Here is a 72,089-nt window from a genome sequence, read left to right as displayed (position 1 = left end):
AGCGAGGGATGCAGTAAAGAAGGAATAGTGCATTGGAAAGGAGATACTCGTATCCAAAAAGAAAATCCTGTCGTTTCCATAGAAACGTTACTCGATTTAGAAGGAGAAGTCATAGAACAAATAGTATTCCATAGCGACGTAATATAAGTGTTAATTCGTCAATGTGAGGGTGCGTGGGATGCAGTGAAGACGGAATAGTGCATCAGAAAGGAGATACTCATATTCCAAAAGAAAATCCTGTCGCTTCCATAGAAACGTTACTCGATTAAGAAGGAGAAGTCATAGAGCCCATAGTATCTCATAAGGATGCAATTTCTGTGTTAATTCGTCAATGTGAGGGAGCGAGGGATGCAGTAAAGAAGGAATAGTGCAACGGAAAGGAGATACTCGTATCCCAAAAGAAAGTCCTGTCGTTTCCATAGAAACGTTACTCGATTAAGAATGAGAAGTCATAGAACCCATATTATTTCACGGCGACGCAATTTGTGAGTTACTTCGTTAATGTGAGGGAGCGAGAAATGCGGTACAGAGGGAATAGTGCATGGGAATGGAGATGTTCGTATCCCAAAAGAAAATCCTGTCGTTACCATAGAAACGTTACTCGATTGATAAGGAGAAGTCATAGAACCTATAGTATTTCATAGCGACGCAATTTCTGTGTTAATTCGTCAATGTGAGGGAGCGTGGGGTGCAGTGAAGAAGGAATAGTGCATTGGAAAGGAGACACTCATATCCCAAAAGAAAATCCTGTCGTTTCCATAGAAACGTTACTCGATTTAGAAGGATAGGTTTTAAAACACATAGTACTTCATAGCTACGTACTTTCTGTGTTAATTCGTCACTGTGAGGAAGCGAGGGATGCAGTAAAGAAGGTATAGTGCATGGGAAAGGAGATACTCGTATCCCAAAAGAAAATCCTGTCGTTTCCATAGAAACGTTACTCGATTTAGAAGGAGAAGTCATAGAACCCATAGTATATCAAAGCGACGCAATTTCTGTGTTAATTCGTCAATGTGAGGAAGCGAGGGATGCAGTAAAGAAGGAATAGTGCATCGGAAAGGAGATACTCGTATCTTAAAAGAGAATCCTGTCGTTTCCATAGAAACGTTACTCGAGTTGGAAGGAGATGTCATAGAACACATAGTATTTCATAGCGACGCAAAATCTGTCTTAATTCGTCAATGTGATGGAGCGAGAGATGCAGTACAGAAGGAATAGTGCTTCGGAAAGGGGCTACTCGTATCCCAAAAGAAAATCCTGTCGTTTCCATAGAAACGTTACTCGATTTAGAATGAGTAGACATAGAACAAATAGTATTTCATAGCGACGCAACTTCTGTGTTAATTCGTCAAAGTGAGGGAACGAGGGGTGCAGTAAAGAAGGAATAGTGCATTGGAAAAGCGATACTCATATCCCAGAAGAAAATCCTGCCGTTTCTATAGATACATTACTCGATTTAGAAGGAACAGTCATAAAACACATAGTAATTAATAGCGGCATAGTTTCTGTGTTAATTCGTCAATGTGAGGGAGCAAGGGAGGCAGTAGAGAAGGTGTAGTGCATCGGAAAGGAGATACTCGTTACCCAAAAAAAAATCCTGTCGTTTCCATAGAAACGTTACTCGATTTAGAATGAGAAGACAGAGACCCATAGTGTTTCATAGTGACGCAATTTCTGTGTTAATTCGTCACTGTGAGGAAGCGAGGGATGCAGTAAAGAAGGTAAAGTGCAAAGGAAAGGAGATACTCGTATCCCAAAAGAAAATCCTGTCATTTCCATAGAAACGTTACTCGATTTAGAAGGAGAAGTCATAGAACATATAGTATATCATAGCGATGCAATTTCGGTGTTAATTCGTCAATGTGAGGGAGCGAGGGATGCAGTAAAGAAGGAATAGTGCATCGGAAAGGAGATACTCGTATCCCAAAAGAGAATCCTGTCGTTTCCATAGAATCGTTACACGATTTAGAAGGTGAAGCCATTGAACCCGTAGTATTCCATAGCGACGGAATTTCTGTGTTAATTCGTCAATGTGATGGAGCCAGGTATGCAGTAAAGAACGAATAGTGCATCGGAAAGGGGGATACTCGTATCCAAAAAGAAAATCCTGTCTTTTCCATAGAAACGTTACTCGATTTAGACGGAGAAGTCATAGAACACATAGAATTTCATTGCGACACAAAATCTGTCTTAGTTCGTCAATGTGAGGGAGCGAGGGATGCAGTAAAGAAGGAATAGTGCATCGGAAAGTAGATACTCGTATCCCAAAAGAAAATCCTATCGTTTCCATAGAAACGTCACTCGATTTAGATGGAGAAGTCATAGACCCATAGTATTCCATAGCGACGCAATTTCTGTGTTATTTCGTCAATGTGAGGGAGCCAGGAATGCAGTAAAGTGGGAATAGTGCATAGGGAAAGTAGATACTCGTATCCCAAAGAAAAGCCTGTCGTTTCCATAGAAACGTTACTCGATTTAGAAGGATTTGTCATAGAACACATAGTATTTAATAGCGACGCAATTTCTGTGTTCATTCGCCAATGTGAGAGAGCGAGGGATGCAGTAAAGAAGGAATAATGCATCGGAAAGGAGATACTCGTATCCCAAAATAAAATCCTGTCGTTTCCATAGAAACGTTACTCGATTTAGAATGAGAAGACATAGAACCCATAGTATTTCATAGCGACGCAACTTCTTTGTTAATTCGTCAAAGTGTGGGAGCGGGGGGTGCAGTAAAGAAGGAATAGTGCATTGGAAAAGAGATACTCATATCCCAGAAGGAAATCCTGTCGCTTCCATAGAAACATTACTCGATTTAGAAGGAACGGTCATAAAACACATAGTAATTCATAGCGACGTAGTTTCTGTGTTAATTCGTCAATGTGAGGGAGCAAGGGAGGCAGTAAAGAAGGTGTAGTGCATCGGAAAGGAGATACTCGTATCCCAAAAGAAAATCCTGTCGTATCCATAGAACCGTTACCCGATGTAGACGGAGAAGTCATAGAACCCATTGAATTTCATAGCGACGCAGTTTCTGTGTTAATTCGTCAATGTGAGGGAGCGAGGGGTGCGGTAAAGAAGGTATAGGGCATCTTAATGGAGATGTTCGTATCCCAAAAGAAAATCCTGTCGTTAGTATAGAATCGTTACTCGTTTGAGATGGAGAAGTCATAGAACCCATAGTATATCATAGCGACGCAACTTCTGTGTTAATTCGTCAATGTGAGGATGCGAGGTTTGCAGCAAACAAGGAATAGTGCATCGGAAGGAGATGTATCCCAAAAGAAAATCCTGTCGCATCCATAGAAACGTTATTCGATTTAGAAGGAGAAGTCACAGAAACCATAGAATGACATAGCGACGCAATTTCTGTGTTAATTCGTCAGTGTGAGGGAGCCAGGGATACAGTAAAAAAGGAATAGTGCATCAAAAATTAGATAGTCGTATCCAAATAGAAAATGCCGTTGGCTAGATAGAAACGTTACTCGATTTGGAAGCAAATGTCGTAGAACACAAAGTATTTCATAGCGATGCAATTTCTGTGTTAATTCGTCAATGTGAGGGAGCGAGGGATGCAGTAAAGAATGTATAGGGCATCGGATTGGAGATACTCGTATCCCAAAAGAAAATTCTGTCGTTTCCATAGAGACGTTATTCGATTTAGAAGGGGAAGTCAAAGAACCCATAGCATTTCATAGCGACGCAATTTCTGTGTTAATTCGTCAATGTGAGGAAGCGAGGGATGCAGTAAAGGATGAATAGTGCATCGGAACGGAGATACTCGTATTCCAAAAGAAAATTCTGTCGTTTCCGTAGAAACGTTACTCAATTAATTAGGATAAGTCATAGAACTCATAGTTTTTCATAGCGACGCAAAATCTGTCTAAATTCGTCAATGTGAGGGAGCGAGGGATGCAGTTAAGAAGGAATAGTGCATCGGAAAATAGATACTCGTATCCCAAAAGAAAATTCTGTCGTTTACATAGAAACGTTACTCGATTTAGAAGGAGAAGTCAGAGAACAAATAGTATTCCACAGCGACGCATTATCTGTGTTAATTTGGCAATGTGAGGGAGCCAGAGATGCAGTAAAGTATTAATAGCGCATCGGAAAGGAGATACTCGTATCCAAAAGAAAATCCTGGCGTTTCTATTGAAGCGTTACTCGATTTAGTAGGAGATGTCATAGAACACATAGTATTTCACAGCGACGCAATCTCAGTGGTAATTCGTCAAAGTGAGGGAGCGAGGGATGCAGTAAGGAAGGAATAGTGCGTAGGAATGGAGATACTCGTACCTCAAAAGAAATTCTTTCGTTTCCATATAAACGTTACTCGATTTAGAAGGAGAAGTCATAGAACACATAGAATATCATAGCGACGCAAAATCTGTCTTAATTCGTCAATGTGAGGGAGCGAGGGATGCAGTAAAGAAGGAACAGTGCATCGGAAAGTAGATACTCGTATCCCAAAAGAAAATCCTATCGTTTCCATAGAAACGTTACTCGATTTAGATGGAGAAGTCATAGACCCATAGTATTCCATAGCGACGCAATTTCTGTGTTATTTCGTCAATGTGAGGGAGCCAGGGATGCAGTAAAGTGGGATTAGTGCATAGGGAAAGTAGATACTCGTATCCCAGAGAAAATCCTGTCGTTTCCATAGAAACGTTACTCGATTTAGAAGGATTTGTCATAGAACACATAGTATTTAATAGCGACGCAATTTCTGTGTTCATTCGCCAATGTGAGAGAGAGAGGGATGCAGTAAAGAAGGAACAATGCATCGGAAAGGAGATACTCGTATCCCAAAATAAAATCCTGTCGTTTCCATAGAAACGTTACTCGATTTAGAATGAGAAGACATAGAACCCATAGTATTACCTAGCGACGCAACTTCTGTGTTAATTCGTCAAAGTGTGGGAGCGGGGGGTGCAGTAAAGAAGGAATAGTGCATTGGAAAAGAGATACTCATATCCCAGAAGAAAATCCTGTCGTTTCCATAGAAACATTACTCGATTTAGAAGGAACGGTCATAAAACACATAGTAATTCATAGCGACGTAGTTTCTGTGTTAATTCGTCAATGTGAGGGAGCAAGGGAGGCAGTAAAGAAGGTGTAGTGCATCGGAAAGGAGATACTCGTATCCCAAAAGAAAATCCTGTCGTATCCATAGAACCGTTACCCGATGTAGACGGAGAAGTCATAGAACCCATAGAATTTCATAGCGACGCAGTTTCTGTGTTAATTCGTCAATGTGAGGGAGCGAGGGGTGCGGTAAAGAAGGTATAGGGCATCTTAATGGAGATGTTCGTATCCCAAAAGAAAATCCTGTCGTTAGTATAAAATCGTTACTCGTTTGAGATGGAGAAGTCATAGAACCCATAGTATATCATAGCGACGCAACTTCTGTGTTAATTCGTCAATGTGAGGGGGCGAGGTTTGCAGCAAACAAGGAATAGTGCATCGGAAGGAGATGTATCCCAAAAGAAAATCCTGTCACATCCATAGAAACGTTATTCGATTTAGAAGGAGAAGTCACAGAAACCATAGTATGACATAGCGACGCAATTTCTGTGTTAATTCGTCAGTGTGAGGGAGCCAGGGATACAGTAAAAAAGGAATAGTGCATCAAAAATTAGATAGTCGTATCCAAATAGAAAATGCCGTTGGCTAGATAGAAACGTTACTCGATTTGGAAGCAAATGTCGTAGAACACAAAGTATTTCATAGCGATGCAATTTCTGTGTTAATTCGTCAATGTGAGGGAGCGAGGGATGCAGTAAAGAATGTATAGGGCATCGGATTGGAGATACTCGTATCCCAAAAGAAAATTCTGTCGTTTCCATAGAGACGTTATTCGATTTAGAAGGGGAAGTCATAGAACCCATAGCATTTCATAGCGACGCAATTTCTGTGTTAATTCGTCAATGTGAGGAAGCGAGGGATGCAGTAAAGGATGAATAGTGCATCGGAACGGAGATACTCGTATTCCAAAAGAAAATTCTGTCGTTTCCGTAGAAACGTTACTCGATTAAGGAGGATAAGTCATAGAACTCATAGTTTTTCATAGCGACGCAAAATCTGTCTAAATTCGTCAATGTGAGGGAGCGAGGGATGCAGTTAAGAAGGAATAGTGCATCGGAAAATAGATACTCGTATCACAAAAGAAAATTCTGTCGTTTACATAGAAACGTTACTCGATTTAGAAGGAGAAGTCAGAGAACAAATAGTATTCCACAGCGACGCATTATCTGTGTTAATTTGGCAATGTGAGGGAGCCAGAGATGCAGTAAAGAATTAATAGCGCATCGGAAAGGAGATACTCGTATCCAAAAGAAAATCCTGTCGTTTCTATTGAAGCGTTACTCGATTTAGAAGGAGATGTCATGGAACACATAGTATTTCACAGCGACGCAATCTCAGTGGTAATTCGTCAAAGTGAGGGAGCGAGGGATGTAGTAAGGAAGGAATAGTGCGTAGGAATGGAGATTCTCGTACCTCAAAAGAAATTCCTTTCGTTTCCATATAAACGTTACTCGATTTAGAAGGAGAAGTAATAGAACACATAGAATATCATAGCGACGCAAAATCTGTCTTAATTCGTCAATGTGAGGGAGCGAGGGATGCAGTAAAGAAGGAATAGTGCATCGGAAAGTAGAGACTCGTATCCCAAAAGAAAAACCTATCGTTTCCATAGAAACGTTACTCGATTTAGAAGGAGAAGTCATAGACCCATAGAATTCCATAGCGACGCGATTTCTGTGTTAATTCGTCAGTGTGAGGGAGCCAGGGATGCAGTAAAGAAGGAATAGTGCATAGGGAAAGTAGATACACGTATCCCAAAGAGAATCCTGTCGTTTCCATAGAAACGTTACTCGATTTAGAAGGAGTTGTCATAGAACCCATAGTATTTCATTGCGACGCAATTTCTGGGTTCATTCGTCAATGTGAGAGAGTGAGGGATGCAGTAAAGAATCAATAATTCATCGTAAAGGAGATATTTGTATCCCAAAATGAAATCCTGTCGTTTCCATAGAAACGTTACTCAATTTAGAATAAGAAGACGTAGAACCCACAGCATTTCATAGCGACGCAATTTCTGTGTTCATTCGTCAATGTGAAGGAGCGAGGGATGCAGTAGAGAAGTAGTGGTGCATCGGAAAGGAGTTAGTCGTATCCCAAAAGAAAATTTTGTCGTTTCCGTAGAAACGTTACTCGATTAAGCCGGATAAGTCATAGAACCCATAGTATTTCATAGCGACGCAATTTCTGTGTTAATTCGTCACTGTGAGGAAGCGAGGGATGCAGTAAGAAAGGTATAGTGCATGGGAAAGGAGATACTCGTATCCCAAACGAAAATCCTGTTATTTCCATAGAAACGTTACTCGATTTAGAAGGAGAAGTCATAGAACCTATAGTATACCATTGCGACGCAACTTCTGTGTTAATTCGTCAAAGTGTGGGAGCGGGGGGTGCAGTAAAGAAGGTATAGGGCATCTTAATGGAGATGTTCGTATCCCAAAAGAAAATCCTGCCGTTAGTATAGAATCGTTACTCGTTTGAGATGGAGAAGTCATAGAACCCATAGTATATCATAGCGACGCAACTTCTTTGTTAATTCGTCAATGTGAGGGGGCGAGGTTTGCAGCAAACAAGGAATAGTGCATCGGAAGGAGATGTATCCCAAAAGAAAATCCTGTCGCATTCATAGAAACGTTATTCGATTTAGAAGGAGAAGTCACAGAAACCATAGTATGACATAGCGACGCAATTTCTGTGTTAATTCGTCAGTGTGAGGGAGCCAGGGATACAGTAAAAAAGGAATAGTGCATCAAAAATTAGATAGTCGTATCCAAATAGAAAATGCCGTCGGCTAGATAGAAACGTTACTCGATTTGGAAGCAAATGTCGTAGAACACAAAGTATTTCATAGCGATACAATTTTTTTGTTAATTCGTCAATGTGAGGGAGCGAGGGATGCAGTAAAGAATGTATAGGGCATCGGATTGGAGATACTCGTATCCCAAAAGAAAATTCTGTCGTTTCCGTAGAGACGTTATTCGATTTAGAAGGGGAAGTCATAGAACCCATAGCATTTCATAGTGACGCAATTTCTGTGTCAATTCGTCAATGTGAGGAAGCGAGGGATGCAGTAAAGGATGAATAGTGCATCGGAACGGAGATACTCGTATTCCAAAAGAAAATTCTGTCGTTTCCGTAGAAACGTTACTCGATTAAGGAGGATAAGTCATAGAACTCATAGTTTTTCATAGCGACGCAAAATCTGTCTAAATTCGTCAATGTGAGGGAACGAGGGATGCAGTTAAGAAGGAATAGTGCATCGGAAAATAGATACTCGTATCCCAAAAGAAAATTCTGTCGTTTACATAGAAACGTTACTCGATTTAGAAGGAGAAGTCATAGACCCATAGAATTCCATAGCGACGCAATTTCTGTGTTAATTCGTCAGTGTGAGAGAGCCAGGGATGCAGTAAAGAAGGAATAGTGCATAGGGAAAGTAGATACACGTATCCCAAAGAGAATCCTGTCGTTTCCATAGAAACGTTACTCGATTTAGAAGGAGTTCTCATAGAACCCATAGTATTTCATTGCGACGCAATATCTGTGTTCATTCGTCAATGTGAGGGAGTGAGGGATGCAGTAAAGAATCAATAATTCATCGTAAAGGAGATATTCGTATCCCAAAATGAAATCCTGTCGTTTCCATAGAAACGTTACTCGACTTAGAAGGAACGGTCATAAACCACATAGTAATTAATAGCGACGTAATTTCTGTGTTAATTCGTCAATGTGAGGGAGCAAGGGATGCAGTAAAGAATGTATAGGGCATCGGAAAGAAGATACTCGGATCCCAAAAGAAAATCCTGTCGATTCCTTAGAGACGTTATTCGTTAGAAGGAGAAGTCATAGAACCCATAGCATCTCATAGCGACGCAATTTCTGTGTTAATTCGTGAATGTGAGGGAGCGAGGGATGCAGCAAAGGATGAATAGTGCATCGGAAAGGAGGTACTCGTATCCCAAAAGAAAATCCTGTCGTTTCCATAGAAACGTTGCTCGATTTAGAAGGAGATGACATAGAACACATAGTATTCCATAGCGACGCAATTTCTGTGTTCATTCGTAAATGTGAGGGAGCGAGGAATGCAGTACAGAAGTAATAGTGCATCGGAAAGGAGATAGTCGTATCCCAAAAGAAAATCCTGTCGTTTCCAGAGAAACGTTACTCGATTAAGAAGGATAAGTCATAGAAGCCATAGTATTTCATAGCGACGCAATTGCTGTGTTAATTCGTCACTGTGAGGTAGCGAGGGATGCAGTAAGGAAGGTATAGTGCATGGGATAGTAGATACTCGTATCCCAAAAGAAATTCCTGTCGTTTCCATAGAAACGTTACTCGATTTAGAAGGAGATGTCATAGAACACATAGTATTTCATAGCGACGCAATCTCAGTGGTAATTCGTCAATGTGAGGGAGCAAGGGATGCAGTAAAGAAGGTATAGTCCATCGGAAAGGAGATACTCGTATCCCAAAGGAAAACCCTGTCGTATCCATAGAAAAGTTTTTCGATTTAGAAAGAGAAGTCATAGAACCCATAGTATTTCATAGCGACGGAATTTCTGTGGTAATTCATCAATGTGAGGGAGCGAGGAATGCAGTAAAGAGTGAATAGTGCATCAGAAAGGAGATACTCTTATCCCAAAAGAAAATCCAGCCGTTTCCATATTAACGTTACTCGATTAAGAAGGAGAAGACATAGAACCCATAGTACATCATAGCGGCGCAATTTGTGTTTTAATTCGTCAATGTGAGGTAGCGAGGAATGCAGTAAAAAATGAATAGTGCATCGGAAAGGAGATACTCGTATCCCATAAGAGAATCCTGTCGTTTCGAAAGAAAGGTTACACGATTTAGAATGTGAAGCCACAGAACCCGTAGTATTCCAAAGCGACGTAATTTCTGTGTTAATTCGTCAATGCGAGGGAGCCAGGTATGCAGTAAAGAAGGAATAGTGCATCGGAATGGGGATAGTCGGATCCCAAAAGAAAATTCTGTCGTCTCCATAGAAATGTTTCTCGATTTAGAAGGAAAAGTCATAGAACTCATATTATTCCATAGCGACGCAATTTCTGTGTTAATTCGTCAATGTGAGGGAGCCAGGGATGCAGTAAAGGAGGAATAGTGCATCGGAAAGGAAATACTCTTATCCCAAAAGAAAATCCTGTCGTTTCCATAGAAACGTTACTTGATTTAGAAGGAGAAGTGAAATAACCCATAGTGTATCATACTGACGCCATTTCAGTGTTAATTCGTCAATGTGAGGAAGCAAGGGATGCTGTAAAGAAGGAATAGTGCATCCGAAAGGAGATACTCGTATCCCAACAGAAAATCCTGTCGTTTGCAGAGAAACGTTTGTCGATTTAGAAGGGGAAGTCATGGAACCCACAGTATTTCATAGCGACGTAATTTCTGTGCTTATTCCTCAATGTGAGGGAACGAGGATTGCAGTAAAGAAGGAATAGTGCATCGGAAAGGAGATACTCGAATCCCAAAAGAAAATCCTGTCGTTTCCATAGAAACGTTACTCGATTTAGAAGGAGAAGTCATAGAACCTTTAGTACTTCATAGCGACGCAATTTCTGGGTAATTTCGTCAATGCGGGGGAGCGAGGGATGCAGTAAAGAAGGAATAGTGCATCGGAACGGAGATACACGTTTCCCAAAAGAAAAACCTGTCGTTTCCATAGAATCGTTACCCGATTTAGAAGGGGAAGTCGCAGAACACATAATAATCCACAGCGGCGCAATTTCTGTGTTAATTCGGTCGTGTGAGGGGGCAAGGGATACAGTAAAAAAGGAATAGTACATCTGTAGTGAGATACTCGTATCCCAAAGGAAAATCCTGTCGTTTTCGTAGAAGCGTTACAAGATTTAGAACGAGATGTCATAGAACCCATAGTATTTCATAGCTACCCAATTTCTGTGTTAATTCGTCAATGTGAGGGAGCGAGGGATGCAGTAAAGAAGGAATAGTGCATGGGAAAGGGGATAGTCGTATCCCTTAAAGTAATTCTTGTAGTTTGCATAGAGACGTTACTCGATTTAGAAGGAGAAGTCATAGAACCCATAATATTTCATTGCGACGCAATTACTGTGTTCATTCGTCAAAGTGAGGGTGCGAGGGATGCATAAAGAAGGAATAGTGCATCGGAACTTAGATAGTCGAATCCCAAACGAAAACCCTGTCGTTTCCATTTAAACGTTACTCGATATAGAATGAGAAGTCATAGAAGCCCTAGTATTTCAATTCGACGCAATTTCTGTGTTAATTCGTCAATGTGATGAAGCCAGGGATACAGTAAAAAAGAACTGTGCATCGGAAAGGAGATATTCGTATCCAAAATGAAAATCCTGTCGTTTCCATAGAAACGTTACTCGATTTAGAAGGAGAATTCACAGAAACCATGGTATTTCATAGAGACGGAATTTCTGTGTTAATTCGTCATTGTGAGGGACCGAGGGGTGCTCCAAAGGATGAATAGTGCATCGGAAAGGAGATACTCATATCGTAAAAGAAAATTCTGTTGTTTCAATAGAAACGTTACTCGATTAAGAAGGAGAAGACATAGAACCCGTAGTATTCCATAGCGACGCAATTTCTGTGTTCATTCGTCAATGCGAGGGAGCCAGGTATGCAGTAAAGAAGGAATAGTGCATCGGAAAGGGGATAGTCGGATCCCAAAAGAAAATCCTGTCGTTTCAATAGAAACGTTACACGATTTAGAAGGTGAAGTCATAGAACCAATAGTATTTCATAGCGACGCGATTTGGGGGTTCCATCGGCAATGTGAGCGAGCGAGGGATGCAGTACACAAGGAATAGTGCATCGGAAAGGAAATACTCTTATCCCAAAAGAAAATCCTGTCGTTTCCATAGTAACGTTACTTGATTTCGAAGGAGAAGTGAAATAACCCATAGTGTATCATACTGACGCCATTTCAGTGTTAATTCGTCAATGTGGGGAAGCAAGGGATGCTGAAAAGAAGGAATAGTGCATCCGAAAGGAGATACTCGTATCCTAACAGAAAATCCGGTCGTTTGCAGAGAAACGTTACACGATTTAGAATGTGAAGCCATAGAACCCGTAGTATTCCATAGCGATGTAATTTCTGTGTTAATTCGTCAATGTGAGGGAGCCAGGTATGCAGTAAAGAAGGAATAGTGCATCGGAAAGGTGATACTCGTATCCCAAAAGAAATTCTATTAGTTTCCATAGAAACGTTACTCGATTTAGAAGGAGAAGTCATAGAACCCATAATATTTCATTGCGACGCAATTTCTGTGTTCATTCGTCAATGTGAGGGAGCGAGGGATGCAGTAAAGAAGGGTTAGTGCATCGGAAAGGAAATACTCGTATCCCAAAAGAAAATCCTGTTGTTTCAATAGAAACGTTACTCGATTAAGAAGGAGAAGACATAGAACCCGTAGTATTCCATAGCGACGCAATTTCTGTGGTAATTCGTCAATGTGAGGGAGCCAGGGATGCAGTAAAGGAGGAATAGTGCATCGGAAAGGAGATACTCGTAACCCGAAGGAAAATCCTGTCGTTTCAATAGAAATGTTACACGATATAGAAGGAGAAGTCATAGAACCCATAGTATTTCATAGCGACGCAATTTGTGAGTTACTTCGTCAATGTGAGGGAGCGAGGGATGCAGTACACTATGAATAGTGCATCGGAAAGGAGATACTCGTATCCCAAAGGAAAATACTGTCGTTTCAATAGAAACGTTACTCGATTTAGAAGGAGAAGTCATGGAAACCATAGTATTTCATAGAGACGCAATTTCTGTGTTTAATCGTTAATGTGAGGGAGCGAAGGATGCACTAAAGAAGGAATAGTGCATCGGAAAGCAGACAGTCGTAACCCGAAAGAAAATCCTGTCGTTTCCATAGAAACGTTACTCGATTTAGAAGGAGAAATCGCAGAACCCATAATAATCCATAGCGGCGCAATTTCTGTGTTTAATCGTCAATGTGAGGGAGCGAGGGATGCAGTAAAGAAGGAATAGTGCATCGGAACGGAGATACACATTTCCCAAAAGAAAAACCTGTCGTTTCCATAGAATCGTTACCCGATTTAGAAGGAGAAGTCGCAGAACCGATAATAATCCATAGCGTCGCAATTTCTGTGTTAATTCGAACGAGTGAGGGGGCGAGGGATACAGTAAAAAAGGAATAGAACATCGGTAGGGAGATACCCGTATCCCAAAGGAAAATCTTGTCGTTTTCGTAGAAGCGTTACAAGATTTAGAACGAGATGTCATAGAACCCATAATATTTCATAGCTACCCAATTTCTGTGCTAATTCTTCAATGTGAGGGAGCGAGGGAAGCAGTAAACAAGGAATAGTGCATCGGAAAGGAGATACTCGTATCCCAAAGGAAAATACTGTCGTTTCCATAGAAACGTTACTCGATTTAGAAGGAGAAGTCATGGAAACCATAGTATTTCATAGCGACGCAATTTCTGTGTTTAATCGTTAATGTGAGAGGGCGAAGGATGCACTAAAGAAGGAATAGTGCATCGGAAAGCAGACAGTCGTAACCAGAAAGAAAATCCTGTCGTTTCCATAGAAACGTTACTCGATTTAGAAGGAGAGGCCACAGAACCCATAGTATATCATAGCGACGCAATTTCTGTGTTAATTCGACAATGTGAGGGAGCGAGGGATGCAGTAAAGATGGAATAGTGCATCGGAAAAGAGATACTCGTATCCCAAAAGATAATCGGGTCGTTACCATAGAACGTTACTCGATTTAGACGGAGATGTCATAGAACACATAGTATGTCAATGCGACGCAATACCTGTTTATTCGTCAATGTGAGGGAGCCAGGGATGCAGTAAAGAAGGACAAGTGCATCGGAAAGGAGATATTCGTATCCCAAAAGAAAATCATGTCGTTTTCATAGAAACGTTAATCGATTTAGAAGGAGATGTTACAGAACACAAGGAATTTCATAGCGACGGAATTTGTGAGTTAATTCGTCAATGTGAGGGAGCCAGGGATGCAGTAAAGAAGGAATAGTCCAACTGAAGGTAGATACTCGTATCTCAAAAGAAAATCCAGTCGTTTCCATAGAAACGTTACTCGATTTGGAAGGAGAAGTCATAGAACCCATAGTATTCCATAGCGACGCAATTTCTGTTTTAATTCGTCAATGTGAGGGAGTCAGGGATGCAGTAAAGAAGGAATACTGCATCGGAAAGGAGATAGTCGTATCCCAATAGAAAATCCTGTCGTTTGCAGAGAAACGTTAGTCAATTTAGAAGGAGAAGTCATGGAACCCACAGTATTTCATAGCGACGCAATTTCTGTGCTAATTCGTCAATGTGAGTAGGCGAGGGATGCAGTAAGGAAGGAATAGTGCATCGGAATGGAGATACACGTTTCCCAAAAGAAAATCCCTTGGTCTCCATAGAAACGTTACTCGATTTAGAAGGAGAAGTCGCAGAACCCATAATAATCCATAGCGACGCAATTTCTGTGTTAATTCGGTCGTGTGAGAAGGCGAGGGATGAAGTAAAAAGGGAATAGTACATCGGTAGGGAGATACTCGTATCCCAAAAGAAATTTCTGTCGTTTTCGTAGAAACGTTACAAGATTTAGAACGAGATGTCATAGAACCCATAGTATGTCATAGCTACCCAATTTCTTTGTTAATTCGTCAATGTGAGGGAATGACGGAAGCAGTAAACAGGGAATAGGGCATCGGAAAGGAGATACTCGTATCCCAAAAGAAAATCCTGTCGTTTCCATAGAAACGCTACTCGATTTAGAAGGAGAAGTCATAGAACCCATAGTATTTCATAGCGACGCAATTTGTGAGTTACTTGGTCAATGTGAGGGGGCGAGGGGACCAGTAAACAAGGAATAGTGCATCGGAAGGAGATGTATCCCATAAGAAAAACCTGTCGTTTCCATAGCAACGTAACTCGATTTAGTAGTAGAAGTCACAGAATCCATAGTATATCATAGCGACTCAATTTCCGTGTTAATTCGTCATTGTAAGGGAGCGAGGTGTGCAGTAAAGAAGGGATTGTGCATTGGAAAGGAGATACTCGTATCTCAAAAGAAAATCCTGTCGTTTCCATAGAAACGTTACTCGATTTAGAAGGAGAAGTCATAGAACCCATAGTGTTTCATTGCGACGAAATTTCTGTGCTAATTCGTCAATGTGGGGGAGCCAGGGATGCAGAAAAAAGGACAAGTGCATCGGAAAGGAGATACTCGTATCCCAAAAGAAAATCTTGTCGTTTTCATAGAAACGTTAATCGATTTAGAAGGAGATGTCGTAGAACCATGGTATTTCACAGCGACGCAATTTCAGTGTTAATTCGTCAGTGTGAGGGAGCGAGGGGTGCGGGAAAGGAGGAATAGTGCATCGGAAAGGAGATACTCGTATCCCAAAATCGAATCCTGTCATTTCCATAGAAACGTTACTTGTTTTAGAAGGAGAAGTCATAGAACCCATAGTATTTCATAGCGAAGCAATTTCTGTGTTAATTCGTCAATGTGGGGGACCGAGGGATACAGTAAAGACGGAATAGTGCATCGGAAAGGAGATACCCGCATCCCAAAAGAAAATCCTGTCGTTTCAATAGAAAGGTTAGTCGATTTAGAAGGAGAAGTCATAGAACCCATTGTATATCATAACGACGTAATTTGTGAGTTACTTCGTCAATGTGAGGGGGCGAGGGATGCTGTATACAAGGAATAGTGCATCGGAAGGAGATGTATCCCATAAGAAAATCCTGTTGTTTCCATAGCAACGTAACTCGATTTAGAAGTAGAATTCACAGAAACCATAGTATATCATAGCGACTCAATTTCTGTGTTAATTCGGCAATGTGAGGGAGCGAGGGGTGCAGTAAAGAAGGAATTGTGCATTGGAAAGGAGATACTCGTATCTCAAAAGAAAATCCTGCGTTTCCATAGAAACGTTACTGGATTTAGAGGGAGAGGTGATAGAACACATAGTATTTCATAGCGACGCAATTTCTGTGCTTATTCGTCAATGTGAGGGAGTGAGGGATATAGTAAAGAAGGAATAGTGCATCGGAAAGGAGATACTCGTATCCCAAAAGAAAATCCTGTCGTTTCGATACAAAACGTTACTCGATTTTGAAGGAAAAGTCATAGAACCCATAGTATTTCATAGCGACGCAATTTCTGTGCTAATTCGTCAATGTGGGGGAGCCAGGGATGCAGTAAAGAAGGACAAGTGCATCGGAAAGGAGATACTCGTATCCTAAAAGAAAATCTTGACGTTTTCATAGAAACGTTAATCGATTTAGAAGGAGATGTCGTAGAACTCAAGGTATTTCATAGCGACGCTATTTCTGTGTTAATTCGACAGTGTGAGGGAGCGAGGGGTGCGGTAAAGAAGGATTAGTGCATCGGAAAGGAGATACTCGTATCCCAAAGTCGAATCCTTTCATTTCAATTGAAAAGTTACTCGATTTAGAAGAAGAAGTCATAAAACCCATTGTATTTTATAGCGACACAATATGTGAGTTACTTCGCCAATGTGAGGGGGCGAGGGATGCAGTAAACAAGGAATAGTGCATCGGAAGGAGATGTATCCCATAAGAAAATCATGTCGTTTCCATAGCAACGTAACTCGATTTAGTAGTAGAGGTCACAGAATCCATAGTATATCATAGCGACTCAATCTCTGTGTTAATTCGTCAATGTGAGGGAGCGAGGTGTGCAGTAAAGAAAGAATTGTGCATTGGAAATGAGATACTCGTATCTCAAAAGAAAATCCTGTCGTTTCCATAGAAACGTAACTGGATTTAGAGGGATAGGTGATAGAACACATAGTATTTTATAGCGACGCAATTTCTGTGCATATTCGTCAATGTGAGGGAGTGAGGGATGCAGTAAAGAAGGAATAGTGCATCGGAAAGGAGATACTCGTATGCCAAAAGAAAATCTGTCGTTTCCATAGAAACGTTACTCGATTTAGAAGGAGAGGCCACAGAACCCATAGTATATCATAGCGGCACAATTTCTGTGTTAATTCGACAATGTGAGGGAGCGAGGGATGCAGTAAAGATGGAATAGTGCATCGGAAAAGAGATACTCGTATCCCAAAAGATAATCGGGTCGTTTCCATAGAACGTTACTCGATTTAGACGGAGATGTCATAGAACACATAGTATGTCAATGCGACGCAATACCTGTTTATTCGTCAATGTGAGGGAGCCAGGAATGCAGTAAAGAAGGACAAGTGCATCGGAAAGGAGATATTCGTATCCCAAATGAAAATCATGTCGTTTTCATAGAAACGTTAATCGATTTAGAAGGAGATGTTAGAGAACACAAGGAATTTCATAGCGACGGAATTTGTGAGTTAATTCGTCAATGTGAGGGAGCCAGGGATGCAGTAAAGAAGGAATAGTCCAACTGAAGGCAGATACTCGTATCTCAAAAGAAAATTCAGTCGTTTCCATAGAAACGTTACTCGATTTGGAAGGAGAAGTCATAGAACCCATTGTATTCCACAGCGACGCAATTTCTGTTTTAATTCGTCAATGTGAGGGAGTCAGGGATGCAGTAAAGAAGGAATACTGCATCGGAAAGGAGATAGTCGTATCCCAATAGAGAATCCTGTCGTTTGCAGAGAAACGTTAGTCAATTTAGAAGGAGAAGTCATGGAACCCACAGTATTTCATAGCGACGCAATTTCTGTGCTTATTCGTCAAAGTGAGGGAACGAGGGATTCTTTAAAGAAGGAATAGTGCATCGGAGAGGAGATTCTCGTATCCCAAAAGAAAATCCTGTCGTTTCCATAGAAACGTTACTCGATTTAGAAGGAGAAGTCATAGAACCCATAGTAATTCATAGCGACGCAATTTCTGTGCTAATTGGTCAATGAGAGTAGGCGAGGGATGCAGTAAGGAAGGAATAGTGCATCGGAATGGAGATACACGTTTCCCAAAAGAAAATCCCTTGGTCTCCATAGAAACGTTACTCGATTTAGAAGGAGAAGTCGCAGAACCCATAATAATCCATAGCGACGCAATTTCTGTGTTAATTCGGTCGTGTGAGAAGGCGAGGGATGCAGTAAAAAGGGAATAGTACATCGGTAGGGAGATACTCGTATCCCAAAAGAAATTTCTGTCGTTTTCGTAGAAACGTTACAAGATTTAGAACGAGATGTCATAGAACCCATAGTATGTCATAGCTACCCAATTTCTTTGTTAATTCGTCAATGTGAGGGAATGAGGGAAGCAGTAAACAGGGAATAGTGCATCGGAAAGGAGATACTCGTACCCCAAAAGAAAATCCTGTCGTTTCCATAGAAACGTTACTCGATTTAGAAGGAGAAGTCATAGAACTAATAGTATTTCATAGCGACGCAATTTGTGAGTTACTTCGTCAATGTGAGGGGGCGAGGGGACCAGTAAACAAGGAATAGTGCATCGGAAGGAGATGTATCCCATAAGAAAAACCTGTCGTTTCCATAGCAACGTAACTCGATTTAGTAGTAGAAGTCACAGAATCCATAGTATATCATAGCGACTCAATTTCCGTGTTAATTCGTCATTGTAAGGGAGCGAGGTGTGCAGTAAAGAAGGGATTGTGCATTGGACAGGAGATACTCGTATCTCAAAAGAAAATCCTGTCGCTTCCATAGAAACGTTACTCGATTTAGAAGGAGAAGTCATTGAACCCATAGTATTTCATTGCGACGAAATTTCTGTGCCAATTCGTCAATGTGGGGGAGCCAGGGATGCAGAAAAAATGACAAGTGCATCGGAAAGGAGATACTCGTATCCCAAAAGAAAATCTTGTCGTTTTCATAGCAACGTTAATCGATTTAGAAGGAGATGTCGTAGAACCATGGTATTTCACAGCGACGCAATTTCTGTGTTAATTAGTCAGTGTGAGGGAGCGAGGGGTGCGGGAAAGGAGGAATAGTGCATCGGAAAGGCGATACTCGTATCCCAAAATCGAATCCTGTCATTTCCATTGAAACGTTACTTGTTTTAGAAGGAGAAGTCATAGAACCCATAGTATTTCATAGCGACGCAATTTCTGTGTTAATTCGTCAATGTGGGGAACGGAGGGATACAGTAAAGACGGAATAGTGCATCGGAAAGGAGATACCCGCATCCCAAAAGAAAATCCTGTCGTTTCAATAGAAAGGTTAGTCGATTTAGAAGGAGAAGTCATAGAACCCATTGTATATCATAACGACGTAATTTGTGAGTTACTTCGTCAATGTGAGGGGGCGAGGGACGCTGTATACAAGGAATAGTGCATCGGAAGGAGATGTATCCCATCAGAAAATCCTGTTGTTTCCATAGCAACGTAACTCGATTTAGAAGTAGAAGTCACAGAAACCATAGTATATCATAGCGACTCAATTTCTGTGTTAATTCGGCAATGTGAGGGAGCGAGGGGTGCAGTAAAGAAGGTATTGTGCATTGGAAAGGAGATACTCGTATCTCAAAAGAAAATCCTGCGTTTCCATAGAAACGTTACTGGATTTAGAGGGAGAGGTGATAGAACACATAGTATTTCATAGCGACGCAATTTCTGTGCTTATTCGTCAATGTGAGGGAGTGAGGGATATAGTAAAGAAGGAATAGTGCATCGGAAAGGAGATACTCGTATCCCAAAAGATAATCCTGTCGTTTCGATACAAAACGTTACTCGATTTTGAAGGAAAAGTCATAGAACCCATAGTATTTCATAGCGACGCAATTTCTGTGCTAATTCGTCAATGTGGGGGAGCCAGGGGTGCAGTAAAGAAGGACAAGTGCATCGGAAAGGAGATACTCGTATCCTAAAAGAAAATCTTGACGTTTTCATAGAAACGTTAATCGATTTAGAAGGAGATGTCGTAGAACTCAAAGTATTTCATAGCGACGCTATTTCTGTGTTAATTCGTCAGTGTGAGGGAGCGAGGGGTGCGGTAAAGAAGGATTAGTGCATCGGAAAGGAGATACTCGCATCCCAAAGTCGAATCCTTTCATTTCAATAGAAACGTCACTCGATTTAGAAGATGAAGTCATAGAACCCATTGTATTTTATAGCGACGCAATATGTGAGTTACTTCGTCAATGTGAGGGGGCGAGGGATGCAGTAAACAAGGAATAGTGCATCGGAAGGAGATGTATCCCATAAGAAAATCATGTCGTTTCCATAACAACGTAACTCGATTTAGTTGTAGAAGTCACAGAATCCATAGTATATCATAGCGACTCAATCTCTTTGTTAATTCGTCAATGTGAGGGAGCGAGGTGTGCAGTAAAGAAGGAATTGTGCATTGGAAATGAGATACTCGTATCTCAAAAGGAAATCCTGTCGTTTCCATAGAAACGTTACTGGATTTAGAGGGATAGGTGATAGAACACATAGTATTTTATAGCGACGCAATTTCTGTGCATATTCGTCAATGTGAGGGAGTGAGGGATCCAGTAAAGAAGGAATAGTGCATCGGAAAGGAGATACTCGTATGCCAAAAGAAAATCCTGTCGTTTCCATAGAAACGTTACTCGATTTAGAAGGAGAAGTCATAGAACCCATAGTGTTTCATAGCGACGAAATTTCTGTGCTAATTCGTCAATGTGGTGGAGCCAGGGCTGCAGTAAAGAAGGACAAGTGCATCGGAAAGGAGATACTCGTATCCCTGAAGAAAATCTTGTCGTTTTCATAGAAGCGTTAATCGATGTAGAAGGAGATGTCGTAAAACCCACGGTATTTCATAGCGACGCAATTTCTGTGTTAATTCGTCAGTGTGAGGGAGCGAGTGGTGCGGGAAAGAAGGAATAGTGCATCTTAAAGGAGATACTCGTATCCCAAAATCGAATCCTGTCGTTTCCATAGAAACGTTACTCGATTTTGAAGGAGAAGTGAAATAACCCATAATATATCATTTTGACGCCATTTCAGTGTTAATTCGTCAATGTGAGGAAGCAAGGGATGCTGTATAGATGGAATAGTGCATCCGAAGGGAGATACTCGTATCCCCACAGAGAATCCTGTCGTTTGCAGAGAAACGTTAGTCGATTTAAAAGGAGAAGTTATGGAACCCACAGAATTTCATAGCGACGCAATTTCTGTGCTTATTCGTCAATGTGAGGTCGCCAGGGATGCAGTAAAGAAGGGCAAGTGCTTCGGAAAGGAGATATTCGTATCCCAAAAGAAAATCCTGTCGTTCTCATAGAAACGTTAATCGATTTAGAAGGAGATGGCACAGAACACAAAGAATTTCATAGCGACGGAATTTGTGAGTTAATTCGTCAATGTGAGGGAGCCAGGGATGCAGTAAAGGCGGAATAGAGCATCCCAAAGGAGATACTCGTAACCCTAAAGAAAATCCTGTCGTTTCAATAGAAACGTTACACGATTTAGAAGGAGAGGTCATAGAACAAATAGTATTTCTTAGCGACGCAATTTGAGAGTTACTTCGTCAATGTGAAGGAGCGAGGGATACAGAACACAAGCAATAGTGCATCGGAAAGGACATTCTCGTATCCCAAAAGAAAATCCTGTCGTTTCCATAGAATCGTTACTCGATTTTGAAGGAGAAGTGAAATAACCCATAGTATATCATAGCGACGCCATTTCTGTGTTAATTCGTAAATGTGAGGAAGCAAGGGATGCTGTAAAGAAGGAATAGTGCATCGGAAACGAGATATTCGTATCCCAAAGGAAAATACTTTCGTTTCCATAGATACGTTACTCGATTTAGAAGGAGAAGTCATAGAACATATAGTACTTCATAGCGAAGCAATTTCTGTGCTAATTCGTCAATGTGAGGGAGCGAGGGATGCAGTAAAAAAGGAATAGTGCATCGGTAAGGAGATACACGTATCCCAAAAGAAAAAACCTGTCGTTTCCATAGAATCGTTTCTCGATTTAGAAGGAGAAGTCACAGAACCCATAGTATTTCTTAGCGACGCAATATCTGTGCTTATTCGGCAATGTGAGGGAACGAGGGATGCAGTAAAGAAGGAATAGTGCATCGGAAAGGAGATACTCGGATCCCAAAAGAAAATCCCGTGGTTTCCTTAGAAACGTTACTCGATTTAGAACGAGAAGTCGCAGATCCCATAATAATCCATAGCGACGCAACTTCTGTGTTAATTCGGTCTTGCGAGGGGGCGAGGGATGCAGTAAAAATAGAATAGTACATCGGTAGGGAGATACTCGTATCCCAAAAGAAAATCCTGTCGTTTTCGTAGAAACGTTACAAGATTTAGAACGACATATCATAGAACCGATAGTGTTACATAGCTACCCAATTAGTGTGTTAATCCGTCAATGTGAGGGAGCGAGGGATGCAGTAAACAAGGAATAGTGCATCGGAAAGCAGACAGTCGTAACCGGAAAGAAAATCCTGTCGTTTCCATAGAAACGTTACTCGATTTAGAAAGAGAAGTCATAGAACCCATAGTATATCATAGCGACGCAAATTCTGTCTTAATCCGTCAATGTGAGGGAGCGAGGGATGCAGTAAAGAAGGAATAGTGCAACGAAAAGTAGATGTATCCCAAAAGAAAATCCAGTCGTTTCCATAGAAACGTTACTCGATTTGGAAGGAGAAGTCATAGAACCCATAGTATTCCATAGCGACGCAATTTCTGTTTTACTTCGTCAATGTGAGGGAGCCAGGGATGCAGTAAAGAAGGAGTATTGCATCGGAAAGGAGATAGTCGTATCCCAATAGAAAATCCTGTCGTTTGCAGAGAAACGTTAGTCAATTTAGAAGGAGAAGTCATGGAACCCACAGTATTTCATAGCGACGCAATTTCTGTGCTTATTCGTCAAAGTGAGGGAACGAGGGATATAGTAAAGAAGGAATAGTGCATCGGAAAGGAGATACTCGTATCCCAAAAGATAATCCTGTCGTTTCGATACAAAACGTTACTCGATTTTGAAGGAAAAGTCATAGAACCCATAGTATTTCATAGCGACGCAATTACTGTGCTAATTCGTCAATGTGGGGGAGCCAGGGGTGCAGTAAAGAAGGACAAGTGCATCGGAAAGGAGATACTCGTATCCTAAAAGAAAATCTTGACGTTTTCATAGAAACGTTAATCGATTTAGAAGGAGATGTCGTAGAACTCAAAGTATTTCATAGCGACGCTATTTCTGTGTTAATTCGTCAGTGTGAGGGAGCGATGGGTGCGGTAAAGAAGGATTAGTGCATCGGAAAGGAGATACTCGCATCCCAAAGTCGAATCCTTTCATTTCAATAGAAACGTCACTCGATTTAGAAGATGAAGTCATAGAACCCATTGTATTTTATAGCGACGCAATATGTGAGTTACTTCGTCAATGTGAGGGGGCGAGGGATGCAGTAAACAAGGAATAGTGCATCGGAAGGAGATGTATCCCATAAGAAAATCATGTCGTTTCCATAACAACGTAACTCGATTTAGTTGTAGAAGTCACAGAATCCATAGTAAATCATAGCGACTCAATCTCTTTGTTAATTCGTCAATGTGAGGGAGCGAGGTGTGCAGTAAAGAAGGAATTGTGCATTGGAAATGAGATACTCGTTTCTCAAAAGGAAATCCTGTCGTTTCCATAGAAACGTTACTGGATTTAGAGGGATAGGTGATAGAACACATAGTATTTTATAGCGACGCAATTTCTGTGCATATTCGTCAATGTGAGGGAGTGAGGGATCCAGTAAAGAAGGAATAGTGCATCGGAAAGGAGATACTCGTATGCCAAAAGAAAATCCTGTCGTTTCCATAGAAACGTTACTCGATTTAGAAGGAGAAGTCATAGAACCCATAGTGTTTCATAGCGACGAAATTTCTGTGCTAATTCGTCAATGTGGTGGAGCCAGGGCTGCAGTAAAGAAGGACAAGTGCATCGGAAAGGAGATACTCGTATCCCTGAAGAAAATCTTGTCGTTTTCATAGAAGCGTTAATCGATTTAGAAGGTGATGTCGTAAAACCCACGGTATTTCATAGCGACGCAATTTCTGTGTTAATTCGTCAGTGTGAGGGAGCGAGTGGTGCGGGAAAGAAGGAATAGTGCATCTTAAAGGAGATACTCGTATCCCAAAATCGAATCCTGTCGTTTCCATAGAAACGTTACTCGATTTTGAAGGAGAAGTGAAATAACCCATAATATATCATTTTGACGCCATTTCAGTGTTAATTCGTCAATGTGAGGAAGCAAGGGATGCTGTATAGAAGGAATAGTGCATCCGAAGGGAGATACTCGTATCCCCACAGAGAATCCTGTCGTTTGCAGAGAAACGTTAGTCGATTTAAAAGGAGAAGTTATGGAACCCACAGAATTTCATAGCGACGCAATTTCTGTGCTTATTCGTCAATGTGAGGTCGCCAGGGATGCAGTAAAGAAGGGCAAGTGCTTCGGAAAGGAGATATTCGTATCCCAAAAGAAAATCCTGTCGTTTTCATAGAAACGTTAATCGATTTAGAAGGAGATGGCACAGAACACAAAGAATTTCATAGCGACGGAATTTGTGAGTTAATTCGTCAATGTGAGGGAGCCAGGGATGCAGTAAAGGCGGAATAGAGCATCCCAAAGGAGATACTCGTAACCCTAAAGAAAATCCTGTCGTTTCAATAGAAACGTTACACGATTTAGAAGGAGAGGTCATAGAACAAATAGTATTTCTTAGCGACGCAATTTGAGAGTTACTTCGTCAATGTGAAGGAGCGAGGGATACAGAACACAAGCAATAGTGCATCGGAAAGGACATTCTCGTATCCCAAAAGAAAATCCTGTCGTTTCCATAGAATCGTTACTCGATTTTGAAGGAGAAGTGAAATAGCCCATAGTATATCATAGCGACGCCATTTCTGTGTTAATTCGTAAATGTGAGGAAGCAAGGGATGCTGTAAAGAAGGAATAGTGCATCGGAAACGAGATATTCGTATCCCAAAGGAAAATACTTTCGTTTCCATAGATACGTTACTCGATTTAGAAGGAGAAGTCATAGAACATATAGTACTTCATAGCGAAGCAATTTCTGTGCTAATTCGTCAATGTGAGGGAGCGAGGGATGCAGTAAAAAAGGAATAGTACATCGGTAAGGAGATACACGTATCCCAAAAGAAAAAACCTGTCGTTTCCATAGAATCGTTTCTCGATTTAGAAGGAGAAGTCACAGAACCCATAGTATTTCTTAGCGACGCAATATCTGTGCTTATTCGGCAATGTGAGGGAACGAGGGATGCAGTAAAGAAGGAATAGTGCATCGGAAAGGAGATACTCGGATCCCAAAAGAAAATCCCGTGGTTTCCTTAGAAACGTTACTCGATTTAGAACGAGAAGTCGCAGATCCCATAATAATCCATAGCGACGCAACTTCTGTGTTAATTCGGTCTTGCGAGGGGGCGAGGGATGCAGTAAAAATAGAATAGTACATCGGTAGGGAGATACTCGTATCCCAAAAGAAAATCCTGTCGTTTTCGTAGAAACGTTACAAGATTTAGAACGACATATCATAGAACCGATAGTGTTACATAGCTACCCAATTAGTGTGTTAATCCGTCAATGTGAGGGAGCGAGGGATGCAGTAAACAAGGAATAGTGCATCGGAAAGCAGACAGTCGTAACCGGAAAGAAAATCCTGTCGTTTCCATAGAAACGTTACTCGATTTAGAAAGAGAAGTCATAGAACCCATAGTATATCATAGCGACGCAAATTCTGTCTTAATCCGTCAATGTGAGGGAGCGAGGGATGCAGTAAAGAAGGAATAGTGCAACGAAAAGTAGATGTATCCCAAAAGAAAATCCAGTCGTTTCCATAGAAACGTTACGCGATTTGGAAGGAGAAGTCATAGAACCCATAGTATTCCATAGCGACGCAATTTCTGTTTTAATTCGTCAATGTGAGGGAGCCAGGGATGCAGTAAAGAAGGAGTATTGCATCGGAAAGGAGATAGTCGTATCCCAATAGAAAATCCTGTCGTTTGCAGAGAAACGTTAGTCAATTTAGAAGGAGAAGTCATGGAACCCACAGTATTTCATAGCGACGCAATTTCTGTGCTTATTCGTCAAAGTGAGGGAACGAGGGATTCAGTAAAGAAGGAATAGTGCATCGGAGAGGAGATACTCGTATCCCAAAAGAAAATCCTGTCGTTTCCATAGAAACGTTACTTGATTTAGAAGGAGAAGTCATAGAACCCATAGTAAATCATAGCGACGCAATTTCTGTGCTAATTCGTCAATGTGAGTAGGCGAGGGATGCAGTAAAGAATGAATAGTGCATCGGAATGCAGATACATGTTTCCCAAAAGAAAATCCCTTGGTTTCCATAGAAACGTTACTCGATTTAGAAGGAGATGTCGTAGAACTCAACGTATTTCATAGCGACGCTATTTCTGTGTTAATTCGTCAGTGTGAGGGAGCGAGGGATGCAGTAAAGAAGGAATAGTGCATTGGAAAGGAGATACTTGTATCTCAAATGAAAATCCTGTCGTTTCCATAGAAACGTCACTGGATTTAGAGGGATAGGTGATAGAACACATAGTATTTCATAGCGACGCAATTTCTGTGCTTAATCGTCAATGCGAGGGAACGAGGGATGCAGGAAAGAAGGAATAGTGCATCGGAAAGGAGATACTCTGATCCCAAAAGAAAATCCCGTGGTTTCCTTAGAAACGTTACTCGATTTAGAACGAGAAGTCGCAGATCCCATAATAATCCATAGCGACGCAACTTCTGTGTTAATTCGGTCTTGCGAGGGGGCGAGGGATGCAGTAAAAATAGAATAATACATCGGTAGGGAGATACTCGTATCCCAAAGGAAAATCCTGTCGTTTTCGTAGAAACGTTACAAGATTTAGAACGTGATGTCATAGAACCCATAGTATTTCATAGCTTCCCAATTGCTGTGATAATTCGTCAATGTGAGGGAGCGAGGGAATCAGTAAACAAGGAATAGTGCATCGGAAACGAGATACTCGTATCCCAAAGGTAAATACTGTCGTTTCCATAGAAACGTTACTCGATTTAGAAGGAGAATTCATGGAAACCATAGTATTTCATAGCGACGCAATTTCTGTGTTTAATATTTAATGTGAGGGAGCGAGGGATGCAGTAAAGATGGAATAGTGCATCGGAAAGGAGATACCCGTATCCCAAAAGAAAATCGGGTCGTTTCTATAGAACGTTCCTCAATTTGGAAGGAGATGTCATAGAACACATAGTATGTCAATGCGACGCAATATCTGTTTATTCGTCAATGTGAGGGAGCGAGGGATGCAGTAAGGAAGGAATAGCGCATCGGAAGGGAGATACTCGTAACCAAAAGAAAATCCTGTCGTTTCAATTGAAACGTTACTCGATTTAGAACAAGATGTTATAGAACACATAGTATGTCAATGCGGCACAAAATCTATTTATTCGTCAATGTGAGGGAGCGAGGGATGCAGTATAGAAGGAATAGCGCATCGGAAGGGAGATACTCGTATCCAAAAGAAAATCCTGTCGTTTCAATTGAAACGTTACTCGATTTAGAAGGAGATGTCATAGAACCCATAGTATTCCATAGCGACGCAATTTCTGTGGTAGTTCGTCAATGTGAGGGAGCGAGAGGTGCAGTAAGAAGGAATAGTGCATCGGAAAGGAGGTAACCGTATCCCAAAAGAAAATCCGGTCGTTTCCATAGAAACGTTAGTCGAATTAGAAGGAGAAGTCATAGAACCCATGGTATATCATAGCGACGCAATTTCTGTGTTTAATATTTAATGTGAGGTCGCCATGGATGCAGTAAAGAAGGACAAGTGCATCGGAAAGGAGATACTGGTATCCCAAAAGAAAATCCTGTCGTTTTCATTGAAACGGTAATAGATTTAGATGGAGATCTCACAGAACCTAAAGAATTTCATAGCGACGGAATTTGTGAGTTAATTCGTCAATGTGAGGGAGCGAGGGATGCAGTAAATTCGGAATAGTGCATCCGAAAGGAGATACTCGTAACCCTAAAGAAAATCCTGTCGTTTCAGTAGAAACGTTACACGATTTAAAAGGAGAGGATATAGAAACCATAGTAATTCATAGCGACGCAATTTATGAGTTACTTCGTCAATGTGAGGGAGCGAAGGATGCAGTACACAAGGAATAGTGCATCGGAAAGGTGATACTCTTATCCGAAAAGAAAACCCTGTCGTTTCCATAGAAACGTTACTCGATTTTGAAGGAGAAGTGAAATAACCCATAGTATATCATACTGACGCCATTTCAGTGTTAAATCGCCAATGTGAGGAAGCAAGGGATGCTGTAAAGAAGGAATAGTGCATCCGAAAGAGATACTCGTATCCCAACAAAAAATCCTGTCGTTTGCAGAGAAACGTTAGTCGATTTAGAAGGAGAAGTCATGGAACCCACAGTATTTCATAGCGACGCAATTGCTGTGCTTATTCATCAAAGTGAGGGAAGGAGGATTGCAGTAAAGAAGGAATAGTGCATCGGAAAGGAGATACTCGTATCCCAAAAGAAAATCCTGTCGTTTCCACAGAAACGTTACTCGATTTAGAAGGAGAAGTCATAGAACCCATTGTATTTCATAGCGACGCAATTTCTATGCTAATTCGTCAATGTGGGGGAGCCAGGGATGCAGTAAAGAAGGACAAGTGCATCAGAAAGGAGATACTCGTATCCTAAAAGAAAATCTTGTCGTTTTTATAGAAACGTTAATCGATTTAGAAGGAGATGTCGTAGAACTCAACGTATTTCATAGCGACGCTATTTCTGTGTTAATTCGTCAGTGTGAGGGAGCGAGGGATGCAGTAAAGGAGGAATAGTGCATTGGAAAGGAGATACTTGTATCTCAAATGAAAATCCTGTCGTTTCCATAGAAACGTCACTGGATTTAGAGGGATAGGTGATAGAACACATAGTATTTCATAGCGACGCAATTTCTGTGCTTAATCGTCAATGCGAGGGAGTGAGGGATGCAGTAAAGAAGGAATAGTGCATCGGAAAGGAGATACTCGTATCCCAAAAGAAAATCCCGTGGTTTCCATTGAAACGTTACTCGATTTACAAGGAGAAGTCATAGAACCAATGGTATTTCGTAGCGTCGCAATTTGTGAGTTACTTCGTCAATGTGAGGGAGCGATGGATGCAGTACAGAGGGAATAGTGCATCGGAAAGGAGATACTCGTATCTCAAAAGAACATCCTTTCGTTTAAATAGAATCGTTACCCGATTTTGAAGGAGAAGTGAAATAACCCATAGTATTTCATAGCGACGCCATTTCTGTGTTAATTCGTCATTGTGAGGGAGCGAGGGATGTAGTAAAGAAGGAATACTGCATGGGAAAGGAGATACTCGTATCCCAGAAGAAAATCCTGTCGTCTCCATAGAAACGTTACTCGATTTAGAAGGAGAAGTCAAAGAAGCCATACTACTTCACAGCGACGCAATTTCAGTGCCAATTCGTCAATGTGAGGGAGCGAGGGATGCAGTAAAGAAGGAATAGTGCATCGGAAAGGAGATACTCGTTTCCCAAAAAAACATCCTGTCGTTTCCATAGAAACGTTACTCGATTTACAAGGAGAAGTCATAGAACCCATAATATTCCATAGCGACGCAATTTCCGTGTTAATTCGTCAACGTGGGGAAGCGAGGAATGCAGTAAAGAACTAATAGTGCATCGGAAAGGAGATACTCTTATCCAAAAAGAAAATCCCGTGGTTTCCATTGAAACGTTACTCGATTTAGAAGGAGAAGTCATAGAACACGTAGTATTACATAGTGACGCAATTTCTGTGTTAATTCGTCCATGTGAGGCAGCGAGGGATGCAGTAAAGAAGGAATAGTGCATCGGAAAGCAGATACTCGTATCCCAAAAGAAAATGTTGTCGTTTCCATCGAAACGATACGCGATTTAGTAGGAGAAGTCATAGAACCCATAGTATTCCATCGCGACGCATTTTCTGTGTTAATTCGTCGATGTGAGGGAGCGAGGGATGCAGTAGAGAAGGAATAGTGCATCGGAAAGGAGATACTCATATCCCAAAAGAGAATCCTGTCGTTTACATAGCAACGTTACTCGATTTAGTAGGAGAAGTCAAAGAACACATAGTATCTCATAGCGACGCAATTTCTGTGTTAAGTCGTCAATGTGAAGGGAGCGAGGGATGCAGTAGAGAAGGAATAGTGTATCGGAAAGAAGATAGTCGTATCCCTAAATAAAATCCTGTCGTTTCCGTAGAAACGTTACTCTATTTAGAAGGAGAAGTCATAGAACCCACAGTATTTCATAGCGACGCATTTTCTGTATTAATACGTCAATGTGCGGGAGCGAGGGATGCTGTATAGAAGGAATAGTACATCGGAAAGGAAATACTATTATCCCAAAAGAAAATCCTGTCGATTCTATTGAAAAGTAACTTGTATTTAAAGGAGAAGTCATAGAACACATAGAATTCCATAGCGTCGCAATTTCTGTGTTAATTCGTCAATGTGAGGGAGCCAGGAATGCAGTAAAGAAGGAATAGTGCATCGGAAAGGAGATACTTGTAACCCAAAAGAGAATCCTGTCGTTTCAATAGAAACGTTACTCGATTTAGAAGGATAAGTCATAGAAGCCATAGTATTTCATAGGGACGCAATTTGTGTGTTACTTCGTCAATGTGAGGGAGCGAGGGATGCAGTAAACAAGAAATAACGCATCGGTAGGTGATGTATCCCAAAAGAAAATCCTGTCGTTTCCATAGAAACCTTACTCGATTTAGAAATAGAAGTCACAGAACCCATAGTATTTCATAGCGACGCAATTTCTGTGTTAATTCGTCAATGTGAGGGAGCGAGGGATGCAGTAAAGAAGGATTAGTGCATCGGAAAGGAGATAGTCGTATCCCAAAAGAAAATCCCGTCGTTTCCTTAGAAACGTTACTCGATTTAGAAGGAGAAGTCATAGAACCCATAGTAATTAATAGCAACCAATTTCTGTGTTAATTCGTCAATGTGAGGGAGCGAGGGATGCAGCTAAGAAGGTATATTGCATCGGAAAGGAGATACTCGTATCCCAATAGAAAATCCTGTCGTTTCCATAGAAACGTTACTCGATTTAGAAGGCGAAGTCATGGAACCTATAGTAATTTAGAGTGACGCAATTTCTGTGTTAGTTCGTCAACGTGAGGGAGCGAGGGATGCAGTAAAGAAGGAATAGTACATCGGAAAGGTAGCACTATTATCCCAAAAGAAAATCCTGTCGTTTCCATAGAAACGTAACTTGCTTTAGAAGGAGAAGTCATAGAACACATAGTATTCCATAGCATCGCAATTTCTGTGTTAATTCGTCAATGTGTGGGGGCCAGGAATGCAGTAAAGAAGGAATAGTGGATCGGAAAGGAGATACTTGTAACCCAAAAGAAAATCCTGTCGTTTCAATAGAAACGTTACTCGATTTAGAAGGATAAGTCATAGAAGCCATAGTATTTCATAGCGACGCAATTTGTGTGTTACTTCGTCAATGTGAGGGAGCGAGGGATGCAGTATACAAGGAATAGCGCATCTGAAGGAGTTGTATCCCAAAAGAAAATCCTGTCGTTTCCATAGAAACGTTACTCGATTTAGAAGGAGAAGTCACAGAACCCATTGTATTTCATAGCGACGCAATTTCTGTGTTAATTCGTCAATGTGAGGGAGCGAGGGTTGCAGTAAAGAAGGAATAGTGCGTCGGATTGGAGATAGTCGTATCCCAAAAGAAAATCCGGTCGTTTCCATAGAAACGTTACTCGATTTAGAAGGTGAAGACATAGATCCCATAGTACTTCATAGCGACGCAATTTCTGTGCTTATTCGTAAATGTGAGGCAGCGAGGGATGCAGTAAAGAAAGAATAGTGCATCGGAAAGGAGATACTCGTATCCCAAAGAAAATCCTTGCGATTCCATAGAAACGGTACTCTATTTAGAAGGAGAAGTCATAGAACAATTAGTATTTCATAGCGACGCAATTTCTGTGTTAATTCGTCACTGTGAGGGAGCGAGGGATACAGTAAAAAAGGGATGGTGCATCGGAAATGAGGTACTCGTATCCCAAATGAGAATCCTGTCGTTTCCATAGAAACGTTACTCGATTTTGAAGTAGTTGTTGTTGTGGTCTTCAGTCCTGAGACTGGTTTGATGCAGCTCTCCATGCTACTCTATCCTGTGCAAGCTTTTTCATCTCCCAGTACCTACTGCAACCTACATCCTTCTGAATCTGCTTAGTGTATTCATCTCTTGGTTTCCCTCTACGATTTTTACCCTCCACGCTGCCCTCCAATACTAAATTGGTGATCCCTTGATGCCTCAGAACATGTCCTACCAACCGATCCCTTCTTCTGGTCAAGTTGTGCCACAAACTTCTCTTCTCCCCAATCCTATTCAATACTTCCTCATTAGTTATGTGATCTACCCATCTAATCTTCAGCATTCTTCTGTAGCACCACATTTCGAAAGCTTCTATTCTCTTCTTGTCCAAACTATTTATCGTCCATGTTTCACTTCCATACATGGCTACACTCCATACGAATACTTTCAGAAATGACTTCCTGACACTTAAATCAATACTGGATGTTAACAAATTTTTCTTCTTCAGAAACGCTTTCCTTGCCATTGCCAGCCTACATTTTATATCCTCTCTACTTCGACCATCATCAGTTATTTTGCTCCCCAAATAGCAAAACTCCTTTACTACTTTAAGTGCTTCATTTCCTAATCTAATTCCCTCAGCATCACCCGACTTAATTAGACTACATTCCATTATCCTTGTTTTGCTTTTGTTGATGTTCATCTTATATCCTCCTTTCAAGACACTGTCCATTCCATTCAACTGCTCTTCCAAGTCCTTTGCTGTCACTGACAGAATTACAATGTCATCGGCGAACCTCAAAGTTTTTATTTCTTCTCCATGAATTTTAATACCTACCCCAAATTTTTCTTTTGTTTCCTTTACTGCTTGCTCAATATACAGATTGAACAACATCGGGGAGAGGCTACAACCCTGTCTTACTCCCTTCCCAACCACTGCTTCCCTTTCATGTCCCTCGACTCTTATAACTGCCATCTGGTTTCTGTACAAATTGTAAATAGCCTTTCGCTCCCTGTATTTTACCCCTGCCACCTTTAGAATTTGAAAGAGAGTATTCCAGTCAACATTGTCAAAAGCTTTCTCTAAGTCTACAAATGCTAGAAACGTAGGTTTGCCTTTCCTTAATCTTTCTTCTAAGATAAGTCGTAAGGTCAGTATTGCCTCACGTGTTCCAGTGTTTCTACGGAATCCAAACTGATCTTCCCCGAGGTTGGCTTCTACTAGTTTTTCCATTCGTCTGTAAAGAATTCGTGTTAGTATTTTGCAGCTGTGACTTATTAAGCTGATAGTTCGGTAATTTTCACATCTGTCAACACCTGCTTTCTTCGGGATTGGAATTATTATATTCTTCTTGAAGTCTGAGGGTATTTCGCCTGTTTCATACATCTTGCTCACCAGATGGTAGAGTTTTGTCAGGACTGGCTCTCCCACGGCCGTCAGTAGTTCCAATGGAATATTGTCTACTCCGGGGGCCTTGTTTCGACTCAGGTCTTTCAGTGCTCTGTCAAACTCTTCACGCAGTATCGTATCTCCCATTTCATCTTCATCTACATCCTCTTCCATTTCCATAATATTGTCCTCAAGTACATCGCCCTTGTATAGACCCTCTATATATTTGAAGGAGAAGTGAAATAACCCATAGTATATCATAGCGACGCCATTTCTGTGTTAATTCGTCAATGTGAGGAAGCAAGGGATGCTGTAAAGAAGGAATAGTGCATCGGAAACGAGATATTCGTATCCCAAAGGAAAATACTTTCGTTTCCATAGATACGTTACTCGATTTAGAAGGAGAAGTCATACAACATATAGTACTTCATAGCGAAGCAATTTCTGTGCTAATTCGTCAATGTGAGGGAATGAGGGATGCAGTAAAAAAGGAATAGTGCATCGGTAAGGAGATACACGTATCCCAAAAGAAAAAACCTGTCATTTCCATAGAATCATTACTCGATTTAGAAGGAGAAGTCACGGAACCCATAGTATTTCTTAGCGACGCAATTTCTGTGCTTATTCGCCAATGTGAGGGAACGAGGGATGCAGTAAAGAAGGAATAGTGCATCGGAAAGGAGATACTCGGATCCCAAAAGAAAATCCCGTGGTTTCCTTAGAAACGTTACTCGATTTAGAACGAGAAGTGGCAGATCCCATAATAATCCATAGCGACGCAACTTCTGTGTTAATTCGGTCGTGCGAGGGGGCCTGGGATGCAGGAAAAATAGAATAGTACATCGGTAGGGAGATACTCGTATCCCAAAAGAAAATCCTGTCGTTATCGTAGAAACTTTACAAGATTTAGAACGAGATATCATAGAACCCATAGTGTTACATAGCTACCCAATTTGTGTGTTAATCCGTCAATGTGAGGGAGCGAGGGATGCAGTAAACAAGGAATAGTGCATCGGAAAGCAGACAGTCATAACCGGAAAGAAAATCCTGTCGTTTCCATAGAAACGTTACTCGATTTGGAAGGAGAAGTCATAGAACCCATAGTATTCCATAGCGACGCAATTTCTGTTTTAATTCGTCAATGTGAGGGAGCCAGGGATGCAGTAAAGAAGAAATATACTGCATCGGAAAGGAGATAGTCGTATCCCAATAGAAAATCCTGTCGTTTGCAGAGAAACGTTAGTCAATTTAGAAGGAGAAGTCATGGAACCCACAGTATTTCATAGCGACGCAATTTCTGTGCTTATTCGTCAAAGTGAGGGAACGAGGGATTCAGTAAAGAAGGAGTAGTGCATCGGAGAGGAGATACTCGTATCCCAAAAGAAAATCCTGTCGTTTCCATAGAAACGTTACTTGATTTAGAAGGAGAAGTCATAGAACCCTTTGTATTTCATAGCGACGCAATTTGTGAGTTACTTCGTCAATGTGAGGGGGCGGGGGATACAGTAAACAAGGAATAATGCATCGGAAGGAGATGTATCCCAGAAGAAAATCCTGTCGTTTCCATAGCAACGTAACTTGATTTAGAAATAGAAGTCAGAGAAACCATAGTATATCATAGCGACTCAATTTCTGTGTTAATCCGGCAATGTGAGGGAGCGAGGGGTGCAGTAAAGAAGGAATTGTGCATAGGAAAGGAGATACTCGTATCTCAAAAGAAAATCCTGCGTTTCCATAGAAACGTTACTGGATTTAAAGGGAGAGGTGATAGAACACATAGTATTTCATAGCGACGCAATTTCTGTGCTTATTCGTCAATGTGAGGGAGTGAGGGATATAGTAAAGAAGGAATAGTGCATCGGAAAGGAGATACTCGTATCTCAAAAGAAAATCCTGTCGTTTCCATAGAAACGTTACTCGATTTAGAAGGAGAAGTCATAGAACCCATAGTGTTTCATAGCGACTGAATTTCTGTGCTAATTCGTCAATGTGGTGGAGCCAGGGATGCAGTAAAGAAGGACAAGTGCATCGGAAAGGAGACACTCGTATCCCTGAAGAAAATCTTGTCGTTTTCATAGAAACGTTAATCGATTTAGAAGGAGATGTCGTAGAACCCATGGTATTTCATAGGGACGCAATTTCTGTGTTAATTCGTCAGTGTGAGGGAGCGAGGGGTGCGGGAAAGAAGGAATAGTGCATCGGAAAGGAGTTACCCGTATCCCAAAATCGAATCCTGTCGTTTCCATAGAAACGTTACTTGTTTTAGAAGGAGATGTCATGGAACAACTAGTATTTCATAGCGACGCAATTTCGGTGTTAATTCGTCAATGTGAGAGAGCCAGGGATGCAGTAAAGGAGGAATAGTGCATCGGAAAGGAGATCCTCGTAACCCAAAAGAAAATCCTGTCGTTTCAAAAAGAAACGTTACACGATTTAGAAGGAGAAGTCATAGAACCCATACATTTCATAGCGACGCAATTTGTGAGTTACTTCGTCAATGTGATGGAGCCTGGGATGCAGTACACAAGGAATAGCGCTTCGGAAAGGAAATACTCTTATCCCAAAAGAAAATCCTGTCGTTTCCATAGAAACGTTACTCGATTTTGAAGGAGAAGTGAAATAACGCATAGTATATCATACTGACGCCATTTCAGTGTTAATTCGTCAATGTGAGGAAGCAAGGGATGCTGTATAGAAGGAATAGTGCATCCGAAAGGAGATACTCGTATCCCCATTGAGAATCCTGTCGTTTGCAGGAAACGTTAGTCGGTTTAGAAGGAGAAGTTATGGAACCCACAGAATTTCATACCGACGCAATTCCTGTGCTTATTCGTCAAAGTGAGGGAACGAGGATTGCAGTAAAGAAGGAATAGTGTATCGGAACGGAGATACTCGTATCCCAAAAGAAAATCCTGTCGTTTCCATAGAAACGTTACTCGATTTAGAAGGAGAAGTCATAGAACCTATGGTACTTCGTAGCGACGCAATTTCTGTGCTATCTCGTCAATGTGAAGGAGCGAGGGATGCAGTAAAGAAGGAATAGTGCATCGGAAAGGAGATACACGTTTCCCAAAAGAAAAACCTGTCGTTTCCATTGAATCGTTACCCGATTTAGAAGGAGAAGTCGCAGAACCCATAATAATCCATAGCGACGCAATTTCTGTGTTATTTCGGTCGTGTGAGGGGGCGAGGGATACAGTAAAAATGGAATAGTACATCGGTAAGGAGATACTCGTATCCCAAAGGAAAATCCTGTCGTTTTGGTAGAAACGTTACAAGATTTAGAACGTGATGTCATAGAACCCATAGTATTTCATAGCTACCCAATTGCTGTGTTAATTCGTCAATGTGAGGGAGCGAGGGAATCAGTAAACAAGGAATAGTGCATCGGAAAGGAGATACTCGTATCCCAAAGGTAAATACTGTCGTTTCCATAGAAATGTTACTCGATTTAGAAGGAGATGTCATAGAACACATAGTCTGTCAATGCGACGCAATATCTGTTTATTCGTCAATGTGAGGGAGCGAGGGATGCAGTAAGGAAGGAATACCGCATCGGAAGGGAGATACTCGTATCCAAAAGAAAATCGTGTCGTTTCAATTGAAACGTTACTCGATTTAGAAGGAGATGTCATAGAACACATAGTATTCCATAGCGACGCAATTTCTGTGGTAGTTCGTCAATGTGAGGGAGCGAGAGGTGCAGTAAGAAGGAATAGTGCATCGGAAAGGAGGTAACCGTATCCCAAAAGAAGATCCGGTCGTTTCAATAGAAACGTTACTCGATTTAGAAGGAGATGTCGTAGAACTCACAGTATTTCATAGCGACGCAATTTCTGTGTTTATTCGTCAGTGTGATGGAGCGAAGGATGCGGTAAAGAAGGAAAAGAGCATCGGAAACTAGATACTCGTACCCCAAAAGAAAATCGTATCGTCTCCATTGAAACGTTACACGATTTAACAGGAGAAGTCATAGAACCCATAGTATTCCATAGCGACGCTATTTCTGTGTTACTTCGTCAATGTGAAGGGAGCGAGGGATGCAGTAGAGAAGGAATAGTGCATCGGAAGGGAATAGTCGTATCCCTAAAGAAAATCCTGTCGTTTCCGTAGAAACGTTACTCGATTTAGAAGGAGAAGTCATAGAACCCACAGTATTTCATAGCGACGCATTTTCTGTATTAATACGTCAAAGTGAGGGGGCGAGGGATGCAGTAAAGATGGAATTGTGCATCGGAAAGGATATACTTGTAACCCAAGGAAAATCCTGTCGTTTCAATAGAAACGTTACTCGATTTAGAAGGATGAGTCATAGAAGCCATAGTATTTCATAGCAACGCAATTTGTGTGTTACTTCGTCAATGTGAGGGAGCGAGGGATGCAGTAAAGAAGGAATAGCGCATTGGAAGGAGATGTATCCCAATAGAAAATACTGTCGTTTCCATAGAAACGTTACTCGATTTAGAAGGCGAAGTCATGGAACCCATAGTATTTTAGAGTGACGCAATTTCTGTGTTAGTTCGTCAATGTGAGGGAGCGAGGGATGCAGCTAAGAAGGTATAGTGCATCGGAAAGGAGATACACGTATCCCAATAGACAATCCTGTCATTTCCATAGAAACGTAACTTGTTTTAGAAGGAGAAGTCATAGAACACATAGTATTCCATAGCATCGCAATTTCTGTGTTAATTCGTCAATGTGTGGGAGCCAGGAATGCAGTAAAGAAGGAATAGTGGATCGGAAAGGAGATACTTGTAACCCAAAAGAAAATCCTGTCGTTTCAATAGAAACGTTACTCGATTTAGAAGGATAAGTCATAGAAACCATAGTATTTCATAGCGACGCAATTTGTGTGTTACTCCGTCAATGTGAGGGAGCGAGGGATGCAGTATACAAGGAATAGCGCATCTGAAGGAGATGTATCCCAAAAGAAAATCCTGTCGTTTCCATAGAAACGTTACTCGACTTAGAAGGAGAAGTCACAGAACCCATGGTATTTCATAGCGACGCAATTTCTGTGTTAATTCGTCAATGTGAGGGAGCGAGGAATGCAGTAAACAAGGAATAGTGCATCGGAAAGGAGATACTCCTATCCCAAAAGAAAATCCAGTCGTATCCATAGAAACGTTACTCGATTTAGAAGGAGAGGTCATAGAACCCATAGTAATACATAGCGACGCAATTTCTGGGCTTATTCGTCATTTTGGGGGAGCGAGGGTTGCAGTAAAGAAGGAATAGTGCATCGGAAACGAAATACTCGTATCCGAAAAGAAAATCCTGTCGTTTCCATAGAAACGTTACTCGATTTAGAAGGTGAAGACATAGAACCCATAGTACTTCATAGCGACGCAATTTCTGTGCTTATTCGTCAATGTGAGGCAGCGAGGGATGCAGTAAAGAAAGAATAGTGCATCGGAAAGGAGATACTCGTATCCCAAAGAAAATCCCTGCGATTCCATAGAAACGGTACTCTATTTAGAAGGAGAAGTCATAGAACAATTAGTATTTCATAGCGACGCAATTTCTGTGTTAATTCGTCACTGTGAGGGAGCGAGGGATGCAGTAAAGAAGGAATGGTGCATCGGAAATGAGGTACTCGTATCCCAAACGAAAATCCTGTCGTTTCCATAGAAACGTTACTAGATTTCGAAGGTGAAGGCATAGAAACTATAGTATTCAATAGCGACGCAATTTCTGTATTAATACGTCAAAGTGAGGGGGCGAGGGATGCAGTAAAGATGGAATAGTGTATCGGAAAGGAGATACTTGTAACCCAAAGAAAATCCTGTCGTTTCAATAGAAACGTTACTCGATTTAGAAGGATGAGTCATAGAAGCCATAGTATTTCATAGCGACGCAATTTGTGTGTTACTTCGTCAATGTGAGGGAGCGAGGGATGCAGTAAAGAAGGAATAGCGCATTGGAAGGAGATGTATCCCAAAAGAAAATCCTATCGTTTCCATAGAAACGTTACTCGATTTAGAAGGAGAAGTCACAGAACCCATAGTATTTCATAGCGACGCAATTTCTGTGTTAATTCGTCAATGTGAGGGAGCGAGGGATTCAGTAAAGAAGGAATAGTGCATCGGAAAGGAGATACTCCTATCCCAAAAGAAAATCCTGTCGTATCCAAAGAAACGTTACTCGATTTAGAAGGAGAGGTCATAGAACCCATAGTATTTCATAGCGACGCAATTTCTGGGCTTATTCGTCATTTTGAGGGAGCGAGGGATGCAGTAATGAAGGAATAGTGCAACGGAAAGGAGATACTCGTATCCCAAAAGAAAATCCTGTTGTTTCCATTGAAACGTTACTCGATTTAGAAGGGGAAGACATAGAACCCATAGTATTTCATAGCGACGCAATTTCTGTGCTTATTCGTCAATGTGAGGCAGCGAGGGATGCAGTAAAGAAAGAATAGTGCATCGGAAAGGAGATACTCGTATCCGAAAGAAATTCCTTGCGACTCCATAGAAACGGTAAACTATTTCGAAGGAGAAGTCATAGAACAATTAGTATTTCATAGCGACGCAATTTCTGTGTTAATTCGTCACTGTGAGGGAGCGAGGGATACAGTAAAGAAGGAATGGTGTACCGGAAATGAGATACTCGTATCTTAAATGAAAATCCTGTCGTTTCCATAGAAACGTTACTAGATTTAGAAGGTGAAGACATAGAACCTATAGTAATCCATAGCGACGCAATTTCTGTGTTAATTCGTCAAAGTGAGGATGCCAGGGATGCAGTAATGATGGAATAGTGCATCGGAAAGGGGATAGTCGAATCCCAAAGGAAAATTCTGTCGTCTCCATAGAAACGTTACTCGAGTTGGAAGGAGATGTCATAGAACCCATAGTATTTTATAGCGACGCAAAATCTGTGTTAAATCGACAATGTGAGGGAGCGAGGGATGCAGTCAGGAACGAATAGTGCATCGGAAAGGAGATACTCGTATCGCAAAAGAAAATCCCTTCGTTTCCATAGAAACGTTACTAGATTTAGAAGGTGAAGACATAGAACCCATAGTATTCCATAGCGACGCAATTTCTGTGTTAATTCGTCAATGTGAGGGAGCGAGGGATGCAGTAATGAAGGAATAGTGCATCGGAAAGGACTTACTCGTATCCAAAGAGAAAATCCTGTCGTTTCCATAGAGACGTAACCCGATTTAGAAGGAGTAGTCATAGAACCCATAGTATTTCGTAGCGACGCATTTTCTGTGTTAATTCGTCAATGTGAGGGAGCGAGGGTTGTAGTAAAGAAGGTATAGTACATCGGAAAGGAGATACTCGTATCCCTAAAGAAAATCCTGTCGTTTCCATATAGACGTTACTCGATTTAGAAGGAGAAGTCATAGAACTGATAGTATATCACAGAGACGTAATTTCTGTGTTAATTCGTCAATGTGAGGGAGCGAGGGATACAGTAAAGAAGGAATAGTTCATCGGAAAGGAGAAACTCGTATCCAAAAAGAAGATCCTGTCGTTTCTATTGAAACGTTACTAGATTTAGAAGGAGAAGTCATAGAACCCATAGCATTCCATAGCGACGCAATTTCTGCGTTAATTCGCCAATGTGAGGGTGCCAGGGATGCAGTAAAGAAGGAACAGTGCATCGGAAAGAAGTTACTCGTAACCCAAAAGAAAATCTTGTCGTTTTAATAGAAATGTTACTCGATTTAGAAGGACAAGTCATAGAACCCATAGTATGTCATAGCGACGCAATTTGTTTGTTACTTCGCCAATGTGAGGGAGCGAGGGATGCAGTACAGAAGGAATAGTGCATCGGAAAGGAGATGGTCGTATCCCTAAAGAAAATGCTGTCGTTACAATAGGAACGTTACTCGATTTAGTAGGAGAAGTCATAGAACACATAGTATCTCATAGCGACGCAATTTCTGTGCTTATTCGTCATGTGAGGGAGTGATGGACGCAGTAAAGAAGGAATAGTGCATCGGAAAGGAGATACGCGTATCCCAAGAGAAAACACTGTCGATTATATAGAAACGTTACTCGATTTAGAAGGAGAAGTCATAGAACCCATAGTGTTTCATAGCGACGCAATTTCTGTGTTCATTCGTATTCTTCAATGTGAGGGAGCGAATAATGCCGTAAAGAAGGAATAGTGCATCGGAAAGGAGATGTCGTATCCCAAAAGAAAATCGTGTTGTTTCCATAGAAACGTTACTTGATTTAGAAGCAGAAGTCATAGAACCCATAGAATTTGATAGTAGCGCAATTTCTTTGTTAATTCGACAATGTGAGTGAGCGAGGAATGCAGTAAAAAAGGAATAGTGCATCGGAAAGGCGATAGTCGTATCCCAAAAGAAAATCCTGTCGTACCCATAGAAACGTTACTCGATTTAGAAGGAGAAGTCGTAGAACCCGTAATATTCCATAGCGACCCAAATTCTGTGTTAATTCGTCAATGTGAGGGAGCGAGGGATGCAGTACAGAAGGAATAGTGCTTCGGAAAGGAGATACTCGTATCCCAAAAGAAAATCCTGTCGTTTCCATGGAAACGTTACTCGATTTAGAAGTAGAAGTTATAGAACCCATAGTATTTCATAGTGACGCAATTTCTGTGTTTATTCGTCAATGTGAGGGAGCGAGGGATGCAGTAAAGAAGGAATTGTGCATCGGAAAAGAGTTGCTCGTATCCCAAAAGAAAAACCTGTCGTTCCCATAGAAACGTTACTTGTTTTAGAAGGAGAAGTCATAGAACTCATAGTATGCCATATCGACGATATTTCTGAGTTAATTCGTCAATATGAGGGACCCAGGACTGTAGTAAAGACGGAATAGTGCTTCGGAAAGGCGATACTCGTATCCCAAAAGAAAATCCTGTCGTATCCATAGAAACGTTACTCGATTTAGAAGGAGAGGTCATAGAACCCATAGTATTTCATAACGACGCTATTTCTGTGCTTATTCGTCAATGTGAGGGAGCGAGGGATGTAGTAAAGAAGGAATAGTGCATCGGAAAGAGATGTATCCCAAAAGAAAATCCTGTCGTTTCCTTAGAAAGGTTACTCGATTTATAAGGAGAAATCACAGAACCAATAGTATTTCATAGCGACGCAATTTCTGTGTTAATTCGTCAATGTGAGGGAGCGAGGGATGCAGTAAAGAAGGAATAGTGCATCGGAAAGGAGATACTCGTTTTCCAACAGAAAATCCTTGCGTTTCCATAGAAACGTTACTCGATTTAGATGGAGAAGTCATAGAACCCATAGTATTTCATAGCAACGCAATTTCTGTGTTAAATCGTCAATGGGAAGGAGCGAGGGATGCAGTAAACAAGAAATAGTGCATCGGAAGTAGATGTATCCCAAAAGAAAATCCTGTCGTTTCCATAGAAACGTTACTCGATTTAGAAGGAGATGTCACAGAACCCATAGTAGTTCATAGCGACGCAATTTCTGAGTTAATTCGTCAATGTGAGGGAGCGAGGGATGCAGTAAAGAAGGAATAGGCATCGGGAAGGAGATACTCGTATGCCAAAAGAAAATCTCGTCGTATCGTTAGAAACGTTACTCGATTTAGAAGGAGAGGTCATAGAACCCATGGTATTTCATAGCGACGCAATTTCTGTGCTTATTCGTCAATTTGAGGGAGCGAGGGATGCAGTAAAGAAGGAATAGTGCATCGGAAAGGAGAAACTCGTATCCCAAAAGAAAATGTTGTCGTTTCCATAGAAACGTTACGCGATTTAGAAGGAGAAGTCATAGAACACATAGTATTCTATGGCGACGCAATTTCTGTGTTAATTCGTCAATGTGAGTTAGCGAGGGATGCAGTAGGGTAGGAATAGTGCATCGGAAAGGAGATAAACGTATCCCAAAAGAAAATCCTGTTGTTTCCATAGAAACGTTACTCGATTTAGAAGGAGTAGTCATAGAACCCATAGTATTTCATAGCGACGCATTTTCTGTGTTAATTCGTCAATTTGAGGGAGCGAGGGATGCAGTGAAGAAGGTGTAGTGCATCGGAAAGGAGATATTCGTATCTCAATAGAAAATCCTGTCGTTGCCATAGAAACGTTACTCGATGTAGAAGGAGAAGTCATAGAACGCATAGTATATCATAGCGACGCAATTTCTGTGTTAATTCGTCAATGTGAGGGAGCGAGGGATGCAGAAAGGAAGGAAAAGTGCATCGGAAAGGAGATACTCGTATCCCAAAAGAAAATTCTGTAGTTCCCATAGAAACGTTACTTGTTTTAGAAGGAGACGTCATAGAACTCATAGTATTCCATGGCAACGCTATTTCTGCGTTAATTCGTCAATGTGAGGGAGACAGGGATGCAGTAAAGAAGGAATAGTGCACCGGAAAGGAGGTACTCGAATCCCAAAAAAAATCCCGTCGTATCGGTAGAAACGTTACTCGATTTAGAAGGAGATGTCACAGAACCCATAGTAGTTCATAGCGACGCAATTTCTGAGTTAATTCGTCAATGTGAGGGAGCGAGGGATGCAGTAAAGAAGGAATAGGCATCGGGAAGGAGATACTCGTATGCCAAAAGAAAATCTCGTCGTATCGTTAGAAACGTTACTCGATTTAGAAGGAGAGGTCATAGAACCCATGGTATTTCATAGCGACGCAATTTCTGTGCTTATTCGTCAAAGTGAGTGAGCGATGGGTACAGTAAAGAAGGAATAGTGCATCGGAAAGGAGATACTCGTATCCCAAAAGAAAATCCTGCCGTTTCCATAGAAACGTTACTCGATTTAGAAGGAGAGGTCATAGAACCCATAGTATTTCATGTTGTTGTTGTTGTGGTCTTCAGTCCTGAGACTGGTTTGATGCAGCTCTCCATGGTAGTCTATCCTGTGCAAGCTTTTTCATCTCCCAGTACCTACTGCAACCTACATCCTTCTGAATCTGCTTAGTGTATTCATCTCTTGGTCTCCCTCTACGATTTTTACCCTCCACGCTGCCCTCCAATACTACATTGGTGATCCCTTGATGCCTCAGAACATGTGCTACCAACCGATCCCTTTTCTCTTGGTCAAGTTGTGCTACAAACTTCTCTTCTCCCCAATCCTATTCAATACTTCCTCATTAGTTATGTGATCTACCCATCTAATCTTCAGCATTCTTCTGTAGCACCACATTTCGAAAGCTTCTATTCTCTTCTTTTCCAAACTATTTATCGTACATGTATCACTTCCATACATGTCTACACTCCATACGAATACTTTCAGAAATGACTTCCTGACACTTAAATCAATACTGGATGTTAACAAATTTCTCTTCTTCAGAAACGCTTTCCTTGCCATTGCCAGCCCACATTTTATATCCTCTCTACTTCGACCATCATCAGTTATTTTGCTCCCCAAATAGCAAAACTCCTTTACTACTTTAAGTGCCTCATTTCCTAATCTAATTCCCTCAGCGTCACCCGACTTAATTAGGCTACATTCCATTATCCTTGTTTTGCTTTTGTTGATGTTCATCTTATATCCTCCTTTCAAGACACTTTCCATTCCATTCAACTGCTCTTCCAAGTCCTTTGCTGTCTCTGACAGAATTACAATGTCATCGGCGAACCTCAACGTTTTTATTTCTTCTCCATGAATTTTAATACCTACTCCTAATTTTTCTTTTGTTTCCTTTACTGCTTGCTCAATATACATATTGAACAACATCGGGGAGAGGCTACAACCCTGTCTTACTCCCTTCCCAACCACTGCTTCCCTTTCATGTCCCTCAACTCTTATAACTGCCATCTGGTTTCTGTACAAATCGTAAATAGCCTTTCGCTCCCTGTATTTTACCCCTGCCACCTTTAGAATTTGAAATAGAGTATTGCAGTCGACATTGTCAAAAGCTTTCTCTAAGTCTACAAATGCTATAAACGTTGGTTTGCCTTTCCTTAATCTTTCTTCTAAGATAAGTCGTAAGGTCAGTATTGCCTCACATGTTCCTGTGTTTCTACGGAATCCAAACTGATCTTCCCCGAGGTTGGCTTCTACTAGTTTTTCCATTCGTCTGTAAAGAATTCGTGTTAGTATTTTGCAGCTGTGACTTATTAAGCTGATAGTTCGGTAATTTTCACATCTGTCAACACCTGCTTTCTTCGGGATTGGAATTATTATATTCTTCTTGAAGTCTGAGGGTACTTCGCCTGTTTCATACATCTTGCTCACCAGATGGTAGAGTTTTGTCAGGACTGGCTCTCCCACGGCCGTCAATAGTTCCAATGGATTATTGTCTACTCCGGGGGCCTTGTTTCGACTCAGGTCTTTCAGTGCTCTGTCAAACTCTTCACGCAGTATCGTATCTCCCATTTCATCTTCATCTAAATCCTCTTCCATTTCCATAATATTGTCCTCAAGTACATCGCCCTTGTATAGACCCTCTATATACTCCTTCCACCTTTCTGCTTTCCCTTCTTTGCTTAGAACTGGGTTTCCATCTGAGCTCTTGATATTCATACAAGTCGTTCTCTTATCTCCATGGGTCTCTTTAATTTTCCTGTAGGCGGTATCTATCTTACCCCTAGTGAGATAGGCCTATACATCCTTACATTTGCGAGGGATGCAGTAAAAAAGGAATAGTGCATCGGAATTGAGATACTCGTATCCCAATAGAAATTCCTATCGTTTCCACAGAACGTTACTCGATTTAGAAGGAGAAGGCATAAAACCCATAGTATTTGATAGCGACGCAATTTCTGTGTTAATTCGTGAATGTCAGGGAACGACGGATGCAGTAAAGAAGGAATAGTGCATCGGTAAGGAGATACTCGTATACCAATAGAAAATCCTGTCGTTTCCATATAAACGTTACACAATTTAGAAGGAGATGTCATTTAACCCATAGTATTTCATTGCGCCGCAATATCTGTGTTAATACGTCAATGTGAGGGAGCGAGGGATGCAGTAAGACTGGAATAGTGGCTCGGAAAGCTGTTACTCGGATCCCCCCCCAAAAAAACCTGTCGTTTCCATGGAAACAAAACTCGATATAGAAGCAGAAGTCATAGAACACATGGACTTTCATAGCGACGAAATTTCTGTGTTAATTCGTCAATGCGAGGGAGCGAGGGATGCAGTAAAAAAGGAATAGTGCATCGGAATTGAGATGCTCGTATCCCAATAGAAACTCCTGTCGTTTCCATAGAACGTTACTCGATTTTGAAGGAGAAGGCATAAAACACATAGTATTTGATAGCGACGCAATTTCTGTGTTAATTCGTCAATGTGAGGGAGCAAGGGATGCAGTAAAGAAGGAATAGTGCATCGGAATTGAGATACTCGTATCCCAAAAGAAAATCCTGTCGTTTCCATAGAACGTTACTCGATTTGGAAGGAGAAGTCATAGAACCCGTAGTAATTCATAGCGACGCAGTTTGTGAGTTACTTCGTCAATGTGAGGGAGCAAGGGATGCAGTACAGAAGGAATAGTGCATCGGAAAGGAAATGGTCGTATCCCAAAAGAAGATCCTGTCGTTGCCATAGAAACGTTACTCGATTTAGAAGGAGATGTCATAGAAACAATAGTATTTCATAGCGACGCAATTTCTGTGCTTATACGTCAGTGTGAGGGAGCGAGGGATACAGTAAGGAAGGAGTAATTCATCGAATGAAGATACTCGTATCCCGAAACAAAATCCTATCGTTAGCACAGAAACGTTACTCGATTTAGAAGGAGAAGACATAGAACCCATAGTATTTCATAGCGACGCAATTTCTGTGCTTATTCGTCAATGTGAGAGAGCGAGGGATGCAGTAATGAAGGAATAGTGCATCGGAAAGGAGATACTCGTATCCGAAAAGAAAATCCTGTCGTTTCCATAGAAACGTTACTCGATTTAGAAGGAGAAGTCATAGAACCCATAGTATCTCATAGCGACGCAATTTCTGTGTTAATTCGTCAATGTGAGGGATACAGGGATGCAGTAATGAAGGAATAGGGCATCGGAAAGGAGATAGTCGTATCCCAAAAGAAAATCCTGTCGTTTCCTTAGAAATGTTACTCGATTTAGAGTGAGAAGTCATAGAACACATAGTAATTCATAGTGACGCAATTTCTGTTTTAATTCGTCAATGTGAGGGAGCGAGGGATGCTATAGGGAAGGAATAGTGCATCGGAAAGAAGATACTCGTATCCCAAAAGAAAATCTTGTTGTTTCCATTGAAACGATACCCGATATTGAAGGAGAAGTCATAGAACCCATAATATTTCATAGCAACGCAATTTCTGTGTTAATTCGTCAATGTGAGTCAGCGAGGGATGCAGTAAAGAAGGAATAATGCATCGGAAAGGAGATACTCATATGATAAAAGGAAATCCTGTCGATTCCATAGAAACGTTACTCGATTTAGAAGGAGATGTCATTGAACCCATAGTATTTCATTGCGACGCAATATCTGTGTTAATTCGTCAATGTGAGGGAGCGAGGGATGCAGTAAGACTGGAATAGTGGCTCGGAAAGCTGTTACTCGTATCCCAAAAAATATCTTATCGTTTCCATAGAAACATTACTCGATTTAGAAGCAGAATTCATAGAACACCTGGTATTACTTAGCGACGAAATTTCTGTGTTAATTCGTCATTGCAAGGGAGCGAGGGATGCAGTAAAATAGGAATAGTGCGTCGGAATTGATATACTCGTATCCCAATAGATATTCCTATCGTTTCCACAGAACTTTACTCGATTAGGAAGGAGAAGGCATAAAACACATAGTATTTGATAGCGACGCAATTTGTGTGTTAATTCGTGAATGTGAGGGAACGACGGATGCAGTAAAGAAGGAATAGTGCATCGGAAAGGAGATAGTCGTATTCCAAAAGAAAATCGTGTCATTTCCATAGAAACGTTACTCGATTTAGAAGGAGATGTCATAGAACCAATAGTATTTCATAGTGACGCAATTTCTGTGTTAATTCGTCAATGTGAGGAAGCCAGGGATGCAGTAAAGATGGAATTGTGCTTTTCATAGGAGATACTCGTATCCCAATAGAAATTCCTGTCGTTGCCATAGAACGTTACTCGATTTAGATGGAGAAGTCATAGAACCCATAGTATTTCGTAGCGACGCAATTTCTGTATTTATTCATTAATGTGAGGTAGCGAGGGATTCAGTAAAGAAGGAACAGTGCATAGGAAAGGACATACTCGAATCCCAAAAGAAAATCCTGTCTTTTCCATACAAAGGTTACTCGATTTAGAAGGTGAAGTCATAGAACCCAAAGTACCTCATAGCGACGCAATATCTGTGTTCATTCGTCAATGTGAGGGAGCGAGGGATGCAGTAATGAAGGAATAGTGCATCGGAAAGGAGATACTCGTATCCCAATAGAAATTCCTGTCGTTGCCATAGAACGTTACTCGATTTGGAAGGGGAAGGCATAAAACCCATAGTATATGATAGCGACGCAATTTCTGTGTTAATTTGTCAATGTGAGGGAGCAAGGGATGCAGTAAGGAAGGAATAGTGCATCGGAAAGGAGATAGTCGTTTCCCAAAATAAAATACTGTCATTTCCATAGAAACGTAACTCGAAGCAGAAGACACAGAAACCATAGTATTTCATAGCGACGCAATTTCTGTGCTTATTCGTCACTGTGAGGGAGCGAGGGATGCAGTAAAGAAGGAGTAGTTCATTGAAAGGAGATACTCGTATCCCAAAACAAAATCCTATCGTTTGCACAGAAACGTTACTCGATTTAGAAGGAGAGGTCATAGAACCCATAGTATTTCATAGCGACGCAATTTCTGTGCTTATTCGTCAATGTGAGGGAGCGAGGGATGCAGTAATGAAGGAATAGAGCAACGGAAAGGAGATACTCGAATCCGAAATGAAAATGCTGTCGTTTCCATAGAAACGTTACTCGATTTAGAGTGAGAAGTCATAGAACACATAGTAATTTGTAGTGACGCAATTTCTGTTTTAATTTGTCAATGTGAGTTAGCAAGGGATGCAGTAAAGAATGAATAGTGCATCGGAAAGGAGATAATCGTTTCCCAAAATAAAACACTGTCATTTCCATACAAACGTAACTCGATTTAGAAGCGGAAGACACAGAAACCATAGTATTTCATAGCGACGCAATTTCTGTGTTAATTCGTCAATGTGAAGGAGCGATGGATGCAGTAAAGAAGGAATAATGAATCGGAAAGGAGATACTCATATACCAAAAGAAAATCTTGTCGTTTCCATAGAAAAGTTACTCGATTTAAAAGGAGAAGTCATAGAACCCATTGTATGTCTTGGTGACACAATTTCTGTGTTTATTCGTTAATGGAGGGAGCGAGGGATGCAGTAAAGAAGGAATAGTGCATCGGAAAGGAGATAGTCGTATCCCAAAAGAAAATCCAGTTGTTTACATAGAATCGTTACTCGATATTGAAGGAGAAGTTGTAGAATTCATAGTATTTCATATCGACAAAATTTCTGTATTAATTCGTCAATGTGAGGGAGCGAGGGATGCAGTAAAGAAGGAATAGTGCATCGCAAAGGAAATAGTTGTATCCCAAAATAAAAGACTGTCATTTCCATAGAAACGTGATCGATTTAGAAGCAGAAGACAAAGAACCCATAGTATTTCATAGCGACGCAATTTCTGTGTTAATTCGTCAATGTGAGGGAGCGATGGATGCAGTATAGAAGGAATAGTGCATCGGAAAGGAGATACTCGTATCCCAAAAGAAAATCATGTCGTTTGCATAGAAACGTTACTCGATTTAGAAGGAGATGCCATAGAAAACATCGTATTTCATAGCGACGCAGTTTCTGTGCTTATTCGTCAATGCGAGGGAGCGAGGGGTGCAGTAAAGAAGGAATAGTGCATCGGAAAGGATATACTCGTATGCCAAAGGAAAATCCTGGATTTAGAAGGAGAAGTCGTAGAACCCATAGTAGTTCATAGCGACGCAATTTCGGGGTTTATTCGTTAATGTGAGGGAACGAGGGATGCAGTAAAGAAGGAATAGTGCATCGGAAAGGAGATGGTGGTATCTCAAAAGTAAATACTGTCGTTTCCATAGAAAAGTTACTCGATGAAGAAGGAGAAATCACAGAACCCATAGTATTTCATAGCGACGCAATTTCTGTGTTAATTCGTCAATGTGAGGGAGCGAGGGATGCAGTAAAGAAGGAATAGTGCATCGGAAAGGCGATAGTCGAACCCCAAAAGAAAATCCTGTCGTTTCCATAAAAATATTACTCGATTTATAAGGAGATGTCATAGAACCCATAGTATTTCATAGCGACGCAATTTCTGTGTTCATTCTTCTATGTGAGGGAGCGAGGAATGTAGTAAAAAACGAATAGTGCAACGGAAAGGCGATAGTCGAATCCCAAAAGAAAATACCGTCGTTTCCATAGAAACGTCACTCGATTTAGAAGGAGAAGTCGTAGAACCCATAATAATCCAAAGCGACGCAATTTCTGTATTAATTCTTCAATGTGAGGGTGCGAGGGATACAGTAAAGAAGGAATAGAGCATCGAAAAGGAGATACTCGTATCCCAAAAGAAAATCCTGTCGTTTCCATAGAGACGTTACTCGATTGACAAGGAGAAGTCATTGAACCCATAGTAATTCATAGCGACGCAATTTCTGTGTTAATTCGTCATTGGGAGGGAGCGAGGGATGCAGTAAAGAAGGAATATTGCATCGGAAAGGAGAGAATAGTATCCCAATAGAAATTCCAGTCATTTCCATAGATACGTTACTCGATTTAGACGGAGATGCCATAGAATGAATAGTATATCATAGCGACGCAATTTTTGCGTTAATTCGTCATTGTGAAGGAACCAGGGATGCCGTAAAGAAGGAATAGCGAATCGGAAAGGGGAGACTCGTATGCCAAAAGAAAATCTTGTCGTTTCAATAGAAACGTTTCTCGATTTAGAAGGAAAAGTCATACAACGCATAGTATGCCAAAACGACATAATTTCTGTGTTAATTCGTCAATGTGAGGGAGCGAGGGATGCAGTACAGAATTAATAGTGCATCGGAAAGGTGATACTCGTTTATTAAAAGATAATAGTGTCGTTTCCATAGAAACGTTACTAGATTTAGAAGGTGTAGTCATAGAATCCATAGTATTTCATAGCGACGCAATATCTGTGTTTATTCGTCAATGCGAGGGTGCGAGGGATGCAGTAAAGGGGTATAGTGCATCGGAGAGAAGATAGTCGTATCCCAAAAGAAAATCCTGTCGTTTCCGTAGATGCGTTACTCGATTCAGAAGGAGAAGTCATAGAACACATAGCATTACATGGCGACGCAAATTCAGTGTTAATTCCTCAACGTGAGGGAGCCAGGGATGCGGTAATGTAGGAATAGTGCATCGGAAATTAGATTCTCATATCCAAAAAGAATATCCTGTCGTTTCAATAGTAACGTTACTCGATTAAGAAGGAGATGTCATAGAACGCATAGTATTTCAAGGCGACGCAATTTCTGTGTTAATTCGTCAATGTGATGGAGCGGAAGACTCAGTAAAGAAGGAATAGTGCATCGGAAAGGAGATAGTCGTATCGCAAAAGGAAATCCTGTCGTTTACATAGAAAAGTTACTCGATTTAGAAGGAGAAGTCATAGAACCCATACTATTACATAGCGACGCAATCTCTGTGTTAAATCGTCGATGTGAGGGAGCGAGGGTTGCAGTAAACAGGGAATAGTGCATCTGAAAGGAGATACTCGTATCCCAAAAGAAAATCCTGTCTTCTCAATAGAAACGTTACTCGATTCAGATGGAGAAGTCTGAGAAACCATAGTATTACATTAAGACGCAAATTCAGTGATAATTCGTCAATGTGAGGGAGCGAGGGATGCAGTAAACAAGGAATAGTTCATTGGAAAGGAGATAGTCGTATCCCAAAAGAAAATCATTTCGTTTCCATAGAAACGTTACTCGCTTCAGAAGGAGAAGTCATAGATCGCATATTATGTCATGGTGACGGAACCTCTGTGTTAATTCTTCAATGTGAGGGAGCGAGGGATGCAGTAAAGAAGGAATAGTGCATCGGAAAGGAGATACTCGTATACCAAAAGAAAATCCTGTCGTTTCCACAGAAACGTTACTCGATTTAGAAGGAGAAGTCATTGAACACGTTTTATCCCATAGCGACGCAATTTCTGTGTTAATTCGTCAATGTGAGGGAGCGAGGGATGCAGAAAAGAAGGATTAGTGCATCGGAAAGGTGATACTCGAACCCAAAAAAAAAAAAAAAAAGTCCTTTCGTTTCCATAGAAACGTTACTTGATTTAGAAGAGGAAGTCATAGAACACATAGTATTTCATAGCGACGCAATTTCTGTGTTAATTCGTCAATGTAAGGGAGCGAGGGATGCAGTAAAGAAGGAATAGTGCATCGGAAAGTAGATACTCGTATCCCATATGAAAATCCCGTCTTTTCCATTGAAACGTTACTCGATTTAGATGGAGAAGTCACAGAACACATAGTATTCCATAGCGTCGCAATTTCTGTGATAATTCGTCAGTGTGAGAGAGCCAGGAATGCAGTAAGGAAGGAATAGTGCATCGGAAAGGAGATACTCGTATACCAATAGGAAATCCTATCGTTTCCATATAAATGTTACTCGATTTAGAAGGAGAATTCATAGAACCCATATTTTTTCATAGCGACGCAATTTCTGTTTTAATTCGTCAATGTGAGGGAGCGAGCGTTGCAGTAAAAAAGGAATAGTGCGTCGGAAAGGAGATAGTCGTATCCCAAAAGAAAATCCTGTTGTTTCCATAGAAAAGTTACCCGATTTAGAAGGAGATGACACAGAACCAATAGTATTTCATAGCGACGCAATTTCTGTGTTAATTCGTCAATGGGAGGGAGCGAGGGATGCAGTAAAAAAGGAATAGCGCATCGGAAAGGAGATAGTCGTAACCCAAAAGAAAATCCTGTCGTTTCCATAGAAACGTTACTCGATTTAGAGGGAGAAGTCATAGAACACATAGGATTTCATAGCGACGCAATTTCATTGTTAATTCGTCAAAGTGAGGGAGCAAGGAATGCAGTAAAGAAGGAATAGTGCCTCTTAAAGGAGATAGTCTAATCCTAAAAGAAATTCCTATAGTTTCCATAGAAACGTTACTCGATATAGATGGAGAAGTTATAGAACCCATAGTATTTCATAGCGACGCTATTTCTGTGCTTATTCGTCAATGTGAGGGTGCGAATGATGCAGTAAAGAAGGAATAGTGCATCGGAAAGGAGATAGTCGTATCCGAAAAGAAAATCCTGTGGTTTCCATAGAAACGTTACTCGATTTAGAAGGAGAAGTCATAGAACCCATAGTATTTCACAGCGACGCAAATTCTGTGTTAATTCATCAATGTGAGGGAGCAAGGGATGCAGTACAGAAGGAATAGTGCATCGTAAAGGAGATACTCGTATCCCAAAAGAAAATCCTGTCGTTTCCATAGAAACGTTACTCGATTTAGAAGGAGAAGTCATAGAACACATGGTATTTCATAGCGACGCAATTTCTGTGTTAATTCGTCAATGTGAGGGAGCGAGGGATGCAGTAAAGAAGGAACAGTGCATCGGAAAGGAGATACTCGTATCCCAAAAGAAAATCCTGTCGTTTCCATTGAAATGTTCCTCGATTTAGAAGGAGAAATCATAGAACACATAGTATTTCATAGCGACGCAATTTCAGTGTTAATTCATCAATGTGAGCGAGCGAGGGATGCAGTAAGGAAATAATAGTGCATCGGAATGGAGATACTCGTATCCCAAAAGAAAAGCCTGTCGTTTCCATAGAAACGTTACTTGATTTAGAAGGAGAAGTCATAGAACACATAGTACTTCATAGCGACGCAATTTCTGTGCTTATTCGTCTATGTGAGGGAGCGAGGGATGCAGTAAAGAAGGAATACTGCATCGGAAAGGCGATAGTCGTGTCCCAAACGAAAACACTGTCGTTTCCATAGAAACGTTACTTGATCTAGAAGAAGAAGTCATAGGACACATAGTATTCCGCAGCGTCGCAACTTCTGTGTTAATTCGTCAATGTGATGGAGGCAGGTATGCAGTAAAGAAGGAATAGTGCATCGGAAAGGAGATACTCGTATACGAAAAGAAAATCCTGTCGTCTCCATAGAAACGTTTTCGATTTAGAACGAGAAGTCACAGAACCCATAGTATTTCATAGCGACGCAATTTCTGTGTTAATTCGTCAATGTAAGGGAGCGAGGGATGCAGTAAAGAAGGAATAGTGCATCGGAAAGGAGATACTCGAACCCAAAAAAAAATCCTTTCGTTTCCATTGAAACGTTACTTGATTTAGAAGAAGAAGTCATAGAACACATAGTATTCCGTAGCGTCGCAACTTCTGTGTTAATTCGTCAATGTGATGGAGGCAGGTATGCAGTAAAGAAGGAATAGTGCATCGGAAAGGAGATACTCGTATACCAAAAGAAAATCCTGTCGACTCCATAGAAACGTTTTCGATTTAGACGGAGAAGTCATAGAAAACATAGTATTTCAAAGCGACGCAATTTCATTGTTAATTCGTCAAAGTGAGGGAGCAAGGAATGCAGTAAAGAAGGAATAGTGCCCCGGAAAGGAGATAGTTTAATCCTAAAAGAAATTCCTATAGTTTCCATAGAAACGTTAGTCGATATAGATGGAGAAGTTATAGAACCCATAGTATTTCATAGCGACGCAATTTCTGTGCTTATTCGTCAATGTGAGGGTGCGAATGGTGCAGTAAAGAAGGAATAGTGCATCGGAAAGGAGATAGTCGTATCCGAAAAGAAAATCCTGTCGTTTCCATAGAAACAATACTCGATTTAGAACGAGAAGTCATAGTACACATACTATTTCATAGCGACGCAATATCTTTGTTAAATCGTCAATGTGAGGGAGCGAGGGATGCGGTAAAGAGGGAATAGTGCATCGGAAAGGAGATACTCGTATCCCAAAAGAAAATCCTGTCATTTTAATAGAAACGTTACTCGATTGAGATGGAGAAGTCTGTTAAAGCATAGTATTACATAACGACGCAATTTCAGTGTTAATTCGTCAATGTGAGAGAGCGAAGGATGCAGTAAAGAAGGAATAGTGCATCGGAAAAAAGATAGTCGTATCCGAAAAGAAAATCCTGTCGTTTCCATAGAAACGTTACTCGATATAGAAGGAGAAGTCATAGAACGCATAGTATATCATGGCGACGCAACCTCTGTGTTAATTCGTCAATGTGAGGGAGCGAGGGATGCAGCAAAGAGGGAATATTGCATCGGAAAGGAGATACTCGTATACCAAAAGAAAATCCTGTCATTTTAATAGAAACGTTGCTCGATTTAGAAGGAGAAGTTATTGAACACAATGTATTCCACAGCGACGCAATTTCTGTGATAATTCGTCAATGTGAGATAGCCAGGGATGTGGTAAAGAAGGAATAGTGCATCGTAAAGGAGATACTCGTATCCCAAAAGAAAATCCTGTCGTTTCCATAGAAACGTTGCTCGATTTAGAAGGAGAAGTCATAGAACACTTGGTATTTCATAGCGACGCAATTTCTGTGTTAATTCGTCAATGTGAGGGAGCGAGGGATGCAGTAAAGAAGGAACAGTGCATCGGAAAGGAGATACTCGTATCCCAAAAGAAAATCCTGTCGTTTATATTGAAATGTTCCTCGATTTAGAAGGAGAAGTCATAGAACACATAGTATTTCATAGCGACGCAATTTCAGTGTTAATTCATCAATGTGAGCGAGCGAGGGATGCAGTAAGGAAATAATAGTGCATCGGAATGGAGATACTCGTATCCCAAAAGAAAATCCTGTCGTTTCCATAGAAACGTTACTTGATTTAGAAGGAGAAGTCATAGAACACATAGTACTTCATAGCGACGCAATTTCTGTGCTTATTCGTCAATGTGAGGGAGCGAGGGATGCAGCAACGAAGGAATACTGCATCGGAAAGGCGATAGTCGTATCCCAAACGAAAATACTGTCGTTTCCATAGAAACATTACTCGATTTAGAAGAAGAAGTCATAAGACACATAGTATTCCGTAGCGTCGCAACTTCTGTGTTAATTCGTCAATGTGATGGAGGCAGGTATGCAGTAAAGAAGGAATAGTGCATCGGAAAGGAGATACTCGTATACGAAAAGAAAATCCTGTCGTCTCCATAGAAACGTTTTCGATTTAGAACGAGAAGTCATAGAACCCATAGTATTTCATAGCGTCGCAATTTCTGTGTTAATTCGTCAATGTAAGGGAGCGAGGGATGCAGTAAAGAAGGAATAGTGCATCGGAAAGGAGATACTCGTATACCAATAGAAAATCCTATCGTTTCCATATAAATGTTACTCGATTTAGAAGGAGAAGTCATAGAACCCATATTATTTCATAGCGACGCAATTTCTGTGTTAATTCGTCAATGTGAGGGAGCGAGGGATGCAGTAAAAAAGGAATAGTGCATCGGAAAGGAGATAGTCGTTTCCCAAAAGAAAATCCTGTTGTTTCCATAGAAAAGTCACCCGATTTAGAAGGAGATGACTCAGAACCAATAGTATTTCATAGCGTCGCAGTTTCTGTGTTAATTCGGCAATGTGAGGGAGCGAGGGATGCAGTAAAGAAGGGATAGTGCATCGGAAGGGAGAAGGTCGTATCGCAAAATAAACCTGTTGTTTCCACAGAAACGTTACCCGATTTAGAAGGAGATGCCATAGAACCAATAGTATTCCATAGCGACGCAATTTCATTGTTAATTCGTCAATGTGAGGGAGCAAAGCAAGCAGTAAAGAAGGAATAGTGCCTCGGAAAGGAGTTAGTCTAATCCTAAAAGAAATTCCTATAGTTTCCATAGAAATGTTACTCGATATAGAAGGAGAAGTTATAGAACCCATAGGATTTCATAGCGACGCAATTTCTGTGTTAATTTGTCAATGTGAAGGAGTGGGGGACGCAGTAAAGAAGGAATAGTGCATCGGAAAGGAGATACTCGTATCCCAAAAGAAAATCCTGTCGTTTCCATAGACACGTTACTCGATTTAGAAGGAGAAGTCATAGAACACATAGCATTACATGGCGACGCAAATTCAGTGTTAATTCGTCAATGTGAGGGAGCCAGGGATGCAGTAATGTAGGAATAGTGCATCGGAAATTACATGCCCGTATCCAAAAAGAATATCCTGTCGTTTCAATAGCAACGTTACTCGATTAAGAAGGAGCTGTTATAGAACGCATAGTATTTCAAGGCGACGCAATTTCTGTGCTTATTCGTCAATGTGAGGGTGCGAGGGATGCAGGAAAGAAGGAATATTGCATCGGAAAGGAGGTACTCGTATCCCAAAAGAAAATCCACTCGTTTCCATAGAAATGTTACTCGATTTAGAAGGAGAAGTCATAGAACACATAGTATTTCATAGCTTTGCAATTTCTGTGTTAATTCGTCAATGTGAGGGAGCGAGGGATGCAGAAAAGAAGGATTAGTGCATCGGAAAGGTGATACTGGAACCCAAAAAAAAAAAAAATCCTTTCGTTTCCATAGAAACGTTACTTGATTTAGAAGAAGAAGTCATAGAACACATAGTATTGCGTAGCGTCGCAACTTCTATGTTAATTCGCCAATGTGATGGAGGCAGGTATGCAGTAAAGAAGGAATAGTGCATCGGAAAGGAGATACTCGTATACCAAAAGAAAATCATGTCGTCTCCATAGAAACGTTTTCGATTTAGAACGAGAAGTCATAGAACCCATAGTATTTCATAGCGACGCAATTTCTGTGTTAATTCGTCAATGTAAAGGAGCGAGGGATGCAGTAAAGAAGGAATAGTGCATCGGAAAGTAGATACTCGTATCGCTATGAAAATCCCGTCTTTTCCATTGAAACGTTACTCGATTTAGATGGAGAAGTCACAGAACACATAGTATTCCATAGCGTCGCAATTTCTGTGATAATTCGTCAGTGTGAGAGAGCCAGGAATGCAGTAAGGAAGGAATAGTGCATCGGAAAGGAGATACTCGTATACCAATAGGAAATCCTATCGTTTCCATATAAATGTTACTCGATTTAGAAGGAGAATTCATAGAACCAATATTTTTTCATAGCGACGCAATTTCTGTTTTAATTCGTCAATGTGAGGGAGCGAGGGTTACAGTAAAAAAGGAATAGTGCGTCGGAAAGGAGATAGTCGTATCCCAAAAGAAAATCCTGTTCTTTCCATAGAAAAGTTACCCGATTTAGAAGGAGATGACACAGAACCAATAGTATTTCATAGCGACGCAATTTCTGTGTTAATTCGTCAATGTGAGGAAGCGAGGGATGCAGTAAAAAAGGAATAGTGCATCGGAAAGGAGATAGTCGTATCCCGAAAGAAAATCCTGTCGTTTCCATAGAAACGTTACTCGATTTTGAAGGAGAAGTCATAGAACACATAGTACTTCATAGCGACGCAATTTCTGTGCTTATTCGTCAATGTGAGGGAGCGAGGGATGCAGTAAAGAAGGAATACTGCATCGGAAAGGCGATAGTCGTATCCCAAACGAAAATACTGTCGTTTCCATAGAAACGTTACTCGATTTAGAAGAAGAAGTCATAGGACACATAGTATTCCGTAGCGTCGCAACTTCTGTGTAAATTCTTCAATGTGATGGAGGAAGGTATGCAGTAAAGAAGGAATAGTGCATCGGAAAGGAGATACTCGTATACGAAAAGAAAATCCTGTCGTCTCCATAGAAACGTTTTCGATTTAGTACGAGAAGTCATAGAACCCATAGTATTTCATAGCGACGCAATTTCTGTGTTAATTCGTCAATGTAAGGGAGCGAGGGATGCAGTAAAGAAGGAATAGTGCATCGGAAAGGAGATAGTCGTTTCCCAAAAGAAAATCCTGTTGTTTCCATAGAAAAGTTACCCGATTTAGAAGGAGATGACTCAGAACCAATAGTATTTCATAGCGACGCAGTTTCTGTGTTAATTCGGCAATGTGAGAGAGCGAGGGATGCAGTAAAGAAGGGATAGTGCATCGGAAAGGAGAAGGTCGTATCCCAAAATAAACCTGTTGTTTCCATAGAAACGTTACCCGATTTAGAAGGAGATGCCATAGAACCAATAGTATTCCATAGCGACGCAATTTCATTGTTAATTCGTCAATGTGAGGGAGCAAAGCATGCAGTAAAGAAGGAATAGTGCATCGGAAAGGAGATACTCGTATACCAAAAGAAAATCCTGTCGTTTCCACAGAAGCGTTACTCGATTTAGAAGGAGAAGTCATTGAACACATTGTATCCCATAGCGACGCAATTTCTGTGTTAATTCGTCAATGTGAGGGAGCCAGGCATGCAGTAAAGAACTAATAGTGCATCGGAAAGGAGATACTCGTAACCCAAAGAAAATCTTGTCGTTTCCATAGAAACATTACTCGATTTAGAAGGAGAAGTCATAGAACACATAGTATTTCATAGCGTCGCAATTTCTGTGTTAATTCGTCAATGTGAGGGAGCGAGGGATGCAGAAAAGAAGGATTAGTGCATCGGAAAGGTGATACTGGAACCCAAAAAAAAAAAAAAAAAATCCTTTCGTTTCCATAGAAACGTTACTTGATTTAGAAGAAGAAGTCATAGAACACATAGTATTCCGTAGCGTCGCAACTTCTATGTTAATTCGCCAATGTGATTGAGGCAGGTATGCAGTAAAGAAGGAATAGTGCATCGGAAAGGAGATACTCGTATACGAAAAGAAAATCCTGTCGTCTCCATAGAAACGTTTTCGATTTAGAACGAGAAGTCATAGAACCCATAGTATTTCATAGCGACGCAATTTCTGTGTTAATTCGTCAATGTAAGGGAGCGAGGGATGCAGTAAAGAAGGAATAGTGCATCGGAAAGTAGATACTCGTATCGCATATGAAAATCCCGTCTTTTCCATTGAAACGTTACTCGATTTAGATGGAGAAGTCACAGAACACATAGTATTCCATAGCGTCGCAATTTCTGTGATAATTCGTCAGTGTGAGAGAGCCAGGAATGCAGTAAGGAAGGAATAGTGCATCGGAAAGGAGATACTCGTATACCAATAGGAAATCCTGTCGTTTCCATATAAATGTTACTCGACTTACAAGGAGAATTCATAGAACCCATATTTTTTCATAGCGACGCCATTTCTGTTTTAATTCGTCAATGTGGGGGAGCGAGGGTTGCAGTAAAAAAGGAATAGTGCGTCGGAAAGGAGATAGTCGTATCCCAAAAGAAAATCCTGTTCTTTCCATAGAAAAGTTACCCGATTTAGAAGGAGATGACACAGAACCAATAGTATTTCATAGCGACGCAATTTCTGTGTTAATTCGTCAATGTTAGGGAGCGAGGGATGCAGTAAAAAAGGAATAGTGCATCGTAAAGGAGATAGTCGTATCCTAAAAGAAAATCCTGTCGTTTCCATAGAAACGTTACTCGATTTTGAAGGAGAAGTCATAGAACACATAGTATTTCATAGCGACGCAATTTCATTGTTAATTCGTCAAAGTGAGGGAGCAAGGAATGCAGTAAAGAAGGAATAGTGCCTCTTAAAGGAGATAGTCTAATCCTAAAAGAAATTCCTATAGTTTCCATAGAAACGTTACTCGATATAGATGGAGAAGTTATAGAACCCATAGTATTTCATAGCGACGCAATTTCTGTGCTTATTCGTCAATGTGAGGGAGCAAGGTATGCAGTACAGAAGGAATAGTGCATCGTAAAGGAGATACTCGTATCCCAAAAGAAAATCCTGTCGTTTCCATAGAAACGTTACTCGATTTAGAAGGAGAAGTCATAGAACACATGGTATTTCATAGCGACGCAATTTCTGTGTTAATTCGTCAATATGAGGGAGCGAGGGATGCAGTAAAGAAGGAACAGTGCATCGGAAAGGAGATACTCGTATCCCAAAACAAAATCCTGTCGTTTCCATTGAAATGTTCCTCGATTTAGATGGAGAAGTCATAGAACACATAGTATTTCATAGCGACGCAATTTCTGTGTTAATTCGTCAATGTGAGCCAGCGAGGGATGCAGTAAGGAAATAATAGTGCATCGGAACCGAGATACTCGTATCCCAAAAGAAAGTCCTGTCGTTTCCATAGAAACGTTACTTGATTTCGAAGGAGAAGTCATAGAACACATAGTACTTCATAGCGACGCAAATTCTGTGTTAATTCGTCAATGTGAGGGAGCGAGGGATGCATTAAAGAAGGAATAGTGCCTCGGAAAGGAGATACTCGAATCCCAAACGAAAATCCTGTCGTTTCCATAGAAACGTTACTCGATTTAGAAGGAGAAGTCATAGAGCACATAGTCTTTCATAGCGTCGTAACTTCTGTGTTAATTCGTCAAAGTGATGGAGCCAGGTATCCAGTAAAGAAGGAAAAATGCACAGGAAAGAAGATACTCGTATCCCCAAAAAAAAAATCCTGTCGTTTCCATAGAAACGTTACTCGATTTAGAAGGAGAAGTCATAGAACACATAGTACTTCATAGCGATGCAATTTCTGTGTTAATTCGTCAATGTGAGGGAGCGAGGGATGCAGAAAAGAAGGAATAGTGCATCGGAAAGGTGATACTCGAACCCAAAAAAAAAAAATCATTTCGTTTCCATAGAAACGTTACTTGATTTAGAAGAAGAAGTCATAGAACACATAGTATTCCGTAGCGTCGCAACTTCTGTGTTAATTCGTCAATGTGATGGAGGCAGGTATGCAGTAAAGAAGGAATAGTGCATCGGAAAGGAGATACTCGTATACCAAAAGAAAATCCTGTCGACTCCATTTAAACGTTTTCGATTTAGAAGGAGAAGTCATAGAAAACATCGTATTTCATAGCGACGAAATTTCATTGTTAATTCGTCAAAGTGAGGGAGCAAGGAATGCAGTAAAGAAGGAATAGTGCCTCGGAAAGGAGATAGTTTAATCCTAAAAGAAATTCCTATAGTTTCCATAGAAACGTTACTCGATATAGATGGAGAAGTTATAGAACCCATAGTATTTCATAGCGACGCAATTTCTGTGCTTATTCGTCAATGTGTGGGTGCGAATGATGCAGTAAAGAAGGAATGGTGCATCGGAAAGGAGATAGTCGTATCCGAAAAGAAAATCCTGTCGTTTCCATAGAAACGTTACTCGATATAGAAGGAGAAGTCATAGAACGCATAATATATCATGGTGACGCAACCTCTGTGTTAATTCGTCAATGTGAGGGAGCGAGGGATGCAGTAAAGAAGGAATAGTGCATCGGAAAGGAGATACTCGTATACCAAAAGAAAATCCTGTCATGTTAATACAAGGTTGCTCGATTTAGAAGGAGAAGTTATTGAACACAATGTATTCCACAGCGACGCAATTTCTGTGATAATTCGTCAATGTGAGAGAGCCATGGATGTGGTAAAGAAGGAATAGTGCATCGGAAAGGAGATACTCGTAACCCAAAAGAAAATCCTGTGGTTTCAATAGAAACGTTACTCGATTTAGAAGGAGAAGACATAGAACCCATAGTATTTCACAGCGACGCAAATTCTGTGTTAATTTATCAATGTGAGGGAGCAAAGGATGCAGTACATAAGGAATAGTGCATCGTAAAGGAGATACTCGTATGCCAAAAGAAAATCCTGTCGTTTCCATAGAAACGTTACTCGATTTAGAAGGAGAAGTCATAGAACACATGGTATTTCATAGCGACGCAATTTCTGTGTTAATTCGTCAATGTGAGGGAGCGAGGGATGCAGTAAAGAAGGAACAGTGCATCGGAAAGGAGATACTCGTATCCCAAAAGAAAATCCTGTCGTTTCCATTGAAATGTTCCTCGATTTAGAAGGAGAAGTCATAGAACACATAGTATTTCATAGCGTCGCAATTTCAGTGTTAATTCATCAATGTGAGCGAGCGGGGGATGCAGTAAGGAAATAATAGTGCATCGGAATGGAGATACTCGTATCCCAAAAGAAAATACTGTCGTTTCCATAGAAACGTTACTTGATTTAGAAGGAGAAGTCATAGAACACATAGTACTTCATAGCGACGCAATTTCTGTGCTTATTCGTCAATGTGAGGGAGCGAGGGATGCAGTAAAGAAGGGATACTGCATCGGAAAGGCGATAGTCGTATCCCAAACGAAAATACTGTCGTTTCCATAGAAACGTTACTCAATTTAGAGGAGAAGTCATAGAACCCTTAATATACCATAGCGACGCAATTTCAGTGTTAACTCGTCAATGTGAGGGAGAGAGGGATGCAGTAAAGCAGGAATAGAGCATCAGAAAGGAGATATTCGTATCTCAAAAGAAAATCCTGTCGTTTCCATAGAAACGTTACTCGATTTAGAAGGAGATGTCATAGAACTCACAGTATTTCATAGCGACGTAATTGCTGTGTTTATTCGTCAGTGTGATGGAGCGAAGGAAGCGGTAAAGAAGGAATAGTGCATCGGAAACTAGATACTCGTACCCAAAAAGAAAATCCTATCGTCTCCATAGAAACGATACGCGATTTAACAGGAGAAGTCATAGAACCCATAGTATTCCATAGCGACGCAATTTCTGTGTTATTTCGTCAATGTGAGGGTGCGAGGAATGCAGTAAAAAAGGAATAGTGCATCGGAAAGGAGATAGTCGTTTCCCAAAAGTAAATCCTTTTGTTTCCATAGAAAAGTTACCCGATTTAGAAGGAGATGACACAGAACCAATAGTATTTCATAGCGACGCAATATCTGTGTTAATTCGGGAATGTGAGGGAGCGAGGGATGCAGTAAAGAAGGGATGGTGCATCGGAAAGGAGAAGGTCGTATCCCAAAATAAACCTGTTGTTTCCATAGAAACGTTACCCGATTTAGAAGGAGATGGTATAGAACCGATAGTATTCCATAGCGACGCAATTTCATTGTTAATTCGTCAATGTGAGGGAGCAAAGCATGCAGTAAAGAAGGAATACTGCCTCGGAAAGGAGATAGTCTAATCCTAAAAGAAATTCCTATAGTTTCCATAGAAACGTTACTCGATATAGAAGGAGAAGTTATAGAACCCATAGGATTTCATAGCGACGCAATTTCTGTGTTAATTTGTCAATGTGAAGGAGTGGGGGATGCAGTAAAGAAGGAATAGTGCATCGGAAAGGAGATACTCGTATCCCAAAAGGAAATCCTGTCGTTTACATAGAAAAGTTACACGATTTAGAAGGAGAAGTCATAGAACCCATAGTATTTCATAGCGACGCAACTTCTGTGTTAATTCGTCAATGTGAGGGAGCGAGGGATGCAGTAAAGAAGGAATAGTGCATTGGAAAAGAGATACTCGTATCCCAAAAGAAAAACCGTTCGTTTCGAATGAAACGTTACTCGCTTTAAAAGGAGAAGTCATAGAACACATAGTATTTCATAGCGACGCAATGTCATTGTTAATTCGTCAAAGTGAGGGAGCAATGAATGCGGTAAAGAAGGAATAGTGCCTCTTAAAGGAGATAGTCTAATCCTAAAAGTAATTCCTATAGTTTCCATAGAAACGTTACTCGATATAGATGGAGAAGTTATAGAACCCATAGTATTTCATAGCGACGCAATTTCTGTGCTTATTCGTCAATGTGAGGGAGCGAGGGATGCAGTAAAGAAGGAATAGTGCATCGGAAAGGAGATACGCGTATACCAAAAGAAAATCCTGTCGTTTCCATAGAAACGTTACTCGATATAGAAGGAGAAGTCATAGAACGCATAGTATATCATGGCGACGCAACCTCTGTGTTAATTCGTCAATGTGAGGGAGCGAGGGATGGAGTAAAGAAGGAATACTGCATCGGAAAGGCGATAGTCGTATCCCAAACGAAAATACTGTCGTTTCCATAGAAACGTTACTCGATTTAGAGGAGAAGTCATAGAACCCTTAATATACCATAGCGACGCATTTTCAGTGATAACTCGTCAATGTGAGGGAGAGAGGGATGCAGTAAAGATGGAATAGAGCATCAGAAAGGAGATATTCGTATCTCAAAAGAAAATCCTGTCGTTTCCATAGAAACGTTACTCGATTTAGAAGGAGATGTCATAGAACTCACAGTATTTCATAGCGACGTAATTGCTGTGTTTATTCGTCAGTGTGATGGAGCGAAGGATGCGGTAAAGAAGGAATAGTGCATCGGAAACTAGATACTCGTACCCGAAAAGAAAATCCTTTCGTCTCCATAGAAACGATACGCGATTTAACAGGAGAAGTCATAGAACCCATAGTATTCCATAGCGACGCAATTTCTGTGTTATTTCGTCAATGTGAGGGAGCGAGGGATGCAGTAAAGAAGGAACAGTGCATCGGAAAGGAGATACTCGTATCCCAAAAGAAAATCCTGTCGTTTCCATTGAAATGTTCCTCGATTTAGAAGGAGAAGTCATAGAACACATAGTATTTCATAGCGTCGCAATTTCAGTGTTAATTCATCAATGTGAGCGAGCGAGGGATGCAGTAAGGAAATAATAGTGCATCGGAATGGAGATACTCGTATCCCAAAAGAAAATACTGTCGTTTCCATAGAAACGTTACCTGATTTAGAAGGAGAAGTCATAGAACACATAGTACTTCATAGCGACGCAATTTCTGTGCTTATTCGTCAATGTGAGGGAGCGAGGGATGCAGTAAAGAAGGAATACTGCATCGGAAAGGCGATAGTCGTATCCCAAACGAAAATACTGTCGTTTCCATAGAAACGTTACTCGATTTAGAGGAGAAGTCATAGAACCCTTAATATACCATAGCGACGCATTTTCAGTGTTAACTCGTCAATGTGAGGGCGAGAGGGATGCAGTAAAGCAGGAATAGAGCATCAGAAAGGAGATATTCGTATCTCAAAAGAAAATCCTGTCGTTTCCATAGAAACGTTACTCGATTTAGAAGGAGATGTCATAGAACTCACAGTATTTCATAGCGACGTAATTGCTGTGTTTATTCGTCAGTGTGATGGAGCGAAGGATTCGGTAAAGAAGGAATAGTGCATCGGAAACTAGATACTCGTACCCAAAAAGAAAATCCTATCGTCTCCATAGAAACGATACGCGATTTAACAGGAGAAGTCATAGAACCCATAGTATTCCATAGCGACGCAATTTCTGTGTTATTTCGTCAATGTGAGGGAGCGAGGAATGCAGTAAAAAAGGAATAGTGCATCGGAAAGGAGATAGTCGTTTCCCAAAAGAAAATCCTTTTGTTTCCATAGAAAAGTTACCCGATTTAGAAGGAGATAACACAGAACCAATAGTATTTCATAGCGACGCAATATCTGTGTTACTTCGGCAATGTGAGGGAGCGAGGGATGCAGTAAAGAAGGGATAGTGCATCGGAAAGGAGAAGGTCGTATCCCAAAATAAACCTGTTGTTTCCATAGAAACGTTACCCGATTTAGAAGGAGAAGTTATAGAACCCATAGGATTTCATAGCGACGCAATTTCTGTGTTAATTTGTCAATGTGAATGAGTGGGGGATGCAGTAAACAAGGAATAGTGCATCGGAAAGGAGATACTCGTATCCCAAAAGAAAATCCTGTCGTTTCCATAGACACGTTACTCGATTTAGAAGGAGAAGGCATTGAACACATAGCATTACATGGTGACGCAAATTCAGTGTTAATTCGTCAATGTGAGGGAGTCAGGATTTCAGTAATGAAGGAATAGTGCATCGGAAATTAGATGCTCGTATCCAAAAAGAATATCCTGTCGTTTCAATAGCAACGTTACTCGATTAAGAAGGAGATGTCATAGAACGCATAGTATTTCAAGGCGACGCAATTTCTGTGTTAATTCGTCAATGTGATGGAGCGAAAGACTCAGTAAAGAATAAATAGTGCATCGGAAAGGAGATAGTCGTATCGCAAAAGGAAATCCTGTCGTTTACATAGAAAAGTTACACGATTTAGAAGGAGAAGTCAGAGAACCCATGGTATTTCATAGCGACGCAATTTCTGTGTTAATTCGTCAATGTGAGGGAGCGAGGGATGCAGTAAAGAAGGAATAATGCATTGGAAAAGAGATACTCGTATCCCAAAAGAAAAACCGTTCGTTTCGAATGAAACGTTACTCGCTTTAAAAGGAGAAGTCATAGAACACATAGTATTTCATAGCGACGCAATGTCATTGTTAATTCGTCAAAGTGAGGGAGCAAGGAATGCAGTAAAGAAGGAATAGTGCCTCTTAAAGGAGATATTCTAATCCTAAAAGTAATTCCAATAGTTTCCATAGAAACGCTACTCGATATAGATGGAGAAGTTATAGAACCCATAGTATTTCATAGCGACGCAATTTCTGTGCTTATTCGTCAATGTGAGGGAGCGAGGGATGCAGTAAAGAAGGAATAGTGCATCGGAAAGGAGATACTCGTATACCAAAAGAAAATCCTGTCGTTTCCATAGAAACGTTACTCGATATAGAAGGAGAAGTCATAGAACGCATAGTATATCATGTCGACGCAACCTCTGTGTTAATTCGTCAATGTGAGGGAGCGAGGGATGCAGTAAAGAAGAAATAGTGCATCGGAAAGAAGATACTCGTATACCAAAAGAAAGTCCTGTCATTTTAATAGAAACGTTGCTCGATTTAGAAGGAGAAGTTATTGTACACAATGTATTCCACAACGACGCAATTTCTGTGATAATAGTCAATGTGAGAGAGCCAGGGATGTGGTAAAGAAGGAATAGTGCATCGGAAAGGAGATACTCGTAACCCAAAAGAAAATCCTGTGGTTTCCATAGAAACGTTACTCGATTTAGAAGGAGAAGCCATAGAACCCATAGTATTTCACAGCGACGCAAATTCTGTGTTAATTCATCAATGTGAGGGTGCAAAGGATGCAGTACAGTAGGAATAGTGCATCGTAAAGGAGATACTCGTATCCCAAAAGAAAATCCTGTCGTTTCCATAGAGACGTTACTCGATTTAGAAGGAGAAGTCATAGAACACATGGTATTTCATAGCGACGCAATTTCTGTGTTAATTCGTCAATGTGAGGGAGCGAGGGATGCAGTAAAGAAGGAACAGTGCATCGGAAAGGAGATACTCGTATCCCAAAAGAAAATCCTGTCGCTTCCATTGAAATGTTCCTCGATTTAGAAGGAGAAGTCATAGAACACATAGTATTTCATAGCGACGCAATTTCATCGTTATATCATCAATGTGAGCGAGCGAGGGATGCAGTAAGGAAATAATAGTGCATCGGAATGGAGATACTCGTATCCCAAAAGAAAATCCTGTCGTTTCCATAGGAACGTTTCTTGATTTAGAAGGAGAAGTCATAGAACACATAGTATTTCATAGCGACGCAATTTCTGTGTTAATTCGTCAATGTGAGGGAGCGAGGGATGCAGTAAAGAAGGAATACTGCATCGGAAAGGCGATAGTCGTATCCCAAACGAAAATACTGTCGTTTCCATAGAAACGTTTCTCCATTTAGAAGGAGAAGACATAGAACCCTTAATATACCATAGCGACGCATTTTCAGTGTTAACTCGTCAATGTGAGGGAGAGAGGGATGCAGTAAAGCAGGAATAGAGCATCAGAAAGGAGATATCCGTATCTCAAAAGAAAATCCTGTCGTTTCCATAGAAACGTTACTCGATTTAGAAGGAGATGTCATAGAACTCACAGTATTTCATAGCGACGTAATTGCTGTGTTTATTCGTCAGTGTGATGGAGCGAAGGATGCAGTAAAGAAGGAATAGTGCATCGGAAACTAGATACTCGTTCCCAAAAAGAAAATCCTATCGTCTCCATAGAAACGATACGCGATTTAACAGGAGAAGTCATAGAACCCATAGTATTCCATAGCGACGCAATTTCTGTGTTATTTCGTCAATGTTACGGGAGCGAGGGACGCAGTAGAGAAGGAATAGTGCATCGGAAAGGAGATAGTCGTATCCCTAAAGAAAATCCTGTCTTTTCCGTAGAAACGTTACTCGATTTAGAAGGAGAAGTCATTTAACCTAAAGTATTTCATAGCGATGCATTTTCTGTATTAATACGTCAAGGTGAGGGAGCGAGGGATGCAGCTAAGAAGGTATAGTGCATCGGAAAGGAGATACTCGTATCCCAATAGAAAATTCTGTCGTTTCCATAGAAACGTTACTCGATTTAGAAGGAGAAGTCAAGGAACCCATAGTATTTTAGAGCGACGCAATATCTGTGTTAGTTCGTCAATGTGAGGGAGCGAGGAATGCAGTAAAGAAGGAATAGTACATCGGAATAGAAATACTATTATCCCAAAAGAGATTCCTGTCGTATCCATAGAAACGTTACTCGTTTTAGAAGGTGAAGACATAGATCCCAAAGTATTTCATAGCGACGCAATTTCTGGGCTTATTCTTCAATTTGAGGGAGCGAGGGATGCAGTAAAGAAGGAATAGTGCATCGGAAAGGAGATACTCGTATCCCAAAAGAAAATCCTGTCGTTTCCATTGAAACGTTACTCGATTTAGAAGGTGAAGACATAGAACCCATAGTATTTCACAGCGACGCAATTTCTGTGCTTATTCGTCAAAGTGAGGCCGCGAGGGACGCAGTAAAGAAAGAATAGTGCGTCGGAAAGGAGATACTCGTATATCAAAGAAAATCCTTGCGATTCCATAGAAACCGTACTCTATTTAGAAGGAGAAGTCATACAACAATTAGTATTTCATAGCGACGCAGTTTCTGTGATAATTCGTCACTGTGAGGGAGCGAGGGAAGCAGTAAAGAAGAAATGGTGCATCGGTAAAGAGATACTGGTATCCCAATGAAAATCCTGTCGGTCACCATAGAGACGTTACTAGATTTAGAAGGTGAAGACATAGAACCTATAGTAATCCATAGCGACGCAATTTCTGTGTTAATTCGTCAAAGTGTGGGGGCGAGGGATGCAGTAAAGATGGAATAGTCCAACAGAAAGGAGTTACTTGTAACCCAATAGAAAATCTTGTCGTTTCAATAGAAACGTTACTCGATTTAGAAAGATAAGTCATAGAAGCCATAGTATTTCATAGCGACGCAATTTGTGTGTTACTTCGTCAATGTGAGGGAGCGAGGGATGCAGTAAACAAGGAATAGCGCATCGGAGGGAGATGTATCCCAAAAGAAAATCCTGTCGTTTCCACAGAAACGTTACTCGATTTAGAAGGAGAAGTCACAGAACCCATAGTATTTCATAGCGACGCTGTTTCTGTGTTAATTCGTCAATGTGAGGGAGCCAGGAATGCAGTAAAGAAGGAATAGTGCATCGGAAAGGAGATACTTGTAACCCAAAAGAAAATCCTGTCGTTTCAATAGATACGTTACTCGATTTAGAAGGATAAGTCATAGAAGCCATAGTATTTCATAGCGATGCAATTTGTGTGTTACTTCGTCAATGTGAGGGAGCGTGGGATGCAGTAAACAAGGAATAGCGCATCGGAAGGAGATGTATCCCAAAAGAAAATCCTGTCGTTTCCATAGAGACGTTACTCGATTTAGATGGATAAGTCTCAGAACCCATAGTAATTCATAGCGACGCAATTTCTGTGTTAATTCGTCAATGTGAGGGAGCGAGGGATGCAGTAAAGAAGGATTAGTTCATCGGAAAGGAGAAACTCCTATCCCAAAAGAAAATCCTGTCGTATCCATAGAAACGTTACTCGATTTAGAAGGAGATGTCATAGAAACAATAGAATTTCATAGCGACGCAATTTTTGTGCTTATACGTCAATGTGAGGGAGCGAGGGATGCAGTAAAGAAGGAGTAGTTCATCGAATGGAGATACTCGTATCCCAAAACAAAATCCAATCGTTTACACGGAAACGTAACTCGATTTAGAAGGAGAAGTCATAGAACCCATAGTATTTCATAGCGTCGCAATTTGTGTGCTTATTCGTCAAAGTGAGGGAGCGAGGGATGCAGTATTGAAGGACTAGTGCATCGGAAAGGAGATACTCGTATCGGAAAAGAAAATCCTGTCGTTTCCATAGAAACGTTACTCGATTTAGAAGGAGAAGTCATAGAACAAATAGTACCTCATAGCGGCGCAATTTCTGTGTTAATTCGTCACTGTGAGGGATCCAGGGATGCAGTAATGAAGGAATAGGGCATCGGAAAGGAGATAGTCGTATCCCAAAAGAAAATCCTGTCGTTTCCATAGAAATGTTTCTCGATTTAGAGTGAGAAGTTATAGAACAGATAGTAATTCATAGTGACGCAATTTCTGTTTTAATTCGTCAATGTGAGGGAGCGAGGGATGCTATAAGGAAGGAATAGTGCATCGGAAAGGAGATACTCGTATCCCAAAAGAAAATCTTGTTGTTTCCATTGAAACGAAACCCGATCTTGAAGTTGAAGTCATAGAACCCATAGTATTTAATAGCGACGCAATTTCTGTGTTAATTCGTCAATGTGAGGCAGCGAGGGATGCGGTAAAGAAGGAATAGTGAATCGAAAGGAGATACTCGTATCCCAAAAGAAAACCTGTCGATTCCATAGAAACGTTACTCGATTTAGAAGGAGATGTCATTGAACCCATAGTATTTCATTTCGACGCAACTCTGTGTTAATTCGTCAATGTGAGGGAGCGAGGGATGCAGTAAGACTGGAATAGTGGCTCGGAAAGCTGTTACTCGTATCCCAAAAATATCCTGTCGTTTCCATGGAAA

This window comes from Schistocerca serialis, unplaced genomic scaffold, assembly GCF_023864345.2.
Source record: "Schistocerca serialis cubense isolate TAMUIC-IGC-003099 unplaced genomic scaffold, iqSchSeri2.2 HiC_scaffold_849, whole genome shotgun sequence".
In the NCBI taxonomy this organism is placed as follows: Eukaryota; Metazoa; Arthropoda; class Insecta; order Orthoptera; family Acrididae; genus Schistocerca; species Schistocerca serialis.
The sequence above is the reverse complement of the archived record's forward strand: the minus strand, read 5'-3'. Positions refer to the sequence as shown.